A 72,089-nucleotide genomic window follows, 5' to 3' on the forward strand; every position below is an offset into this window, starting at 1 on the left:
GTCATAATGTTATGCCTGATCGGTGTATCTACCTGTCTGACCTCACAAATGGTCTTCTGGATGAATAGGCAAAAATCCCCACAGACACACCCCAAAATCTTGTAGAAAGCTTCTCAGAAGAGTGGAAGCTGTTATAGCTGCAAAGGGGGACCAACTTCACATTAATGCCTATGGTTTTAGAATGGGATGTCTTAAAAGCTCCTGTAGGTATATAATGTGTAGGTGTCCCAATACTTTTGTCCTTAGCGTACACCATACATCAAACATTCCAATATAAAATCTTATGTTTAAATCAAAAGTGTTCTTAGACAAATATAAATAGTGAAGTTGAAATCTGTGCTAATATTCCTAAAAACAAAAGTCTCAAAGGTTGAAAAATATGGATTGTCAAAACTTTGATGCTCCAAAAAAAGTTCACAGGAGAAAGACGATACAATTTGAATGTGTTGGTCCGTAAGTCATGACGTTTTCCTATAGGATAAACAGATACTGTCATTTTCAAATTGTGTCCAAAAAATAAGACAGCAAAAATGGAAATACAATATTTTATTCTGACAGCAACAATAAATGTTCTTCCACATAACAAACAGTTTTGAGCATATGTGTGTTTTCTGTTGAAAAAGCCTCCCAGGGGGCTCCTCATAAAGCTGCATGAATGAAAGCCAAGAGTGTTGACGCATTTCCCTGTGCTTTGAAAAGAAGAAGAGAAAACACACTGAGTCAAAACAGATTTACAGCAGAAGTCAATGGGCAGCTGCTGGATTCCATCATCTATGTGAAACATGCGGAGGTGTTTGTAAATGAAGCTGTAAAATTTGTATAACTGGTTCTTTCAGAGATGGAACTTTTTTCCTGTGGGAAGACGTGTAACCGGGAAAGCCAAATTAACCAGAACTACTTTTTTACTGTGTTGTTCCAGTGCTGGGAAGCTGACCTAAACTTCATAAGAATTGCTCTGGTAAGACTGTCAGTCTGACTCATCCTGACCCTGCGTTCACTTTAGCAGGCATCTGCTGAAGTATGCGGGTTAGGTGTGATGCGGTGAAGCAACAATCTGAACAAGCCTCCACAACGAAATGTAATATCAGGCCATTCAGTGTTTAGTGTGTCCACTCTTTACCTTTATTACAGCTTCCATTCTTTTCAGGAGACTCGCTTTCAGTTTTCACACAGCAGGTAAAAGTGGCCCAAATCTGACCTTTTTCTTCATATGTTACACAGATGTGTGTCTGTGTGTCAGTGTGAACAACAAAAAACACACGGAATCTGACATTTTCAATTCCGATTCGGGACACATTCATATGTGGTACTGAAATGCAGCAATGCGACTGAACAGCCAGATCGAAATTCATGCAACATTTACGTCAATCCAACTCGACGTTAGTCATAATTTCATGCTGCTGAGACCTCATAAACATTTAGGCTGATGTTTCTGTAGAAGGCTCAGCACAACCCTCAGTGTTTGAGGAGATTTTGAAAGACATGGCCGAACGCGGCTGTAGGAGCGCGAGGCTGCAGCGTCAAAGAACAGTTAAAAGTCTTAAAGCAAAGTTTAAAGAATCCAAAGACACGAACCAACAAAGTCCTTTTTACGGCAAGCTCGAACACATTTTGGGTGATAAGCCCAGCTGTCAGTCAGTGAAGCTTCATCCTGTGATGCTGGTAAAGATGAAACTGAAAGCTCCGGGAGTGACTGGCGTTCGTTGGCAGTCGTGATTGTTTGCCTCTGGATGAGCCACATGAAGCAACATGAAGCATTGTTCTTTTGCACAAGCAGGTCAGTTTAGGATCATGATTTGTTCAGACTGATGTGGCATATAGATCACATTTAAAAGATACCGCCTTACTAAGTCGTGGCCATGCATTAGGATCTCGTTCCCACGCCTTACTAAGTCATAGCCACTCATTGGTTTTGTTTATTCGGGTAGTCACCAGCAGGGCTCTGTAGTTTAGCATCTTCTGCTTCTTACAATTCTAGCAATCCTAGTTATAAATGTAGACTCAACACTCCATTAAACCTAGATGTCCAGTTTTGGTGTTCTAAAGCAATTGTCCTGTTTTTTGTCCACTTGCTTTTCTCAGTGAGGGCTTCTTGACAGCTACACATCCTGTTTCAGATCTGAAGCAGCTTGATTTTCTCTTCTCTCTCTCAAAGATGAAAGTGCTATTTGTCTGATGGGGACAGTTTTGGTGTCTACCAGGTCTTCCAGGTGGTTGTTAGGAGTCTCATTTTCTCTGTAGCTTTTCTTAACTCTACTTAAGACTCCTGTTTTTCACTTATTTTTCGTTGACTTCCTTCTTCCTTATGTTGCTAGGTTGTGGAAATAAATGAAAGGTGGATTTGGCATAGTACTGGATACGCTCCTCAGAAAAAAAAAGTAGGTCTAGGTGTGTTCATATCATAAACCCCACCCTCTCATACTTTACCTCAATAGGTGCAAATAGATACCTATTTTTTTTTCATTGCTGTTGGAACAAAACCTCATATCTCCAAAATAGTAATTTGACAGGAGAAGGAAAAAACATGCTTTACTTTTAAAGTAAGTCTATGGAACCAGACTTTTTGTCCAAGTAATTTTGGGCCATTTATTTTGGTTCATTCACCATTAAATTTACACACAAACTAAAAGGCAACTGCAACATTTTGTTCCAACAGCAATATGTTGGAACAAAACACAAAACCTCATATCTCCATTTTTGTCGTTTTTAGTTTTTGACATAATTTGAAAATGCCTGTTGCCCTTTACATTGTGTATAAATTTCATGATGAACTGACCAAAAGAAATGGCCCAAACTTACTTGGAAAGAAGTCTGGCTCCATTGACTTACATTAAAAGTAATGTGATTTTTTTTCCTTCTCCTGTAAAGTTAGCATTTTGTTATACACACACACACACACACACACACACACACACACACACACACACACACACACATATATATATATATAAAAAAGTGTGTGTATGTAATGGTAAATTCAGGAAATCTACAGTAATTGTGTATTAAACAGTTCTCTGTAGAGGATGTTGGAGAGTATTCACTTATTTAAAAAAAAATCAGTTGACCAAAAACTTTTGCACACTGCTGTATTCTCTTCATATTTTTCATATTTAAAATGCCCTGTTCTGTTATTATCCAAAATCTAAAAAAGCAACAAGCTGTACCTTAAAAGTAGTGCAAACTATAAAAAGACTAAACGTATAGAGTGAAAGGAAGCAAATGACTTGCAGACCAAAACAGGCCTCACAAGCCTCTGGTCATTTTGGTTTTGTGGCCTTTTATTTTTTGGTCTGTGAGTCATTTTCTTCCTTTCACTCTCATTCTAAAAGCAGGAAATAGTACAGATAAAGAAGAAAACAACCTCGTGAGACGTTAAAGCTAATTATAATGTCTGTTCGGCGGCTCAGCAGGTGCGTTTAAACTGGGAAAGTACTGAATGGTGTTCTTTCACTGCAGCCTTCCAGCTTTGGAAAGAAGAACAGAAGGACATTTCCTTCTTGGCAGCAGCATTCAAATTCTCCTTATCGCTCCAGCGCCCGTCCCAAAAGAGACAATATCTGTGAGTGGATGTCGAGCAGACTGGGAACACCGAGCTCCAGCTGTGTGGGCGGAGACTTTCTATATATTATCTTCAACCCGTCTAAACCAACTAAAGTACACGCTGTAGTCCTCTCTAGAACATTCAGATCCGACTGAGATCACTGAGACGCTGTTGTTTCCCCTTGAGGCCATGTTACCAATGGGCTACTGAAGTGTTCGCTCCATTCCAGAAGTAAGCAGCAGATTAAAATTAGGGGAGACAAACAAAGAGAAGTTTGGTGGATTAGTCACATGATAATCTTTTCAGCTCGACTCACAAATCAAGACATGTTCCTTTATGACTGACAGGATTTCCAGTAATGTACACTCACCGCATCATTTCACCCATTAATATCTATATCTGAAATTTCACTCAGGCCATATGTTCTCTCAGACTGAATTTGAAGTGAGTCACTATAAGCCACAAGAAGCTGTTAGGGGGTTTTCAGGCACAAAGTGAATCGGAATAAAACCCAAGTCATACACAGGTGATACAAAAAACTTTTAATAAAATATTTTATTTAGTTTATTAAGTATAATTTATCAATAATAATCCCAATAAACTTCCACCTAGAAATATTTCCACCTAAAAATGCAGTTAATCTATGATATTGTTGCCAAGCAATCATGGACTGCTGAAGTACAAAAACCTTTGCTACCCTTCAAATCATTTCAACTTTATTTTTGGCATGTAATAATGAAAATAGCACAATATAGCAGTGATCCTTCACGTTATAAGTAGCTTTACTCACCAAATTAGCACCGCTAATTTCCGCTAGCATCTCACTGAGTGTGTTTACACGCACTTAATAATTAACTGCAGAAAATCTGATTTTGTCAGTACTTTGTTCACATGCATTTGCATGCACTTGGGTAATCAGATGATAGGAAAACTCCGGGTCTACATGAGTCAGGCAGTAATCAGGTTTCTGCTATGCAATTGGCCAATAAACTCCCAGAATAAGGCTACATTCACATTACTAGGTTAAAGTGACACAAATCTGATTTTTTGCCCTAATGTAACTCTGATCTGATGTTTTCAGAGCTGTGTAGACACAAAAATCTGATCTTTTCAAGTCGGACGTCAGCCACTTTCATATGTGGTCCGAGATTGGATATGTATCCAGTTTGTGGCCATGTGGCCCTAATGAAAATGATCAGATCAGAATTCATGTGCTTTTTTTCCACTGTGCATGCAATATCATTCAGCGTTACTCTGGCAGCAGCGGCTAACCTGAAGTTAAAGCCTGTAAATGGTGGAAAAACAACACATCTCACATTTCCGCCTTCGTTTCGCTCTAATAATGAACAGCTGAGAGCTGTTCAGATTAATTATCTTTGTAGCTAAAGTTCGTTCTACTCGTTAGTTTGTTCATGATGCACGTGATTCATTCACATGACGTTACTGAATAGGATGTGCGCATGCGGGCCATTTCATGACACTGGTTCGTTCACATTAATGACAAATTTTAGTCACTTACCTAAATGAGTGTGAACCATCATGTCAGAGAGATCGGATTTGAGCAATGAGGCTTGTACTGTGAACATCGCTTAAGACGTGATGTAAAAGTAACGTAAATCTCAAGCGTCATGCTGCTTTTTTAAAAACTTTGAGTCACTTTGGCGTAAAAAAAATGAATATACATCGTCTAGAAGATGAAAAAATGTTAAATCCTTCATTTCATCAAAAGCATCTCACAGTTGCTGTGTTAAACGCCTCTTGCTGTTTCCGGGACAGTGTTCTGTTTTCACACATTCGCAGACTGAGAAAAGGGAAAGAAATCAGAGTAAGGGTTTACATGCACTGAAAAACCCCACTACTGAGCTCAAATCCAGCTCTCTTTATCGGAATAGATTTCTTTCAGATTTTTAGGCTTTAATCTAAAGTAAGAAATCACAGTATGCTGTTTATGCGACTATTTGAATAATAAGATAACTGCAGGAATCTGATTATGATCGAACTACCAAGGGTGTTGATGTTAGCACCAACCTAACGGTTCCACACATTCATTTTTCCACACTGGGTTTAACGCTACTTCAGGCAGATCTAACCTAAAAAACCAGTCCTTTGAGGCACATAGTTTAGATAATATATTCTTTACTTTACTATTGCCTTATTATAGTGAGCCATTCATTAACGACCACCGTTAATACACGAGAATAGCTGGTCGCCAGCAAAACACACATATCTTCACTGTTGGAACAAAACCTCACTGCTCTGCTTTCTTTACTTATAATGGAAATCAGTGTACAATATATTTTTCCAAGTAATTTTAGACCATTTCTTTTAGTCCATTCAATGCAAAATAGTAAAAAAAATAGCAAAATGGAGATTTTTGTGTGAGAGTGATGTTATGTTGTTTTGGATGCTGGTATGCTGGTCATGAGTGATAGAAGCTGTTATGCTGGTCATCAGCAAAACCAGTTGTGTTTTGGATGCTGGTCATGCAGCATGGTCATGCTGGTTGCACTAGACAAGCATAAACCAGCTTAGACCAGCATAAACCAGCATGGAATTCCTGCTGATCTAAGCTGTTTTTTCAGCATGGGATACTTGTATTTACAGCCTGGTCCAGTCACACTAGTGTTTGCCTGAGACATTTTGTGAGGCAACATTCAATGGAACGTCCCAAACCATCCAGGGTGAAGAAATTTCATATGCAAAATTTTGAGTCACTTTGGTGAACTTCCAGTTTCACAGTTTTTGACGTACAGCGCTACTACTGGCCCTAAATATGGAACTTCCAAAATGGAGGAATGCTAATATAACCTAGTCTAAGCATGAACTTTTAACACTTCTTCCTCTACCCTGCTAGAAAGACCAGCATAGACCAACATAGCAGGTCACCAGAATATATTGTGTGCTGGATGCTGGCATGCTAGTCAACCAGCATGACCATGCTGGGTGACCAGCTAAACCAGAAACAAACCTGCATAAACCAGCATGGAATTCATGATGGCATGTGTTGTTTTTTTCAGCAGGGGGAAAAAAATAAAAACAAAAAAGAGCGACTACATTGGGTGGGCAAGTTAGCCAGCTTGCTAACTTCTGTGCTAGCTCGTTTGCTATCCTTAACTGCACACAAGTCACCCCACTTCCACCAACCACACAGGTTATCTACACTTTTTTGCTACAGTTCAGTGCAGCACTCTTGTGAGTATATCATGCTTAGCGAGTTAGCCAGCTTGCTAATCAACAGGGATATATTGCCAATCTTCTTGTCCAGTCTCAGTTAAACCCTTTTCACATACTGCAAGTTCTGTGTGTGACTGAATAACACTGCTTAAGATCACTTAACATTAATAGTGGAAGGGTTTAGCCTGTTAGCTATCTTTTAGCATGTTTACCCAGCTATATTTTAACCCAACCTTTCTAACAAAAGGTTGTCAGCTCCCAAACTGAGTTCATCTATCAGTACCCTCGGTGGTCCATGTGAGCAGCATAACAGTCCATTCGCAGCACAATGGTTTTTTAGTGACTTGGTGCATTAATACAGAATTCAGCTGTTGTGAGTTGGTTGTGTGTGTATATTGAGTATTAAGGCTTTGAATGCAGATCAGCCAATCAGATTTTATAACTATTCTATTGGTGACTATTCATTTTTAACAAAGTACTTGAAAATCCAAATTTGTCTGAGAATAAAAGTAGGAAAATGACCAATAATTAGATTAAAATTGGGTGCTAGATGTTCATTCAAGGTGTAACTACATAAAATTTCATCTTTTTAGACTCTTTAGACCCACCAGAACACAACATACATACATACATACATACATACATCCATCATCTAAACCGCTTATCCTTCTGGGTCGCGGTGGGGTGCTGGAGCCTATCCCAGCTGTCATTGGGCGGAAGGCAGGATACACCCTGGACAGGTCGCCAGTCCATCGCAGGGCAGACAGACAGACATACACATTCACACACACACCTAGGGGCAATTTAGCATGTCCAATTGGCCTGACTGCATGTTTTTGGACTGTGGGAGGAAACCAGAGTACCTGGAGGAAACCCACACAGACATGGGGAGAACATGCAAACTCCACACAGAAACAACCCCGGACACCCAGCCGGGAATCGAACCCAGGCAACTGTGAGGCAACAGCGCTACCCACTGCGCCACCGCAGAACACAACAGGAATGAGTTAAACTGCAAGGTCTGTGCACATATTAGTTTGAATTACTGTTGAATTTGTTCACAGTAATTAGCGAATAATTAATAATAGTTATTCAATAATACGTCTTTGGATTAATAACTGAACAATAACTTTAAGAGTTCTCACAGTTCAAAGATGAGAGCCCACTCAGAGGAACACACTTTTCCACTTGCTCACATGTGACACTGGAAATGTGCAGTACTGCTTTGCATCCAGTAGAGGGCCTTAACTTTATTACCTTTTTGGTAGGCCTAACATTTCCATTGGACATGATCAAACCTGGAGCTGCTTTTGTCACATTTCATTACTAATTAACCCTCTGCGTCTCTCCCAGGTGACATTTCGCACAAGGATCTATGGTCTGTCTGGACATTCCTGAACATTAGCTGGACTTCAGGCCAAGTAAGAGCAGACAGCATTTAAACAAGTCCCAAAAACAAGCTTTTTCAGACTGTTACGAAAGCAAAAGTGCATTATTTAAGGGCTCATATTCAAAACATACAATTATATGGAAACTAGGCTGCAAAAACAGCCTGTTTTGAATTCATTGTTGTTGTGATGGCACTAAAACAATACAGGACAGCCAACCAAAACGGAGCTCATTTACATATATCCGTCTAAATGGCACAGCCTGTTTAATTCAAGGGGTTAAGAATGATTGGAAAAATCAGAAAAAAAAACTGTTTGGGCACATAAATGTCATAAATGGACCACAAAGGGAAAAATTCAGGAACATTTAAAGGAAAAAAATTAATTAATGATGAACAATGCAGCCGCAGAGCCCACAGTATTGCTGGCTCTCATTAAACTCAACTTTGCTTTCTAGGAAACACAGTCAGTTCCAGTCAGTGAGCCAAGGACAGCAGGTCGAGGAACAGCTTCTACCAGACTATCAAATTTCTTAACAACAAACTGTCCTAACTGCAAAATATCAAGACCTAACAGCACTGCACTCTTTTCGCCACTCGTTGACATCTCAATGACCACTCTCTGTCCACTCAGTTCATATGATCCAGGCACAGTCACTCTTACTCATTCACGTACACTTGCCTGTGTGATCAGTACTGCACTGCACTTTGTCCTACTACCTCATTGTGCTGGTCATTAGATGACCTCAGTACTTACTTGTACGTGAGAATAAGGATGTGTATGAGTTGTGATTCTTTAGTATATTAGTCTAGTAAGTATATTAGTAAGTCTTTTCTTGACTTGAGTCTCAAGTCTTTAGTAGAGAATTTAGGTTTAGTCTCATTATTATTAGTTGCAACATTTTACAAGGATGAACCCCAACTAAAACCTGTCAGGTTCAACATGGCCTCAAAAAATGAGCTTTTTATTAAAGATGTGCTTCAATTTGAAGAAAATGAATGTTATGTTTAAATGTTGTTCTTTAAAACGTAAAGTTTCATTGGGATTAGTTGTGCTAGCTAGCTAGCTTACATGCTATATAATTTAAGCGCTACAAACATTAAAAGCGTTGTGTTTGAAGGAAAGAGGCAAATCAATCGGAACAGTTGATTAGTCTGTTCCTAAAAAAAAATTAATTAAATGGTTTATGCTGGTCTGGTGCTAGTTCTGCATCCAAAACACAACATATATGGGTTTTTCCTAGTGACCAAGCTGGTCTATGCTGGTTTTCCTAGCAGGGTTTATACAGCATGTAAGCTATAAACTAAGCAAAACTACAGAGAGGGGAGAACTAAAGCACTTCATGAAGTGTTTAAAGGAAAGATGTTGGTAGTCTGTAATTTATATAGCACGTAAGATAGCTAGCTAGCGCAATAACTAATCCAGCTGAAGTTTTAGCACGTTTTAAAGGAACATGATCTAACTTAAACTTGAGCTAGAGTCCTAATAGGAAAGTCTTCACTTGGCGGCCATCTTGGCAACATCACTGGGCAGTTATTTCAAGCAATGCAAGACCAGGCTCCTATCTCTTTGAATGGGGAGAGACCAAAATACTCAAAACTGAAGGCCAAATTACTGTTTCAAAACACATTTGAAATCACTGATAAAATCAGACAAAACCTCATGAATAGTTTGAAGCGTTTGGCTCAGTAACACAGAAAAAACATGATTTTTCTGGTTGCCCTGATAGCAAGAGGATAGTGGGCCACTGTTGGCCCGCTGATGGCAAAGCTGGTGGTCCATTGACGTTTTGCTGTGCGTTTTCTGGACGGCCCACTGGTGGTTAAGCAGAGAATTAGACAAAATACCACTGATCATCGCTCATTTTCCACTCACAGTTCAATTTACTGATTTTTCCTTCCTTCTTTTCTTTAGTTATACTTTGTAAATTAGTTTGGTAAATAATTTTAATCAGCAACATTTTTTCTATGAAATAATTTTTTATCAGGCCTAGTCATTTTTTTTTTCTTTCAGTTGTTTGTATTACTTGTCTTAGTTTATTTTCTAAAATAAAAGTCTCTGTGCATGGAAAATCTGTTGGAGAAGAATAAAAACTAGTTAGAGCTTGTATGCAGGACAGTAATCAGCGGGCTGCCGACCTTATCAAGCCAGCGGACCGATATATGCTCGCTGTCTGGGTGTTGTGGCTACTACTGCTAATGCTACTACTGCTACTACTGCTACTTCTCCACAATGAGGGGGACTTTCCCTGCTAGCGCCACAACATTGTTAGTTAGCTAGCTTACACGCAATATAAACTACAGGCTAACCAATATCTTTCCTTAAAACGCTGCATTTGCTGAATGTAGCACTTCAGTTGTGTCCGTTCTGCAGTTGATATAGTAAGCTAGCACAGTAATCAATCTTGCTAACGTTTTCGTCTTTTGGCAAAGTATTATTTTTTTCAGATATACCACTATTTTACCATCATCTATATGACAAATAAACCCTCAGAAGTCTTGTGTATTTTCACCGCTGGTTTTGGACAGTAAATAAAATGGCTCTATTTGTGTTGTAGACATGGCGGCGCCTGGTTTCTATCAGCACCACTGTGAACAGTTTCTCTACAGTGTACTATTTCGCATCAAACCACTCTGGATGACTGTTAGCATTTCAGTGACTGAACTATTTAGCCTTATGATGGGAACATTAAACTGTAGAAGCCTGAATGGTTAAAGTTGAATGGTTGGTAATGTATTCAGTATTATGGGGTCAATCTCACACTCGGATCATATACTGAGTTTAAATTATGAGTCTTCAGAGAATTTAAATGTTCCAATGAGTATCACTGAACATTAGTTCAGGTCAGAAGTCACCTCAGGTAGGTCAGCTGTGACGTCACTGAGAACACTGTAATCGAACGATGCAGTGATTGTACTGATAACGCTATCAGGCTGATGGAGATCATATAACGAATCGGTACACACTATCTAAGTATTACGAAACTATCAGTGTGTAATCTGGATGAATTATAAACCAGATGGAAAAAAATCACATCCTGTTAGCCTAATTCTGATGGCTTCATACGTAAATTTAGTGTAGTTGTACTATTTTACAAAACTGAGAGACCACCCTTCATTTATTTGTTTTTTTTTTCAAGGTTTTCCAGTGTCAGATAAAAAGCTGAAAACATATCTAACAGAAAATGACACAAATATAATGTTCAATTTGTTTGGCATTTAATGTGTCCTCGCTTTACCTTTATTACAGCTTCCATTCTGTTCAGGAGACTCACTTTCAGTTTCTCAAAGAAATCTGCAGCCACACCTCCAAAGTTCAGTCTTAGAAGTTGGTTTAGCATTTTCTACTTCTCATAATCCAAGTACAAATTTAAACTTGTCGGTCCAAAAAAGGTCACTCTACATCTCCAGATGTCCAGTTGTAGTGTCTGAGTGGAAATGTTTTTCTTTATTGTTTCCTTTTCTAAGTGAGGCTTCTTGACAGCTACACATCCTTTCAGACCCATAGCGCTGAGTTGTCTTCTCACAGTGGAATGATAGATTGTTTCAGCTTGACTTTCTCCTCTCTCTCAAAGAAGAAAGCTTTAAGTGCTGTTTATCTGATGGGGACAGTGTTTGTGTCTACTAGGACTTCCGGGTGGTTGTCAGGAGTCTCATTTTCTCTGTAGCTTTTAATCATTTTGTTGTTTCACTTCATTTTTATTTGACTTTCTCCTTACTTATACATGTGGACTATCTTATATACAATGTCTGCTGAAATATCTCCTAAATATATAAGTAAAATCAGTAAAAATCCAAAATCGAAGTAAACTTAAAATGTTTGCTTACTTTACAGAGACACAGGACTATAAACGTGAAATAGAAGAACTTTTGACTAAACAAAGTTTGAGTCAGCCCAACTAAAAAAAGCTGTGCAAAAAAGATGTGGTACAATTATTACTGTAATAAATAAATATGGTCAGGTATATGAATATAATGTATATGAAACTCAGACTATATTAGTGCATAAGCGTTCGCCTGCGGTGACGTCTGCATTCATTACTGCAGCTCCTCTCTGGATCTTTAATAGTGAGAACCTCACTACAACATTTCTTGTCTTTCATTGGCTGTACTCTTGCAGCGCGAGGCTCCTGCAGCGATAGCAGAAGTGTGTGCGTTTCAATGTGTCAGTGTTCACTGTGTAGGAGCGCGAGCGTGCGCGTGTGTGTGTGTGTGCGCGCACTCCGCCCAGCTCCGTGGAAAAGTGTGTCACTGGGTTAAAGTGAGCGAGGCGCGGGGTGGAGGGTGGAGGGTGCAGGGGGAGTGGCGACTTCAGCAAGAACATTCAGTTCCCAACAGCAGCCACCGCACTCGCTAACACACACACACTCACTCACTCGCTGGAGAGAGACAGAGAAGCAGATACACAGTGTTGTTCTGTTGTGCACACTGGGATTCTTACCTCTTCATGCTTTTTTGAGCTTTATCGTGCGAAGTTGGGAACTTCAGGACACATCCAGGCATCATCGGAGCGACATGGTGATCTGTGTCCACTCTGAGTCGAAGGACTTCGCTTGAAACTAACTAATGCTCTTCTGAACGTGGCTGTTGTGCAGCCTCACTGGTCCGAGCTCCTACTGATATCTGTGCTAAAGCTGATCTACTGACAGACAGAAGACATGGCATCAACCAAGCCAGGTGAGCCCCCTGCCTGCTGCTTTAACACCGTACATTATTAGAGACTGAAGGCTGTTCAGAGCTGGTTTCACTGTCGGCTCTGAAGGCGCTCTGTACTGTGTGTCAGTCTTCAGGCTGCTATTCTGCTATTATCGTTTTTCAGCCAAGTCTTTGTGGGTTAGGAGTGTGTGTCTGTTTGTGTGTGTGTGTGTGCGTGCGCGCGCGCGCGCCTGTGTTCCTACTCCTCGCCCTCACATGGCCCGGCCGCCCGAGCCATGTGCCTGTGTGTACTCTCCGCCGCTCCTGATTGGTCGAGCCGCGCCGATGACGCGCTCATTGCATAATTTCATGCAGCGGCGCTGCAGCACCACGTGAGGAGCGAAGTGACCCACATACAGTCACACAGGGGGGACTGCAATACACCCTCAGCCCTTTAAACACCCTCAGCTGGTCTGCCCAGTTTAACATGGGTATATAATGGCCTAACGATCCAGATAAATATAAAAGATAATGATCTCTGATATTTTTAAAGTGTAGTTTGTAGTGCAGATTTGACAGTAGCCTAAATGACACATGTATCATATCTAAATGACAGAGATATTATCAATCACATCAGTAATGTCAGCACCATTTTTTGCCTTTTAAATGAACTAGTTTAACAAGTGTATTTATATGTATATACATACATATATCGCTGCTGTCGGAAGAAAACCTTGCATCCCAATTTTTGTTGTTTTACAGTTTTTGACATAAACTGAAAATGCATGTTGTCCTTTACATTGTCTGTAACGTTTGTGATGACTGGACCAAAAGAAACGTCCCAAAATGACTTGGAAAGACGTCTGGTTCCATTGACTTACATTAGAAATAGTTTTTTTTTTCCTTCTCCTGTAAAGCTACCATTTTGGAGATTACAAGGTTTTCTTCAGACTACATTTGCCTTGAATTCAGGGTATGAGTTTTGTTGTTTATAAATCTGTAGCTTTTGTGGTCATTTAAGGATTTTAGGATCTTCTACATGATCTGATCTGTTCATTACTCTGGACGCCTATACTATATATATTGTTTACAGCTTCATAATGTCTACTAATGATTTGAAAGTTGTGAAGCCACACAGTTGAGTCTGCTGAGCCTGTAGCTCTTCTTGCTGTCTTATAAACATCCTGCTGTAGTGTCTAATCCATATGACTTCAAAATGTGGAGCTCACACATTCAGAAAAATCGACTACTCTGTGTTTTCCTCCTCAGATGAATCAACTGTTTGGTTGGCACTGTGTGAATAAGGGTTCAGGTATTCCTGGAACTGTTAAAGTGCTCCCTCGAGGTGCCATAAATGAACTCACTGAACCGGCTGGTGTTGTCAGACAACTTGTTTGGCCAGTGGGGGCTGCAGTCATATGTGGGGCATGGAGCCCACCCTTTGAAATAAGATTATGTAACAATGTTATCCAACTTGTGAATGGGACTTAATAAAGCAAAGCAAAGCCAGCGATGAAAGCTCCTCTCAGGCCGAATGTAGGACACAGTTGGATGGACGCGGCCTCTAAATTTCAAAAGAAAACTTTTTTGCTTGCTTACTCACTGAATGGAATGGAAGGGGTGGTCTGTTAGAAACAGCCCTGCTTTGGGATCTAATGTGGAGCGGAAGTTTTACTGATGAATCATCTCCACTTTAGTTCTTTTGCTGTGTTTATATTAACCAGTAAGTTGCAGCCTGTTCCAAACATAATGGGGTCAGCCTGATAAGATGAACGTCACTGTTTTAGGAAAACTTTTTTTTTTACTTTTTTTTTTTTTAACACAATCTGTTTATTTTAGGTTGCGTCAACAGCATTTCTGAATTTTGGTTGAGAGCAAAGTCATTCCGAGTGGTTTGGTGTGAAATGGTTGATTGTAGAGACTCTTGCTTTAGAGCAGTGGTGATAGGAACCAGGGGTCGCCATGACGACGACACAAAAATAGACATTTTATTTACTATCCAAAACCACCAGGGAACCTACTGAGTTTTTAAATGGAATTTTGATGATGGAAAATTAGGGATACTGTTTTTTGGGGGGACTATTTCGCCTTACAACATCCTGAATGTACCCCTCCGCCATTAAAAAACATGGTTTATGCCAAAAACGTCCTGAAAACTATTGTAAAACATTGTGTCAGGCGTCAGACAGTGTATGTGTAACCATTTCTTGTAAAAACTTACTGTGAGGGAGCTTTTAGAGGTGGACGTCTGGTTCATATCAACACCACTGTGAACTTCTGCCTCGTTAAGTTTCTCCAGAACAGCGTTTCACACCAAGCCACTCTGAATGACCTTCTTTATGTCTAAATTCAGAAATTCTGCAGAAATTTAGAAATTTGGACGGGATTCCCCTTTAAAGCATACGCTAACAGCTATAAATGTAATATGTAAGGTATCTCATTTGAAAGATAGTTTCCCATCTTCTAATAAGTTTAATATAGCAAATAATAAGAAACTAAGTAAATGAAAGGGGGGGTCTCTGACCTTTGCACAGTCCTTTCTGTTAGCGAGGAAACTGTGCTGATGTTCTGTCGAGTATTTTGTTTACACTTTTTTAAAGTCCTCTGTTCTTTTTTTTCATAGCTGGAGTGATCGCCTACATCTGCTCCTCAGGCTCCGCCCCCAGCCCTGAGTCCAGTCTGAGTGACAGCTCCAGCAGCAACTCGCCGTCAGCGTCTCCGCCCCCGTCCGCCGTCCAGGGCCGCAAGGTGGAGCTGACCGCCGCCGGCCCTCTCACCGTGCCAAAACACGCCCATTCCCGCCTGAATAGGAACACTCCGTCCTCTGCCAAGAGTGGCATCACGAGTACGTTTGTTTTTCCTTCTATTAACTGACCCTGGCCCAGTTTCCTAGAAACATCGTCCAGCTGAGATCATTTCCACCATTAGAGAGAGAGTGTTGAAAATGATGCTCGCACGACCATCTCACTGTGTTCTCTGTGGTCTAGTAATTTTGTACAGACTCACTGCTACTAGAAAGCAAAGTGGTCTTATAAACTGTCTGTGTTTGCAGAGCTGAATGGGATGGTGCTGCTGTGTAAAGTGTGTGGAGACGTGGCCTCAGGCTTTCATTACGGCGTACATGCTTGTGAAGGGTGCAAGGTAAGGACATAGTGTGGCTCTGGATTTTATTTCAAAGGGTCTTGGACGTGGCTCCAGGCTTTTGTTCCTGCCAAAGAGTAGCAAGAATGGAGAAATACCTATCAAACATTAAAGAACTGAGTCACAGGCCTAATGCTACTGAAGTCTGTGGGAACATCTGGTTCAGTCATGTCTTATAATTTAATGCTCTGTAAAAAAAAAACAAAAAAAAAACAAGCATTTTATTTATACACATTTGGTGATCTTCGTCTTTTCCAGGGCTTTTTCCGAAGAAGTATCCAGCAGAATATCCAGTATAAGAAGTGCATGAAGATGGAGAACTGCACCATTGTGCGCATAAACCGGAACCGCTGCCAGCAGTGCCGATTCAAGAAGTGCTTATCGGTGGGGATGTCCCGAGACGGTGAGCTTATTTCAGCTACATATATATATATATTAAATTATTTTTTTTTCTCTTTTTTCACTGCTGTCAGAACAAAACCTCGTATCTCCATTTTTGTCATTTTTCAGTTTTTAACATAATTTGAAAACGAAATTTCATGATAAATAAATGTAGAGAAAATCAAACAAAGAAGCTGCTGGTGTTCACACAGCAATGAACTGACTATCCTAGTGTCCGGACCTCAACATCACTGAATGTGTTTGGATTATGAGAAACAGAAAATGTGAAAATGCAACCAACTTCTAAGACTGAACTTGTCTTATGGCTGCAGATGTCTTTAAAAAAATAAAAGTAGGTTCTCCTGAAGAGAATGGAAGCTATAATAAATGACAAAGTCTGGACACATAAAAAGCAGTATAATATTTATTTGTAGAGGTTTCTATTAAATGTTTTCTATTTCTGTCTCCGAAAAATGAACAACTTGTACTTAATGGCTGTTTGTCTGGAAATTAAATATTATAGATAGATGCATGATTAATACTTAGATTATCAAAGGAGACACTGTTACTGCTAACATAGCATAAAGCTTAAGCTTTCATTGTTGGTGGAATAAAGGGCCTACATCATCATTAGGTCTCCTATTACAGTATCAGTGGTAAAAGTTTTGGAACTTAATGCTGTGTAACGTTCAGTCTATACACTGCATTCATTCCGACTAATTGCACTACATGGCAGGAAGTGTAGGGGGCGCTATGACTACTGCACCACAATGAAAAAATCATTTGCCACAAAGATGAAGCTTTGAATGATGAGGAAAAGGCGATGAGGCCATTAGAGTTGTACTAGTTGACTATTCGAATAGTAGTTAAAAGGTTCATCATTGAATTGATAATAATAGGATAACCTTGTTTTCTGCTCTGCAGCCGTGCGGTTTGGCCGCATCCCGAAACGGGAGAAGCAGCGGATGCTGCTGGAGATGCAGAACGCTATGAACAACATGATGAACGGCGGCCAGCTGCACCACATGCTTCAGGACTGCAGCTCTTCCTCTTCCTCATCTTCCTCCTCGCCACCCTCATCGCCACAGTGCCCCCAGGACTCTGAGTCGGTGATTGCCATGGAGACGTCCATGAGCTCAGCCTCGTCCTGTTCGTCAGACAGCGGGGAGGAGGATGCGCTGGTCTCGGGGCCAGCAGGGGGAGCCCTCTCGCCTCCCGTGGGTGAGAGGCTGAGTGAAAACAGCACAGACGGACAGCGACAGTGGAACAGCGACAGTAACATAACCGACAACCGCGAGTCTCCCTGTGAGAACAGCCAGCAAATCACCACTGGGTACCATGCAGCTCAGCAGTGCAGCAGCACCCCTAGTGGTGCCCACATGGTCAACGCCACTTACTGCCACTACAGCAGGCATAATATGAACGAGCTTGCTGGAAGAGGGGGGAACCGAGGACATCTGGTGAGTGCAGCTTTGTGTTTACTGACAATAAAAAAAACATAAAATGAAATATAATGCAGGTTTATGCATTTATACTTTCAGCAGGTGGATGTTTTCTGAAATCATTGTGTTGGAGAAAAAAAAAGGGGAAAAATGAATACTAATGTAATAATTTGAATAAATAAGTAATGTTATAAATAATATATGAGTAAATATGGTCTAAACCTGGATTACAAAGGGTCAGTCAGATATGATTGCTGTTTTTTTCACTTTATGATTAGCTGTGAGATACATAAAATTGTCATAACCATGACGTAACCATGTCCTGGCAGAAGTCATATGCTGTCATTAAAGAGTATGTCCAGTAATATAACAGTCATATTAAAATTACAGTTAATTGTCACCAGTTTGACTTCTAACTAGAGTATACAGCATGTGACATAACCTGTCATGACATTAAACATTATGACATCTGTCGGTAACAGTAACAGGACACTGTTATATAACTGAAGAAAATTTGTCATGACAACACTGACTGTGTCGGACATCTAATTTGACACCTTTATGGCATGGTTATGTCAACGCTATGTAGGATACAGTAGTGGATAACACCATCATCCTGCACATGGCAAGGAATGGCAATGCTGATTGTAGGAGTATCATCACCTTGGTAACGCGTATGTGGCTGCATGCTGCTGTCGGTTGCTGATTACACCGATTCTTCTACAAGACACAGAATGATGTGTTGACAACTCCACCATTTAAACACAGCATTAGTCAAAGTGAAAACTTCTGCTTATGACCTGATTATACTTAACATTGACTGTCATATTGATGCTGAGTGTCTTCCAGAATTATAGCACTGATTATATCTCTATTCTTCAGGTGTGTCCAATGAACACTTCTCCCTTAGTGGACCCTTCGAAGCCCAGTCATGAAATCTGGGAGGAGTTCTCTCTGAGTTTCACCCCTGCAGTGAGAGAAGTAGTGGAGTTCGCTCGGCAGATTCCAGGCTTCCAGGAACTTTCCCAGCACGACCAGGTCAGCCTGCTGAAGGCAGGAACATTCGAGGTAAGCACCACGCCTTAAACTTCCACCACAGGTCTACAAACATGAGAGCGACACCGGCTCAATATGAGTCAAGTTAAGGACAGGTCAGATACGAGCCAAGCAGAGGTGGACAGAGGAGCCTAAACCCATGATTAAGAAACTTTTTTTAGACCCCATTCTTCTCTTTCTGGATGATTTGGCCCTAAAATAAAACACTAAATCTCTAAAGTGGTTGCAAAGCAGTTCAGGAGCTGAACCAATATGACAACAAGAAAATAAACAACAAAAAAGGAAGTAAAAACTTACTTTCCGCCTAAATATACTTAAGTAGACTTGAAAATATCATAATTACAATATACTTAGGAAAGTACAAATCTATCTAAAATCAGCTAAATCTTTTTGAACTGAGGAAAGGTGACTGTTTGTTTGATCTGAATTTGATGAAAAGCTGTGCAGAAAGAAAACCAAACCAAAAAAAGTAAAAAATGTACAATTAAACCTGTCAATACAGAAGACAAGCATGAATCAATATGTAGCTTTGTGTTTACATTTAAATTGTCCACCAAGACGATATTAACTATGGACGAAAGAAGCACTCATAGCACAACATAGTGACCTTGTTTTCCATGTTTCCACATATTACTGTAAGTCCTGTTTTCCCTAAGCAGCCTGTCTTCTTTCTGTGTGCAGGTGCTGATGGTCCGTTTCGCCTCCCTGTTCAACGTGAAGGAGCGTACGGTGACGTTCCTGAGTGGGCGGAGGTACAGTGTGGAGATGCTGCGCGCGATGGGAGCCGGAGAGCTGCTCACCTCCATGTTCGACTTCAGCGAGAAGCTCATGGCCCTCCAGCTCAGCCCGGAGGAGACCAGCCTCTTCACAGCTGTGGTGCTCGTGTCTGCCGGTAAGACCATCTCACTGAGCTTTGGGTGACATGTTTGGTGTCAGACGTTTGCTTCAGTAGTTTTGCACTGGAGTTCTGATGCTAATGTAGCTAACAAGCAATGGAAATTTACTTGAATATCATGTAAACTGGACAAGTGGACAAAAGCATGGAGGTTTCATAGTAGCTGCTGCTGCTGTTTTTAGCTCTGCAGTGTACATTTCTAAAGCTAACAGTATGTCATACAGTGTCAGAAACCACATTAAAAAGTCTGTTTGAGGTTGCTTAACAACACAGTTTGAGGCAAGAGCTTTAGGCATACAGTTCGCATGGTGCTAATTGGTGCACATAAGCTTCATTAGCCTCACAGCTCCACTGCAAAACTACGGGGAAAATTTTAGGTGCGAGGCCAACATTTTCTCCTGTCGCAACTGTTCAACTGTCGAAATCTTGTGCATTATTTTATGCATTATTTCTTTTCTACAATTCTTTCACTTGTGTGCAAATGCTTTTAAATGAAATCTGACAGTCTGCAAAATAGTATTAAATTTGGACGTTTATGCTGTGCTACATTTTTTGGAAACCAACTCTCAACTCCTTTCTTTCACTGTAAAAAGTGAAGAATTTTGAGGTTTGAATTGATATAAAATATTGCTTTTGTTTTCCTTTGTATTGTTTTTTTTCCCAAAGAAATAATAAAAACCAGGTGAATTTGTCATTTTTAGAGGCAAATCACTTAATGGGACCAGCTTGTAATTTACTCACTCATGTTTAGCAGGTTGAACATTCTCCACATGGGGGCACCCAATAACTGTCAAATTTCATGCTTCATAAGTGTCCTTGTTTTAGGTAGAACTGACTAATTTCTTTTACGTTTATTGTATTGCTCACTGGTTTTCCGTTTGCCGTTTCCAGACCGGACGGGTATCGAGGACGTGAGCTCTGTGGAGGCCCTGCAGGAGAATCTGATCAGGGCCTTGAGGAACCTCATCATGAGGAACCACTCGAACGAGTCGGCCATCTTCACCAAGCTGCTCCTGAAGCTTCCTGAGCTGCGCTCCCTCAACAACATGCACTCCGAGGAGCTCCTAGCCTTCAAGGTCCACCCGTAACCCGGGACCAACCTCCTCTCCCTCCTCCCTCGGACCAAATCCGGGTTTTACATTTCTGTCCTGAATGTATTTATCACAAGCTTTCTAGGGTTCCAAGCACCAAAGGTGCTAAACTTTTTTTTATTTTAAAGGCTTTAGGAACAGTGTTGGAAAATGCTGTATTTTTGTGTGTGTACAAATATATAATATATAATATATAATATATAAAGTTTGTTTGAATCATTGCACTTATTTGGGTTAGCGGTATTGGCGATGTACATGGTAAAGATGTGTCACTGTTAAAAGGACGTTAAGACACTGAACTCAATCAAGACGGTGCAGAACCACTGCTGTTATCTTACCAAGTGTATTGACTCGCGAGCATATTGGCAATGGCCAAAGCTGTTATGCTTGCTTTTATGCACTACTCGTTACGCTAATGAGGAAGAGACAAAACAGTATCAAAGTTTTTTTGAAATGTGCAATAGGTGCTAATGCATGGTTATGTGTAGTAGAGTAGCTCGATGTGGTCGATCTTGTCCGGAATAGCGAGTTCCTGTTTGCTTGTTTGTTTGTTTTCTTCGCATCCTTTAGAATACCACACCTTCAAATGTCGTGTTTTTTGTGTATACTGTGTTTTCTTTTTTTATTACTGTATTCATGAATGTATGACAGCTAGCAGCCACGATTGTACATTTGCATTGCTTTGGCTTTGTATTTTGGATGCGCTGCTTTTTGCACATGGTAACGTGGAACAGGACGGAAGCACAACTTTACAGTAAGACATATCCTAAAAGTCTATGCATAACTCTGACACCACAGCGGTATGACGCAGACTTATGCGCGTTGGTCTGTTGAACGGAGTCACGGTGACTGAAAAAAGCATGGATTCAGTAGTTGGTGCAACGTTGCTATGCTTCCTGACCGGCGTCTGTCTTCTATCACCGGAAGTTTGTCATACCAAGCGTGAACATGCATTATGCAAAGACAAGGAATTATATTTATAACTCTACTGGAAGCAAAGGAAGACTCATACGGATGGCCTTACGACCGTATCTGTCACTGGGGACATGTTATTGAGACTTTTTTATGATTATGTTTAGTCAGAACATTGAGAGAGGGGGTTTTCCAGAGACTCTTTGACTCCGACTCCTCCGCTCTTCATCATTCTATGCATAAGGAAGCAGCTCGACGGTGTGGAACTTTCCACACTTATACCATAGTTACAGATGTAATGTCATATTCCGTATTTGTCCACATCTGGTTTGTTGTGTACATCTATTTCGGATATCTATGTATAGTATATGAATAAATATCTATTAGTCAAATGTTTCAGTGTCTGCTTTTCTCATTTCATTGACTGCAGTTGAAGGGACAGCGCTCTAACTTCAGTTAGTGAAGATGTGTGCACTGAATGCAATATTGAATCATTGAATCTGATGGCATCATTAGGCCTGTCCCAGGTTATGCTCTAAGCCCTGCGGTCCTCTTACAAGTCCACGCTTTGGTGGCATCAGCAACGTTTGACCATAAGGGCAAGAGAACTTGAGAGTGCTGAGTTTAAAAGCGTGCATTTGGGACCACCAAAGTTTGCAAGACCCTAGAGCCTGTATGTGAAATAATATGCTTGGGTTTTTTATGGACTAACCAGAAGTACAATTTTCAAACAGCTACCTTTTAACTTTTTTCCTATGGTAATGAATGGCAGAACATTTAAAAAATTCAAATCTGGCTGCCACAATTGATATCTTTCACACTGACCACCTGAAACACTATATCAACCACCCAGTAACAGTCTAGCAACCACCTGGAACACTATAGCAGTCTCCTAGCAACACCCTAGCAATCACCTAGGGGCAGTCGTGGGCTGGAGGTTAGGGAACCAGTCTTGTGACCGGAAGGTCGCCGGTTCGATCCACTCTGCTGACAGTACGTGACTGAGGTGCCCTTAAGCAGGGCACCTAACCCCCAACTGCTCCCTGGGTGCTGTGTATAGGGCTGCCCACCGCTCCGGGCAAGTGTGCTCACTGCCCCCTAGTGTGTGTGTGTTCACTAGTGTGTATGTGGTGTTTCACTGCATGGATGGGTTAAATGCGGAGGTCTAATTCCGATGTGTTCAGACACAGTTGGCTAAAAAAGGTTCATTTCATTTCATTCATTTTAGATCACCATATCAACAACCTAGCAACCACCTGAGACTTCAAAGTGTTCAGCATTTAAATCCTAACAACAAAACTAACCCAGTAAACTTAAAAAAACCCCATGAACTTAAAAAAAGACACGCTGAAATTTTCTCACAGGGTCAACAGCCACTATTTTAAACTAAGCCCAATTATGTCATCAACATTAATCAACTACTTCATCCTCTCATGTTGGACTGAGGGCAGACTCAATGCTACAGTGACCTCTTGAGGTACAAAGTGGTAATACGAGACGTATGCAACACGATAGACGTCTTTGGCATAGCGCCAAAACTCTTATTTATTCACCTTCTGTTGATCATTTTAGTTAATATTGGAATGTTTTGAAGTTTTTTTTTACATTTTTTTACAAATTGCACCTCTAAAGAAGTGGAATCAGGTGTGATTCTGCTTGTTTGGAGTCAAAACCTGCAGCCACACCAGCCTTTTGTGGGTAAGACTGCTGACCCATGACCTACAGCCTTGTGAGCACATGTAGTTTTGGACTGCAGGACAGTAAGTGTGGCAGTTTGGATAGCAAAGCTTCACTTTGTATGTGTTGCGCTGGTGTGAGCGGATCAGACACAGCAGTGCTGCTGGAGTTTTTAAACACCTCAGTGTCACTGCTGGACTGAAAATTGTCCACCAACCAAAAATATCCAGCCAACAGCGTCCTGTGACCACTGATGAAGGACTAGAGGATGACCAACACAAACTGTGCAGCAACAGATGAGCCATCGTCTCTGACTTTACATCTGCAAGGTGGACCAACAGGGTAGGAGTTTCTAATAGAGTGGACGGTGAGTGGACACAGTGTTTAAAAACATGAAAGAAATCACAGCATGACTGCCACTGTTTGAACTTGAATTGACAGAAGAAAAATCTTTGCCTTACTTTGCTTCAGTATTTATTCACAGTAGCATGTTCAGTAGTACAGGAACAGATTGCACTCCTATAAGTAGCTTTTGCTGTACATTAAAGTGTTGAAGATAAAGTGCATTGGTCAGCCTGAGATTTGAAGTGAAACTCACTCAAAGATAAAAGATTCTTCTAAAGAACATTGTCAAAAAAATGCATCACAAACCATCTACAGCCCTCAATTCTTCCGAGTAAAAGTTTTAAGGCTCTGCTAACATACAATTAAAACCACAATCACCTGAAACTATGACCACGAGATCTGTGGGCAGGACTTTGTCCATTCACAGAGGACTAAACACTGCAAACTGGTGAGCTAGCTTCATTTTACTATTAAAGACCAAGAGCTGTCTGTGCTAGCTGTGTGCAGTTAGCATGTAAACAGTGCAGGTAGACAAAACTTGTGTCTGAACTGAGCAGCCAAGATGTCAACAATGGAGTAAAATGAAGGTGAAGAACAGTTCACCTGAAAATGTGCTTAAAAACAAGATATTTTCACTTTACCGTGAACAGAGGTCTGAGCCTATACTTTACCCAGGCAGTTCTGGACCGTTTCAGGCTTTCCTACATGAGTATCGGTTGACTACCGGGCAGATATTAAGCATGTGGGCCAGAATAGGGCCAGATGCTGGACAGCTTCATACAGTTTTGACTAGTGTTTATATTTGTGGGCCAGTTCTAGCATGAATGTTGTGGACCAACAATGTAGTTAGGCCAGATTTTGGCCAGATTCGGGCCACATCCATTACTTCTACTCACTTTACAGTGTGTGTGTCAGATCTGGCCCGAGGAACCAGTCATATACTGGGCCAGAACAAAGTCAAAGATGTGGCCCATAAGTGGACCAGACCAGTTTTGCTAACTGGGTAACGGTGGGAAAAGTTTACAGTGTCCTTGACAGCTGCTATCTGTTATCACACTCTGTAGTAACCAGTTGGTAAGTTTTGTCCTATGTACATTTATTTTCCCACTGGAGCCACCAGCTTATTCAGATGTGGTAATTGCTTTGCCAGTTTTAGGCTACAGTTTGAGTAGCTGTTGTTAATTAACAGTGTTAAATAGTAGAACTACTTCATCCAACTTCATTCAATGTGCAGGACTGTTAGCCGCTTTAGCATGAATGTAGCAATGATCATATTTCGACAGCTAAAAGGCCTCAGAACTGATCATCTTTGTGCACAGGACAAAACTTTCTTTCTTTCTTTCTTTTTAACCACATTGGACAATATTGTTTTTTTCTATTCTTTTTTTTTACAACCTTCATTTTCACAACTTCAGCGGGCTATGGGAAAAATTAATGGTGTTTTTCAAAAATCGCTGCTATTTGGTGAATGAAAATGTTCTAAAGCTGTTGTTTTGTTCTCCGAAATTTTTTTCTCTACGACTGGATCATCTGAATTATGAGGTCATTAATTTGCCAAAACACGAATGTTACTGAATACAAGCTAAAAATGCTGCACACTGAATTGACATAAGACTGGCAACCTCGCACAAACCAGCAAGCTTTGCTAAATGGCAGTTTTAGCCTACAGTCTGAGTAGCTGTTGTTATAAAAGGTTCTTTCTTTCATGCAGCTTTACTTAGTTTCTGCTTGTTTTAGCACAGATGTAGCATCATTCATATTTCGACTGCTAAATGGCATCTTGATTCAAGGATTCAGTGACCTTCAGGGGGATAATGGGTGTAGGACATAACAAACTGGCTTTAGGATATTTTTTGTTGACCACAGAGCTCGACAGCATCGTTTATTGAGAATGCCATTAATTTTCCCTGCAAAGAAAAATAGCTTAGACCCTGAGCTCTTTATACGAGTTAGATGGCAACTACAGCATGATGCCTATGAGAAAAATGTTAGTTTTTTTTTTTTAGTTAATTTTTAAGTCGTATGTTTTCTGTCCTATGTTTTGTCCTGTGTACATTTTGCTCAGAAGACCACTAAATTATTAGGTCATTAAGTTGCCAAAACAATGTTTCTACATGCAGGCTGGCACTCCTGCACATTAGACTGACATGATAAGACTGGCAACCTCACCAAACCTTTTGGCTTTGGAACATTTTGCCACTCCAAAAAACAGCTTAGACCCAGAGTTATTTATATGGGCATGTTGCCCATAAAATAAACTACCTTCAGATGTCTACAGGTCATATTCAGTGAATGAACTCAATACTTTTTCAGGACAAAGAAGCCATGGCTTTTGACTGTGAATGAGAAAAGTAATTGTTCTTTTGCTTCTGCATATTCAGTGTTGCAGGCCGTTGCATCACAGCACTTTGTAGGTGTCCCAGCAGGCGTAACACATGAAGTCATGGGCTAGCAGCTCTGCTCTTTCCTGTTCTTGTCTCTGATTCACTCCTGCAAGCCATTAAGATGGTGAATCAACAGAGTGATGAGAGAAATATTAACATAGACTTCTTTCAAAACACCCTTTCCAATGATTACCTGGACAAAGCTGTGCTGTAGTAACTGCTTTGCTCCAGAACTTCCTCAATCATGGCCTGAGAAGAAGAAAGAACATACAGAGGAACAGCAGCAGAACTAAAAGCAGTGATCCAGGACACGAGAAGCATTAGCTTTCTTACTGACCTGTATCTGCTCATAGGTGATGCCCTCTGGAAGACTAGAATAACCTGGTTCCCCTGAGAAAAAAGAGAAACATATTTTCTGTGCCACTAGGGGCGGAATACAGCAAAAAAAAGACAATTTTCTGGTACACAATATGTTCACGTATCATGTATTGCAAAAAATAAACTATTTAAAAAAGAAGAGAACAACTGGTCTAAATCTCCTTTTTGTCCAAACTTTTTTGGATCGAAAAAAATTGAAAATTTTGATATTTAGTTTAGAGTCAATCTCATTGTGCACATCACTTTATTCAATAATTTATAGCTCTTTTGGACTCGTGGCACTGCTATTTTTAGTTTATTTAGCTATTTTTATCTAAATATGCACTTGTTTTCAGCCAGTCTTTGTTGTTTTTTATGATGTAAATAACGTGAGGCAGGTTGCAACATAATAATACATTAGTCAGTGTGCTGAATAGCCAGTCAACTCTTACTGTAAATGTAGCACTTTATTTGATTGATGTTACTTAAATAGGTGACTGTTTTATTTACAATTTTAAAATACCAGTTTGTGTACCAGTTTATGTTGTGATTTGGCTAATAGAAAGTACTGAAAATGTCCTAGTGTGTTTCATTTAGCCCACACAACTTTAGGTTTAGGTGCCTCTCTACTATTCAGTGTTCTTGAAGCATTAACGATACCCAAACTATGCTTAGAAAAGCCTAATGTGCAGTTATTTATCATTATATCATCATATTGCCCATCCCTACCTGCCACTGCTAGCACAGGACAGAACAAAAGGTGATTAGCTAGTCCTACCAATTGTCTTAGCTGGGTGTCCGTTGAGAGGCCACCATTCCTTGCTGCCTGAAACCAACTCCACCACCTCTTGGTTTCCTTGGAGGACCTTTTGAAACAGACACAAAAGGGTTCTGTTCATGGCTAATGTTAATGTTAATGATAATGTGGCTAACACTGAATCAAAACTAGTCACGGCTAATTAGCACTTCGACAATGTTAACAGGCCCCATTCTGGCTTTCATATTTGAAAATGTTGTACTTTGTTAGTCAGGTCTACAGATGCATACGTTACCTTATTCAGCTCCATCTTCAGATTAAACGGACTGCTGCCGCACTGGAACAGTGATTTCTTAAAGCGCTCTATTGTGCGCCGCTGAAAAGTGTTCTGAGGTCCTGGTGGAAGCTGAAGACAATGCAATTAAAAAAAAAAAAATTTAGATTGACTTCCAAAACAGACTTTCATTTGCTAATTTAGGTATCAGTTACTGTGAAGTAACTCTCTCAAAGATTACCACAAAGGCTTTTGTGCGAGCTTTTAACAAAAGTGCAGTTTCATGAATTTATACTTTAATATTACTTTTAATTTTACTTGACAAGTAGCTGCTTGCTGTGAAACCTAAAGGACACTTAAACTAATGGTTCCTACCTAAAACTGACCTCTGCACTGGACAAAATATTTAGCGCTGACCTTTTTACTTAATCTATCAATCAGTTATTTTCTGAATAAACAAGAAATAAAAATAAAACAAGAAATAAAAGTCCTAAAAATAAATAAATACATAATAAAAATAAATGTAATAAAAAAACATTTAACATAGAAAATATTAAATGTAACTTTCTGATAATGTACACTGTGTTACACTAATTTTATCTTTTAAAAATGAAATATGAGTAAAGCATTTGTGGTCCTTGAAAATCATTGTTTCTTTTCATGTTTTGCCAGAGACAACCTTATAACTCCAAGCAGTAAGTGAATTCATAGGATTAGAAGGTTCTATCTGCATTTGACCTGTTCCAAAAAAACTCATTTACAAATCTGACAGGATTTTGATATTGTACATTTAGAATACATTTAAGGTGTCTGTAATTTGCATGTATAAAATATAAGTTTTTCGATTTGAAATGCAAAATCTTTAAAGCTCATTATCTCAAAACTGCTCAGAACGCAGGTAGAACCTTATAATTCCAAGGGGATGATATATAAATAAACACACACAAACACCACATGGGATACCATATCACAGACCTAGCAACAGCTTAGCAACTACCTCGGTTTCCACAGCAATGGCTTTGCCAAGACAACTGAAAGTTTGTCCATGAACTTCATTTTTCTAGTGTATTTTTCAAGTGCAGATGAGCTGGTCTGACCTGAGTGATGAATATAATCTTATGGAGAACTCCAAGCAGCCTTAGGTTTGGATCATCAATTTGTCTGACTTTTCTTTGGGACACATAGATTCCTGCTGATGCTGTGGATAAAGCAGAACAATGACTACAAGACATTAGCACGGAGGAGAAACAGCTTGTTTTAAAAGGGTACTCCAGTCAAAATGCTTCATAACAACCACTGCTTCCTTCATAATAACCATTGCTTTATCTGTTGTAAACATGCTTACTTGAATCCTACAGCAGCACCACTGTAGTCTCTAGAATGTTTTCAGGCTTAAGACTAGGAAAACCACCTTCGTATGATGTATCTTGAAGGTGAGAGGAACTACAACTGGAGCCGGGCTGTTTGAAATGTTTAAAATAGAATGTAATGGCACCAGAACAGCTTTAGTAGCCCACAGGTTTGCCATTATCAACAATGTCTACATTAGGAGAATACAGTTTACCCATATCTAATAATGAATATGTAGAGGTACACCCCTGCTAGAAAAAACTGCACAGACCAGCATGGCAGCATGTTGTGTTTTGGATGCTAGTATACTGGTCAGTAGCAATGGAAGTTGATTTGCTGGTCACCAGCAAAACCAGCATTTGTCGTGTTTTGGATGCTGGAATGCTGGTCAACCAGCATGACCATGCTGGGTGACAGACTAAACCAGCACCGCACCAAAAATTCTCCAATATCTTGGTTAAAGAACTCTCAAATGAGTATCAGTACTGGTGCAGAATCCTGTTGTATCAGTTCAGCCCTACCAGCGTTATCCACCCGGAAGTCAGTTCTTTGTTGTTGTGATGTAACACTGATTTGTCCTATAGGGAGCTATGCCAATAAAGTGGGACCATCACACAGTTAGCAAACGGTGAAACGAAGGCCGTTACCTGGTCGAGCTTTAGACTTCACAAAGTCACTGAAACATATAAGAAAAGAGAAGAAAAATAGCTCAGAACTGAACTCTTTTAAGACCAAAGCCTTGAGACAAATCTGTTTTATCACCACACTTGAGCCTGCTACACCTGAGATCTTCAAAACAGTGAAAAAGTACAACCTTACCGGCTTTGTTCCTCTGTAACTGAGCAGCTGTCTGGATGCTTTGCTGAGTCAGAAAAACAGATGAATTCCCTAAGACTAGTTATATAAGTGATAAAGCTTATTGTAAATCAGAGTGTATTGTTTGGTCAGAATGTACTGTATCTGCCTGGTTGACAGACTTACGTAGATTTTGGAGTAGATTCTCCTGAACTGAGGCTGATCTCACGACAGACCTGGTGGTTGTTGAGGCATCACTTGATTCCATGTCTGTTTTAAAGTATCAGCAGAGTTACACTTAAAGGACATTCAATTTAGTATGCAAGTAATTTTGATAAATCTGTGTAAAAGTAATATTAAACACAATACAATTTTTAGGGCCTACATTCTACATTTTTTTTGTATTTTATGTTTCCCTATTATGTCCACTCAGAATGTTAGTGTGGTATCAAAAATACCAAAAAAAAGTCACTAGGCCTCATTCACCAATATCTTCCTAAGTTTTTTCTTAAACGTGTTCTTGAGAAAAGTCCTAAGAAAAGGTCTACATCAGATTAATGACGCTCTTAAACCGCAGAACTGTTTGCACCTGGGATCTTGAGTGTGTGTAGATTCTGTTCTTACCTAATAACTAATACTACTTGTTACTTGTTCTGCAGGAATATTTTTCCACACCATCCAATTTCAGTCTTCGGTTTCTGACTTTTGACACTTGTTCTGTAAATGACCTTTGTTCTGATTGCTTTTATTGTGCCTTGTTCAAAAAGCAGCCTGGGCTCAAATGTGCAGTAACAACTTTTCCCATCACGTCAATGTAAAAGGATGAATTTACACTGCTGTAAGCTGTATAGATGATCATGTGCAGTTGCATCTATGGTTGTGACATCACAACCATGATGAAATCAAAACTGGCTGTTTTTAGAGCTTCTGGAGTGTGTGCACATTCTGAAACTTTAACGATACTAACATACCTCAAACTCTTATTTCAAGAGAGAAAAAGCAAGAAAAATAGTTTGTTCCATGATATGGGCCCTTTAAGTCAATTCAAATTCAAAAAATGGGAAAATATGCATTCTAAAGAATATCTAGAAACTCTTTCCAGGCTATAAGGTCTTTTTCTAACCTTGGACAGGAGCCTCTCCATCTGCTGAGTCTGAGAAATGTAGGTCAGACTGGTGGCCATCTTCATTAATAAGCAGCTGATCTTTAGAGTCTGTTCCCTAAGAGACATGAATGGCATGTTGCCAATATCATCTCATAAAAGCAGCAACTTGTTTAGCTGTGGTTTATAATAGACTGCCACAATATGACTAATTCTTATGCAGAGCTGTTAAAAAAGTATTGGATTTTCTTTTGATCATGGCAAATGTCCTTACAAAAACTTTCTGGACCCTAGTGGCCATTCCACTGGCAGAATGGAATGTGACTTTACATTTTTATTAACATAGTCAAATAAATTATTCCCCATTACTCCATTATCAGAGTGACTACACACTTACAAAATGATGGCTTATCTTTAGTAAGGAAAATGGTTCTATATAGAACCATAACCATTTAAAGAACCCTTTACATGATTAAACTGTTCTTTTCACCATGACATTGTTCTTCAGACTGATGGAGAATGTGCTGTAGATGGTTCTATATAGCACCAAAAAGTGTTCTTCTATTGTTACAGTATCAGGCTTGTTACAATAGAAAAACCCTTTTTGGAGCTATATAAAACCCCTTTTACAGCACATTCTCTATCAGTATAGAAAACCCTTCCACAGTGTAAAGAATCCTTTAATCATGTAAGGGGTTGTTTGGAGAATGTGCTGTAGACTGTTCTATATAGAACATTTTTGAAAAGGTTCTATAAGGTGACAAATATACAGTAATAGAAAAAATCTTGAAATAATCTGTGTTACATAACATCAAGGTTTACAGCATGAAAGAAAACACATTATAAGGTTCAGTTATTTTTGTTTCTTTACCTGAGGCACAACTGAAGACCCGCTCATGATCTTCATCCGGTTGTTTTCTAAGCAGTACTTCTGTGCTCGCCTCCTGTCTCGCTCTGCTCTTCTCTCCAGCGTGACGTGAGAGGTGCTTAAGCTGTCCATGAACCTCATCATTAGGTCACAGATTCTGGAACTGACCTCCACAGTGTCGGGACGCAAATCTGGATTGGGGGTCAAACACCTGGCCAGTGGACAATAACAATGGGAGATCAACCAGTAAATGTGATAAAAGATTTACAGTACAAACAAAGTGAAAACAACACAAAATACAATTTAATGATATTAAAAACAACATATCTGTAAGAACCTCACCATTTTATCATGTCTGTAACTCTGTCTGAGAACGCAGGGTCTTCCACAGGCTCAAATGCGGCTTCTACAATCTTGAAAGTATCAAAGAAGTGGATATATATATATATATATATATATATATATATACACACACACACACACTGATCAGGCACCTCCTTGACCACCTCCTTGTTTCTACGCTCATTGTCCATTTTATCCACTTACTATATAGGTGCACTTTATAGTTCTACAATTACAAACTGTAGTCCATCTGTTTCTCTGCATACTTTGTTAGCCCCCTTTTACCCTGTTCTTCAGTGGTCAGGACCCCCATGGACCATCACAGAGGAAGGAACCACAACAACTCAGCCATGAAGTGTCAGACCACTTACAGTTACAAAGCGTGTCGCCGAGTGCTTAGGCACAAAGTGCATAAAAGTCCCCAACATTCTGCTAATTCAACAATTTCAGAGTTCATGGCATGGGTTTCCATGGCCGAATCACACTTGTCTGATGGACAAGTCTGGGTTTGGGGAATGCCAGGAGAACATTACCTGCCTGACTACATTGTGCCAACTGTAAAATTTGGTGGAGGAGGGATAAAGCTATGGGGTTGTTTTTCAGGAGTTGGCCTAGGCCCCTTAGTTATCTTAATGTTTCAGCAGACCAAGATATTTCTAACCTTGTGAGAACAGTTTGCGGAAGGCCCTTTTCTGTTCCAGCATGACTGTGCCCAGTGCACAAAGCGAGCTCCATAAATTCATGGCTGGGTGAGTTTTGTGTGGAAGAACTAGTTCAAAAGTTATGCTGACATTATCACCTTTTTTGTAGCACACCCACTTTTTAAAGCTTCAGTGTCTCAGATACTACAAGACAAAATCCTAGAAATGTTCCACATCTGTTGGACATCATAACATTAATTTTTAAACATTTAAAGTAAATTTGACATGAAAGACGCAGGTCTTTCAGGAATTCAAATCAGTCAGAACTGAGATCAGCTACAGCAACTGAATGAGACTGAAAGCAGTTGTTATAACTGTTGTTATATATAGTTGTTATAGGATAACTGTTTTTAGTTGGCATTTTTTGCTAGTTTAATTATAAGTTTAAATAGATAATTTCTTAACTATCCATAACTGAGTCCATAACTGATGGTTTGTCACCTTGGTGGCGAGGGAGAGCATGTTGGTGCTGTAGAAAGGAGGCCTGAGGGTGACCATCTGATACAGGATGCAGCCAGCAGCCCACACATCAGCCTTCTCTCCATATGGCTCACTCTTTACAATCTCTGGACTAAACATAGAGCCACATTCACTCTACACAATAAAACCAGTCACATGCTTATAAAATCACTCTTAAAATGTCACTTGAAATGATACTTCACCCTATATTGTACATATTCTTCCCACTCAGAATGCTAGCACATAAAAGAGTGGACGCAAGCACGGCTAACAACAATGACTGAAAATGCTAGCATGGCTAACAATGCTTGTGGAGATTAGTTTGTGGAGATTAGTTTGCATTCTGTCACCATCAGTATTGTTCATTCATATCTATTCCGACAATACAACAATACAAACCAGGAGTACAAAATTGTCCCAACCACAGACATCAGCTTGCTTGTCTCTTGTTTCTGCTTTGCAAGACCAAAGTCAGCTGCAAAACAAGACGTTTTTGGTTATGTTTTGTCTATGTTAATATGTTCCATGATAACTTGTGGCTGTTTCACTGACTGATGGTGACTTTGTCTCTCTCTCCGAGCATGATGTTGTTGGGGGTAAGATCTCTGTGGACGATCCTCTTCTCCTTGTGCAAGTATCTTAATGCCAGACACATCTAAGGAGGTTTCAGAACAAAATCCAGACCTTCAAGTGGACAGTTGGACTGTTATATTATCTTAACTCATATTGTATTTCTCATGTTATAAGGAATATGCAGTACTATTCATATAAAGTCAGAGACCACCCTTCATTTCTTTAATTTTCCAGTCAAAATGGCCATTAAGTAGTTATTTATTTCTCACTGTCATGAAAAAAAAACAGAAAACTTATTTACCAGAAAATCACGGAAATCTATTTTTAGGAATTAGTGTGTACACTTTATGTACACCTAATTACAGCTTCAATTCTTTCCAGGAGGCTTGATTTAAATTTTTCAAAGAAATCTGCAGGGATATTCTTTCACACCTCCAAAGTTCAGTCTTAGAAGTTGGTTTAGCATTTTCTGCTTCTCACAATCAACCCCAAACACATTCTGTGATGTTGAGGTCTGGACTCTGGGGTGGTCAGTCCATTGTTCAGCTTCTTTTTTTGATTTGTCTGTCTCCTTTTCTCAGTGAGGCTTCTTGATAGCTACACATCCTTTCAGACCCATAGCGCTTGTCTTCTCTTCTTCAAGAGTTGTCTTCTCACACTGGAAGGATGGCTGTGGATGTTTTCAGATCTGAAGTAATACGGGAGCTGGATTTTCTCCTCTCTCTCAAAGATGAAAGCTTTAAGTGCTGTTTATCTGATGGGGCAGTTTGGTGGTCTACCGTGTCTTCCAGGTGGTTGTTAGGAGTCCTATTTTCTCTATAGCTTTTATACATTTTTTAAAATTCCTGTTTTAGAAACCCCTTTTTTACTTGTTTACCTTTGACTATGCCCCTTACTTATGCAAGTGGATTATTTTATATCTGACCTCAGAAGCATCTCCTGAAAAATGAATATCATGGCTATATACAGGATGATTCAAAAAGATTCATCTTATTTCAAAATTATTTATTTCACTTGTAAATCATTATAAAGCAGTAAATTGTAAATGCTTTAAGTGAGCATAAAGTTTATTATGTAATTTTACAAGTGCTCAATATGACCTCCTTCAGCTGTGCAGACAACATCAACGCGATAAATTCATAAATTCATCCCATATTCAGTTGAGCATGTCTGGTATCACTGTACTCATGTCTGGTATCACTGTACTCATGTCTGGTATCACTGTATACCAGTGATACCAGACATGCTCAGTGCGATTTCGAAGATCATCCAGTGTTGTGGAACCAACAACGAATGCTCTGAGCTGTTGGAGGTTCACTGCCAACGAAAATCACGTTGCACAGTTATGACTGATTCACTCTTATTGAAGTGGAGAACGCCAAGCACTTTCTGCTCAGGGGTCTCATCTCCTCACAGTCAGAAACTCTATGACCCCCTCTTTCAATTGGTATGTGATTGGATCCTAGGTGCCTCACGGTTGTAAAAATATGTTGCTTTGAAATCGGATGAATCCTTTTGAATCACCCTGTATATAATGGCTATTTCGATTGGAAATCAAATAAATGAAGGCTGCTCTCCGACATGTGCACAGTGCTTTAAGTGTTAGATAGCAGGCATTCAATTACCTGAATGAAGATGTTCCACACTCTCTCTTCAGTGAACGTCTGCTGCTTTTCTTTGAGTGAGCTGAAGTGGTCAGCAAGTGGTGCGCCTTCCACGAGCTCCATGACAATGTACAATCTGTCACCTGATGCACATACAAAATCTGGTTGAAAAATCAAACTACATTGAAAAAAAATAAAGAAAGATTTTTTTAAAAAACTTAAAGGTGATTCTTATTTACTAAATAGGTATTTGACAGTTTTTATTGAATTAAATAAAAATATGGAATTTAATTTAAATATGCAAACTATTCAAAGATAAAAGAGAGATACTTACATTCTAAAAATGTCTTGAAGTATTTGACAATGTTTGGGTGTGCCATCTAAAAAACATGCTATCATTAGTGCTATCAATGTCAAATAACTGTGCTAGTATATTGGCTCCTAACGTCAGTCCTGAGAGATGCTCTGCAAATGTTTGCATTAGCCCTATTATCAAACACCACATTCAGCACATAAGAAGCTTGTTCATTAGTTAATGAGCTGAATCAGCGGTGCTAGACAAAGGACAGCAGAATGCAATACATCCATATGAACACATGAGGGCAGTAAAGCTCCAGAAGGGTTGATCATCACAGTCAATGTAAATACACTGAATCTACCTGCTCTTTGATTATGGTGAGCTCAGACACAATCTTCTCAACGTTGCTGTCTCTGGATTTCTTGTCATTTCCAAAAGCTGGGTTGTGGAGGTTGACCTCCTTCAGTGCCAGACAGTTCTGTGCCCCCTGTTTACGAACCTTTAAACACAAACCCACCATACTAACCAACAGAAACCTCTCAAAACCTTTACAGCACAGTGATCACTGATCCAGAGGATACTAAGTATCATTTTGAAAGTAATCTTCTCCTGTGAGTTCTGGGAAAAGCAGTTTAGGCTGTAGGACTGATAAAAGATTAAAGATGGGCTTTACCTTGAAAACACTTCCGAAGGCTCCACTGCCCAAGTGGTCCAGAATGGAGTAGCCATTGATCACTTTAATAGGTGGCCGGTTCTGGTTCACTGCCTCAATTCTCTCCCTCAGTCCATCCAATTCTTCATTCTACAGACAAGAATAAAGGCTTTAGACTCTGGAAATAAAGGTGAGAAAAGGGCTTTTTGGGTGGACATTATGGACAAACCACTTTTGGTTCACTAAAGAACCATCTTTGTAAATGAGATGTGAGCGTGAGGACCCTTTGAACGGGTCAGAAAACCTCTACACAATGTAAAGGTTCTGTTCTAAGAGATCTTGTTGTGCATTATTTTGTAGTCAGCGACATACACAAAAAAAATTGGGTTTAAGCAGCTTTTCTATGTGTTAAATATGGATGGCGGTTTGCAAAATTGCTGCTATAATACAATCAATTATAAGAATTAATTTAAAATCGTATAAGAAAATGATACAGATCAAATTAAAAGATAAATACCATGAGATGTAGAGTTATAATTAAATGCTAAGTTAAAGAGATACGTTTTTAAATGCTTCTTAAAAGTGAGCACTGAGCTTGACTGTCTAATAAAAGGTGGAAATGAGTTCAGTTTTGAAGCAGAATAACTGAACGATTCTCTCCATGTTTTCTGTGTTTTACAGAAGGTGTTTGCTGAAGGTCAGTATCTGCAGATCTAAGATCACGTGCTGGAACATAAACAGACAGACACTCTGTGATGTAAGCGGTGCTTTAAGGTCATTTAGAACCTTAAAAACTAGTAGCAGAACTTTCAAATCTATCCTGAACGATACTGGTAGCCATTGCAGTTTTTCCAAACTTTGCCAAAAACTTATAAGATTAGTTTGCTGACTAGTTAGCTTTTCTTAACTTAGCTGCTGACAGCTAGCTTGATAAATCAGTCAGATTACACGGGACTGTACAGCGCTGAATATTACCACATTTGTACGTCCTCCTCAGCTTCTAACATTGAATAGCTCCACTGTTAGCTTTAGCATTAGCTCTAGCTCATTTGAAGAAGCAGCTTTCCACGCTCCTTGTTACCACTTAAATGTTGAGTGGCTAAAACATTTCTCTACTTTGATTAATGTAAACATGGTGTCCAGAATTCTTTTTTGTTTAAGTTGGCCAACATTTCATATTTTGTCCATTCTCAAACACGTACGTCTGCACTGAGCATAATCCCCATATGGAAAAAAAAACAAAACATATATTTTTATATATTTGAAAAATATTTCGAATACATTGCGATTCATGCTGGAATACATTCCAAACACTACAATGTATTTCAGAATATATTACCATATTAACCAATATTATAAAGTGCATTTATTTTAAATCTTTGGGGAAATACTACACCTAAAATGTACCGTACAAGAATAAAAGTATGTAAATGTATTTATAAAACACATGCACTAATGCACTTTACTGTTTAATATATATATATATATATATATATATATATATATATATATATATATATAATTAGTTGTATCTGTAACCTTTGTTAAAACTACATACAATTGAAAAAATATAATAGCAAATATATATTTTTTATGGGTCAAGTTTTTTTCTTGACTGAAAACAGTCAAGTTATCAATTGTACTTAATTTGTTTCTAAATTTTTCTCTGTGCTACTGAATTTCAAGTCTGTTAGTACAAGCTCTGATGATGCTACCACTTAGCCTAAGCAGAAAGTCTGGCAGATGTGTCAAAAATAACTAAGGGACACTGGACTTGTCAGAATTTTGCAAATGGTCAACTACAAGGTGGTTAAGTAGTGGTAATATGCATACTGCTACATCCATGCTACAAGTTAATACTCCTGTAGTTAGTCTAATACTGTACTTCTACTGTACATAACTACTAATAAAACAACATCAGCTACTCAAACTGTACTTCATCCCACATTTCACAAAGCTTACTGGTTTGTGTGGGGAATTTCAGTGAGGCTGATTATCTTATTTTCCTCAATTCTATGCACAGAAGAAGCAGCTTGCATGTAGCAATATGCATATTTTAACCCCTTAATAACCTCATAATTCAGAAGATCTAGTGAGAATCGGATGAAAAACGTGAGATAGCAGCATTTTTCAAGAATGCCATGCATTTTTCCCATAGAAAAAAAGGCTTTGACCATGTGTGCCTTATTTTCAAATAATTTTAGACATCTTGCCCAAGGCAAGGACCGTTTAGGAACCTTTATTTTTAAGACTGTGCAGTAATACAGACATTTGTCATGTCTATGAATGCATGCATGACAAAGGCGCAAGTGTGACATTTTACTTCTATTTATGAAGGGTGGAGGATGCAAGCATAGCAAGTTTACCGAAAGCAATGAAGTTTTTTCCTGCAGAGGTTTGTATGCTGCGATGTCTCTCACATAATGTCCGATATCAATAAACGTCTCAAACAGTTCTGATGGGAAGAGCCTTTACAAACAAAGGTTCATGTTCAACAGTGCATCTTCAGTATAAAAAGTGAACAGCATACATCAAACCTAATACAGTGTATCATTTGTACCTTTTGAAGAGATGCCGGTTGCGTTCCATGCTAAAAAGGAAGCGGAGGGTCCTGAAAGCATAACACTTGGAGAAAAAAAAGTTTTATGTTTACATCCACCATGAAAACTAATAGCAAACATGCATCTCAATGCACCTTAGAGAGGCATTCCATTGATTCTTCTACATTTCTGCATAACTAAGAGCTATTTAGAGTGGTTTGGTGTGAAATGCTCTTTTCTAGAGAAACTTCCCAGTCAGAATTGTTCACAGTGGTGTTGATAGGAACCGGACGTCCACCTCTAAATGAAAAAAGAATTGGTTATGAATACACTGCCTGATGACTGAGACACTGTTTAATGATAGTTTTGAGACGATTTTGGCCTAAAATGTTTTTTTTTATTAATTCATGGTGGAGAGATATACGTAGGGCGTCCCCCCAAAAAAAAGATTTACCACTATTTTGCCATCATCAATATTACATATAAAATTCACATGTAGGATCACTGGTGGTTTTGGGTAGTAAATAAAATGGCTATATTTGTGTTGTAGATATTGTGACCCCTGGTTCCCATCACTACAACTGTAAAGACATCTGACTTTGTTTACATCTCCACTAAATTATGCAAAATTGGTGGAATTCCCCTTTGAAATATGTCCTTTAGAGACAGCAAATGAGTTAAAAAGTGTCAACACTGCAGTCTTCTACATAGCACTCATTGTAGGGCAAAAATTAAGGTCATGTCAACATTTTTAAAGCCTCAATATCTCAGAAACTATAAAGACATTAGTGTTACATTTGGCACACTAGCTATTAGATATAATGGTCAGTTTGGAGGCCTATTTAAATTAAGAAGTTGTTTACATGTATGCAACCACCCTGACAAACAATGCGATTTATGCCTGTAAATTATAATACACACTGTGTACCTGTAGTGATGCTGCCTTTGGTCCTGTCGCTGAGCCTTGGGGCAGTATCATTTTACCAATTATGTACACCCCATTCTCCTGAGACAAGGGGAGAGATTACATCTCAGTGCACTGAAACATGTGGGATTTGGACTGAGCAGATCAAGAAATGTGTCCATCTTCTGAGCTGAAGTGATTTACGTACCTGCACCACAAGGTGGGCTGCAGTGTCGTCCAGCACCAGCTCCGTTATTGCTGCGCAGCATGCTGGTGGCAGAGAGCAAGAACGGAGCGTGTCAGGTGTATGAAAATACAGCATCCTGGACAGAAGGCTGTAACACAAGGCTGTACCAAATACAGCAGGTTTAGCATAACTGCTAATTACAACTGGAAACTTAACTAACATTCACGACTAAAGACTCTATTTGGACTGACACTTTACAGACTCAAGACTTAATTGGACTCACACCTCAGAGACTCGAGACTTGACTTGGACTCGCACCTTGGAGGCTCGAGATTTGACTTGGGCTCGCACCTCAGAGACTTGAGACTCAAGACTTGACTTGGACTCGCACCTCAGAGACTCGAGACTCGAGACTTGACTTGGACTCGCACCTCAGAGACTCGAGACTTGACTTGGACTCGCACCTTGGAGGCTCGAGACTTGACTTGGGCTCGGACCTCAGAGACTCAAGACTCAAGACTTGACCTGGACTCGCACCTCAGAGACTCAAGACTCGAGACTTGACTTGGACTCGCACCTCAGAGACTCGAGACTTGACTTGGACTCGCACCTCAGAGGCTCAAGACTTGATTTGGACTCATACCTCAGAGACTCGAGACTCGAGACTTGATTTGGACTCGCACCTTGAAGGCTCGAGACTTGACTCGGGCTCGCACCTCAGAGACTCGTGACTCAAGACTTGACTTGGACTCGCACCTCAGAGACTCGAGACTCGAGACTTGACTTGGACTCGCACCTCAGAGACTCGAGACTCGAGACTTGACTTGGACTCGCACCTCAGAGACTCGAGACTTGACTTGGACTCGCACTTCAGAGGCTCAAGACTTGATTTGGACTCGTACCTCAGAGACTCAAGACTTGACTTGGACTTATACCTGCGAGACTCAAGACTTGATTTGGACTCACACCTCAGAGACTCGAGACTGGACTTGGACTTGCCCTCAGAAACTCAACACTTGACTTGCACTCAGCGACTCGAGTATTGAGTCAGACTCACACATCAGCGGCTTGAGACTCTAGATTGGACTCACACCTCAGCAAATTGAGACTCGAGTCAAACTCGCACCTCAGCAGCTTGAGATTTGAATTAGACTTGCACCTCAGAGACTTAAGAACTGATTTGGATTCACACCTCAGCAAATTGAGACTCGAGTCAAACTTTCACCTCAGAGACTCAAGACTTGATTTAGACTCGTACCTCAGATACTCAAGACCTGATTTGGACTCACATCTCTGCAAATTGAGACTCAAATCAGACTCGCACCTCAGCGACTTGAAATTTGAATTAGACTTGCACCTTAAAGACTCAAGACTTGATTTGGACTCACACCTCAGAGACTCAAGACTTAATTGGACATACCTCAGACTCAAGACTTGATTTGGACCGATGCCTCAGAGACTCAAGACTTGATTTGGACTCGAGACTCGAGGCTCAAATTGGACTCGCACCTCAGAGACTTGTGTAAAGTGACTTTTGAATGTCTCTGATAAACATCAGCACACAAGATAAATGCAGCACTCTCTACAAACAACATTATAAAGTCCTGCGGCTGGCTTATTTAGCCATGAACACATGGGAGGCGAGGCCATGCAGTGCGGTGACACACAAAGCACCACAAGAGCACTGGACTTGCAGTAAGAAAGACTTAAGTGTATAAATAAATTGTGGTTCAGTCGAAGATTTGCACACGGTATTTGAGCTGTAATGGGTTTTGAGGTAGTTAGGCGGTGTTAAGTGACTTTAACAGGAAACATGTGGTTAGATGTGACCTGCCTGCTTCCGAGCTGTATCCGCTAACAATGAGTGATGGTTCAGCTTCTGGTTCAATGCAAGAGGCTTCATCTAAAGCATTGTTTCCCATGTGCTCTTCTACTACACCAACACCACAGTATACACAAAAATAGCTTGAAGAAAAGCTTTTACTGAGATTCTCTTTTGATTGAATCGATGCTTATCCTAATTATTTTCCCCCTTACAAGATGAGCAAGAAAACCACTACAGTACATGGCCACTGATTTGCTCATGTTGTTTCTGACACTGTCATAGAGCAGAAATGTTTTTTTATGCCAAAATGGTGCTGTATGTGCTTGTGCTTACCAGCATAGAGAGACATGGTGTTCTCCTCCGCCTCGACTGAACTCAGCTCCTCAGACACGTGGGGTCTGTGCAAACGGCCAGCAGCATTAGCACTAGAGAGGGTCTCTATGGACGAGCGATCAGACACATACACTCGCTCTCTGGGAAGAAAGGCACACACAGATTTTGGACTTTATAGGTGCTGTACATGTATTTTCACTCAAACTACTAGTTATTTATTTTAGAAGACAATTAGATATAAGGCATAAGATATTCCATTTGCATAAAGAAGGGGAAGGTCAAAGGAAAATGAGTGAGAAACAGTAGTTTCCAAAAAAACATTAAAACAATGGTTGCAGAAATAGTAATTTCACTCTACTGTTAAATTATCATTGCATGCATGCAAGACCTAGTAGACCACCAAAGCTGTCCCTATCAGTCAAAACGGCACTTAAAGCTTTCGTCTTTGAAAGAGAGGAGAAAATCAAGCTCCACTCTTCCTTCAGATCTCAAAAAATCCAAGGTGTTTGTCCATCCTTCCACTGTGAGAAGACACCTCAATGCCATTATCATTTATCGGAAAGAAGTTTTTCAACACCTGTATCACCCATATAAAAAAAAAAAACTTGCCCGGCCACAAACTCAGTAAATGGTTGTGCCACCTTTAGCAGCAACGACTGCAACCTAACACTTTCTATAACTGGAGATCAGACTTTGACATTGCTGTGGGGGTGTTCTGGTCTACGCTTCTTTGCAGAACTGTTCTTCAGTGAAATTGGAGGGCTTTCCAGTGTGAAGTGTCCTTTCAGTATCCTGTCACAACAGGGTTCAGGTCAGGACTTTGAGGCCATTCCAGAACCTTAACTGTGTTTCTTATGAACCATTCAGAGATGGACTTGCTCTTCTGCTTGGGATCACTGTCTTGCTGCAAAACCTGACTGTGCTTGAGCTTCAGATCATGGACCAATTTATAGTTCTGTCAATCATGACGAGTTGCCTAGACCCTAACACAGCAAAGCATTCCAATACCATCACACTACCACCATCATGTTTCACTGTTGGTATGATGTTCTTATTGGAATGCTGTGTTAGCTTTACTCTAAATGTAATAGGAGCCTTGTCTTCCAAAAGGTTCCACTTTTGACTCAGAACAGGACATTATTTCACATGGCTTGTGGGGCCATCAAGTTGTTTTTAGTTTTTTGGCAAATGTGAGACAAGCCATTCATTTAAGTTCTTCTTAGTTAGCTGTCGTTTTTGCCTTGCAACTCTCCCTTGGGAACCTTGTTTGGTCCCTTTCTAATAGTGGAATCAGAAATGCTGACCATATCTGAGAAAAGTTTCTTAGAGGTTATTCATGACTCATTTTTTCAGAGTTGCCCCTGTACTCTTGGCAGAATTTTGGTAGGCCAGCCAATTCTGGCAATAACTGTGAGACAAAAAAACTGTGAGACAAAAAAGTGAGAGTTTTTAGCCTACTTTACATTGCTGAACAGATTCTATTTAAGTGATGTTCAGATTCTACAGGGCTGGCAGTAATCAAGTCTGTGTGTGTCTTGTTTACTTGATTCCAATTATCAACTGAATTTGGTTAACTGGTTAATTGAGTAACTAATGGGGCAACTACTTTTTCAGGCCAGTTGGTGTTGGATATGTTTTTTTTTTCTTCAGTTAATGAAGTGATAATTTAAAAACTTAAACTTTGGGTTTAATCAGGTTGTCTTTGTCTTATGTTCAATTTTGTTTGAAAATCTGAAACATTTAATTGTGACAAATACACAAAAGTAGAAGAAATCAGTGTTAGTATTTATTCACAGCACTGTTTAAACTGTCAACCTACATGTGAACACAGCTGGTCATGTTGTTTCACACGAATGATAAAATTATATATATACTTTCTAGCACTTTATCTGCAGTCAGTTTCAACAATGCTGTTCTTGGCCGGATGTCAGCTCAACACATACTGCAAAAACCACAGCCTGACCACTTTTGAGAAATACACACTCTACTCCATCAGTGTCACTGCTCAGAATAGTTAACCGTCTGCATATATAACTGAACAGCAGTGGTCCTGTGGTCAGAAACTGACCGATGATGAGTGGGGTAGAAAGATGCTGAAAACCTGTGCATCAACAGATGGGCTACAGTCTATAACTGAACATGGTACACTATCTAGCTTCCATACTGTAGTTTGCCTGAAGTGCCAGTTCAAACTGATAGTTTTCTTTATCCCAAAATCAGTCAAGATATGTTTGATGCCTTGTTAGCTTAAAGCCACTGGGTTAGCATTGTGCAAACTGCATGCCAATATTGTCACACGCCTCTGACTGTCCCTATTTTGAAGAGAACAGTATGTCATAAACAGAGATAAGCATGTGTTCTCAGTTCTGATATTCGAACACTGAAATTACTATTCAGTATTCGTTGCATTTCATCATGACAACATGGAAAAATACAACAACAGGCCAACATTTGAATGATGTTCTAATTTAAAAAAGGACTGTAAAATGTAGCAGTTTTGCATGTATTTGTAAATAAATATACACGACTAGCCTCTTCATTAAGTACACCTCCTTATATCTACACTCTGTCATTTTATCAGCTCCATTTACCATATAGGTGCACTTGATAGTTCTGCAATTGCAGAATATAGTCCATCTGTTTCTCTGCACACTTTGTGAGCCCTCTTTTACCCTGTTCTTCAATGGTCAGGACCCCCACAGAGCAGGCATTATTTAGGTGGTGGATCATTCTCAGCACTGCAGTGACACTGATGTGGTGGTGGTGTGTTAGTGTGTGTTGTGAGTGGATCAGACACAGCAGTGTTGCTGGGGTTGGACACTAAATGAGCAATACATATAGAATAAAAGTAGGTGTATCTTGCTGATTTTAGCTAGATCTAGAAATAATAAAACATACCTATCTGTCAAACATTGATTCCTGAGAAGAAAAAAACTTTGTGTAAAAGATAATAAGTCTCCATTAGCATCCAACATTGTATCTGTTAGCTCCAGTGTTAGCTTATTAACTCATCTGAAGAGGCAGCTGTTTCTGAATAACAAAGTCCAGTGGTGTGCCTCATAAAACCATTGCTGTTATCTAAAAATAAAGCCTTTCCTGTTGTTAATCGGATTTCCTGTCGTTAATCCATTCATTAACTCTTTCGGAAAACTCAAACGTCAATATCAGTCATAATGCAGATCTATAGTCATAAACCACATAAGCAAGTCTAATTGATTTTAAAGGGAAATTTCACTGATTTTTCAACATTTTTGCCTAATTTTGTCACTGTAAAGTAATTCAGAGTGGTTTGATGTGGAATGGTTCACTATAGAGAAACTTGCAGACTCAGATTTCTTTACAGTGGTGGTGATTGGAACCAGGGGTCACCATGACTACAACACAAATATGCCATTTTATTTACAATCCAAAACCACTAGTGAACCTGCACATGTCTTCCAGGTTTTTAGATGCAATGTTTATGATGATAAAATCTGAATCTGGAAAAAGAATTTTTTAGGGGGTTTATTTTGCCTTACAACACCCTGCATATATCCCTACGCCATGAATGGATTAAAATTTGTGGATTAACAAGATGTGTTAGGCCAAAACAATGTCTCATCAGGCAGAGTTTACATAACCATTTTGTATAATGACTTTCTGTGACGGAGCTTTTAGAGGCAATAAATCCTTCAGACATTTGGTTCCTATTAGCACCACTGTGAACAATTCTGACTCAGTAAGTTTCTCTAGAATGAAGCCTTTTACATCAAACCACTCTGAATGGCTGCATCTTAATCATTTTATTAAGCATAAATTATTAAAAAATGGTGGAGTTCATTAGCACGATGTTGATAACTAAGGTATAATCTCCATTACTTGCTAGCTTCATTTGTCATCTAAAAAATAACAGCTTAAAACAGCTGTAGCAACGTTAATTTTTAATCAGCAGTCTTATATATATATATAACATAATTGGTCTAAGAGTCCATTACGATAGCTTGATTAGCTCCAATGCAAAATTATGGCAAACTTCACACACCGAATGTGTCTCAGGCAATTTTCATAAATTTGATTTTAACACAGCACCACCTGCTATTCACACATTCTTACTTGAGGAAAGATAATTTGGTAGTGTGTAAAAGAGGAGCTGTGCTGACCCATGCAGGATATGCAGGAGCTGCTGGACTCCACCCCAGGCACGGATGAGTGCGCTGGTGTGTGGATCCTGGCACAGCTGGACCAGCACCCACACCGTGCTCCACAACAGCTTCAGGTCATCCGCATGGAGCATACTCAGCAGCACAGGAACTCCCTCACACTGACACACCTGCTCCCGCACACACGGCACTGGACACAGCAGCCGCAGCAGCTCCGCACTCAGCCTGAAGGGGGCGCACAAACACAGCTACAGTCATATGAAAAAGCTTAAATACCTCCGGTCAATGAACCTTTAATTTCTTTCAGTTACTGAGTTTAACATATAAGATAAAAATAAAACACCAAAATACACAAATAATACAAATGTAAATTGCGCAATAACTTTTGAACAGGACACATTTTAGGTTTTATTATTTTTTCCCCAATATTTTAAATTAAAAAAATTATCCATATTGTGCATTGATGTTGATTGTTTAACTGTTTACTTACATCAACTTACAACACAATCGTATGGATGATATGGGTGCTTATAAAGTGGTGTACAAACGCAGTGATGCATTATGATACACTGATCTGAAGGTGGCGAGCCGATTGCATTATTAATTATGATTGTAATAATTAAATTATTAATTACAACAATTTGTGTCAACATAATTGATTTTTTTCTGAAGAATCTGAATCAAGACTACTTAATGCAATAACCTTCAGTAAGGAAGCTTTTAGTGGCGTTAACCCCCTTATCCCAGTCTTATTACATACTAAGGCTTATTATTCAGTAATACAGGGACTTCAATGCAAACTGGCTGAGCTATTCTTAGTTAACAGAAGTGTGTAATAAAACTTTGGGCCTGGTAGTGGACACTGGTCATTTAAGGGGTTAAACTCTTCAGACGTTTCTATCACCACCACTGTGAACAATTCTCAGTTTCTCTAGAACTAAGCATTTTGAAAAAAAATCAACAGAATATCCCTTTATCTGGTGGAAAAATGCACTTGTTAATTTTACCTTTTTGATAACATGTCATATTCCTGTAATATGATCAGAAGGTTCTCCACAACAGGCAGCTCTCCGATCTTCTCTCTGCACTCGGGGCTGAGAAAAGAGATACAATCAATCAACATCAGTCTGATACAATTTGTGGAATATTTTAAACTGATTGTACTTAAGGCACACCTGTCTGCTACAGTAGTGAGGGCCAGGAGAGCACCTAATAACACATTACTGTCCCGTGCAGAGAGGAGCTTCACAAGAGTCTGTGGACAGAAAGGAAAAACTCATGAAGAAACATTTGTAGTGAGCTTTATTGTGTGCTTGCCATTATATGGTGTAGTGTATTTGCCATTATTATGTGGTATTGTGTGTCTGCCATTATGCGGTGTTGTTTATATTCTCAGTGATAAATCTTTTGGTCGTTCTCAAGTCTGTTCACTATATATTCTACGTCCAAAGGTTTGTAGACACTCCTTCTAATGTGCTATCTAATGGTATTTGAAGGTGTATCAATTGCTGACACAGATTGTCCCAATCTCCATAGGTAAGCATTGCCAATAGAATGGGACGCTACCAGTATAAGGCATATAATTTGCAACTGAGAGATATTAGTGTTAAAGTAATATGTAAAGTAAGATCACACTACATTGTGGCTAAATGGTTTTGTTTGTACAGTAAATGCTCCTCTGGAACATATCTAACCTTGTGAGCATCACATTCAATCACCCAGATCCTCTGGTCTTCAGTTATGGACAGTTTCTGACACATGTCTACATGGAAAAAGGAAGAGAAAGTAAAGTAGGTGGCAAGAAAATGGTTTTGGTGTTTTGCTTATGTATACTGATTTGGTAATGTAGCTATTTTGTGACTCACGCATCATAGTCACCAGCTGCTCTGTTTCCAGTGCTTGGTCCCCATTCTCCAGATATGCACTGGCTACTGACTCCATGTACTGAAAAACATCAACTGCGTCTTTGACATGCACATAAAAATATTTCTAAACACCTTATGCTATAACATTCCACGTAAAATACGTTTGAATATGAAAGCTGTTCTAACTCTGTGACACTATTATGCTTCAAAACGTAACCATTCACTCTCCAGTTCATGTACAGAATCTGCAAAATGGCCTCTTTTGAATTCACTATTTTTGTGATATCATGAAAACCAACCTATTGACCTAGACCATATGGACAAAAGTACTGGGACACCTACACATTACACCCACATGAGCTATTTTGGCTTCATGGCTAAGCTGCTGTTGCTCCTGGGTGCTTCCATTTCACAATGATAGCACTTACAGTTGTCTGGGGCAGATCTAGCAGGAGAGAAATTTCACAAACTGACTTGTGGCAGAGGTGGCATCCTATGACAGTGGCATGTTTACAGTCACTGAGCTCATCAGTCTGACCCATTCTACTGCCAGTGTTTGTCTATCGAGACTGCAAGGCTATGTGCTTAATTTGATCCACCTGTTAGCAATGGTAGTTGAAACACCTGAACTCAATAATTAGGAGGTGTGTCCCAATACTTGTGTCTATATAGTGTAAATCCATTTTAACTGACATTATAAGGTGTTTCAGCCTGGACTACTTTTGAATCAACTGCCAGTCAGTTTAGAGGACATTTGCATATATCAGACTGAAGGCAACAGTATCAACAACAGGCAGTTTGTGATAGAGGTTAGAAATCTGTCATTTAAAATGATTTCTAGCAGGCAGCATATGGGCCCTTTAATACTTCTACTGACTCCATTAGCATATCATAATTTACAGTTTACCTTTACAAGGTGACTTAATCCATTGAGATCGTGGAACACTTTCTAAAAAATAAGATCAATTTTAAGAATAAAAAGGACAAATAGAAAGTTTGAAGACCTTTTAAATACAGACAAAATAATGACAACGTAAGGTAAATGGTGTATAGACAAACTGCACACAAAGGACGACATTAAACCTTTTTGTGAGGTATGATATAGAGAGCAGGGCAAGTTAAACCTGGTAATGATGCTCTCTTATTAACAATCTCAAGCAGATGAGAACTCTGAGGATATTTTCTGATGAAGAATGCTCCAGCCACTCACTGCAAAATAAGAGAAAAAAATGAGTATTTGTGTTTCAGACCTCCATTTGAAGTTGCTGTTGTATCACAATCTTCATAACTTTATAAGAGAGGGCACAACTTTCTTAACTTTCAGGAGCCTTTTCATGCAAAAACCAAAACAAAACATTTTTTTTTAATAGAAGAGTATGATGTAGGGTATAAACGCTTGAAATACTGTTCACTATTCAGTCCATACAGTCCATATGTGTAAACTAAGCTTTCTAAAATTCGTTCTATTTAACATGTTTACATATAGCCACCAATTCAGCATTTTAGCCCCGCCCTTTCACGCTGAAGTTATAAGGAGTGTTTCAGCTCGGGTTGCTTTTTGAATGAAGGGCAGCCAATCGGAACAGAGCTCATTTACATAAATTAAAATCACCTCCTTATTTCTACACTCTGTGTCTAACAGAAAGCTGATTTAAACTCCAGCAGCACTGCTGTGTCTGATCCACTCGTACCAGCACAACACACACTAACAAGCCACCACCAGGTTAGTGTCACTGAGAGTGACTTATTTTGCAGTGAGTGACTTGCCACCCAAATAATACGTGCTCTACGGTGGTGCTGTGGGCTTCCTGACCATCGAAGAACAGGGTGAAAGGAAGCTAACAAAGCATGCAGAGAAACAGATGGACTACAGTAATTGTAGAGCTACAAAGTGCACCTATCTAGTAAGCGAAGCTGATAAAATGGACAATGAGGTGATTTCAATGAAGCGGCTGGTCAGTGTTTAAGGCACAGTAACAAAAACAGCCTGTTTAATTGTAAGAGACTCAAAGAGTTCATGTAAAAAGAAATGATGACTGATAAATAAACAATAAAATACAAGAAAAATTAATGATGTGGCCAGTTAATGCACATTACTATAACAAGATTTTAAGTCTTTTTTGACCTTTTCCATAAAATGTCCACACAATGTAAAAGAAAGCTGGTGTAAAAAACGAAAAGTAAAAATAGAGTTAAACGCTACTGTTCGATATGACAGTGATGAAATACTGCTGGGGAACAGACCTGCAGGTGAGCCTGTTTTTGATGAGGGCAGTGAAGATGTCCAAGAACAGATCATGATGAGGGTGACCCAAGAAGTGCCTCTGATCTCTGTATTTTGCACTGTCGTGAAGAAGCGTAAGTTATGTTATATATTTCTCCAGAACTAATAATACAAACCAATAAAATCACAAAAAAAATCTTCATTAAGTACCTGAAGTTATCCAGTTCTGTGGCCTCAGGAGCTGAGTACCTCACATTTTTCCTGTCCTCGTTGACATGGGGTGAGTTCTGTGGCTTTCGGCCTTTACATTGGCCTGTCGTCACCTTAAGTGGCACATAGAAAGTTAGCTTATGTGCTTCAAAAATGACAGAGAGTCTATTACTGCAAATTTACACAGCATTGATGCAGAATGGCCACTTTTGGTACCTGTTGCTTGGAAAAGGGGACTGAGACGAATGAAAGAAGCCTCTTGAGGTCAAGTAGCTCTCTGAAAATTAGCACACAACATTTCAGTAAACATATAAAGGAAACATGGGTGTATATATGTATATACACATGTATTGCTCATTGAATAATCAATGTATCCCCATTTTAACACTTTTTTAATGTATCCTCAGCAATTTTGAGTCTGCCTGCCCTCAGTCGAAACATACTCATCCTTTTCTAGATTAGCCGCAGTCGGCTCATTAAGCTAGCCATGCTATAACAAATTTTATTTTTTCATAAAATTATAACAATACACAAAATGTGTGAATGACTGTTTTGTCAGGCTACAACCTTTTTTTTACTTTAGCACTTCGTTTAGCTGTGCAGCCTTTAGCCTGCTACCTATCAAGCTAGCAGATGGATTAGTTTGCTACATTAAAAGCAAACTGAATGTTATAGTTGTCAGTGCCCAACATTAATAAATGTCGACCAACAAGTGAAAGTTTGTGATGGACAAGTAGATATGAATTTACTTGTCTGAACGGACAGGCAAATACACAAGTTAAAATTTACTAGCAAATTAGAATGACCATTTCAGCATTTACCTTAAATGTGCAGGTTTCACAGCACAGTAGCTTACTGAGGCGTGTATTCATTAAATCTTCATCAGACTTGACGGCTTCACTGAGGGCAGCATCTAAGCTAATCAGTCAGAATGTCTTTGAAACCTCCACAAGTTCCAGACTAAGCTCCAAATAGGAGTAAAGCCAAGGGCTAAAGATAATAAGTTTGAGGGAACGTAAATTTATTCTGACTTGGAGGGATGAATGTGACTAAGTGAGCTACGACGAAGAAAAGATGATGTTTGCGTTTCCTGCTGTGTGTAAGTAGCTAAGCTAGCTACATTAGCCAAATTAACCATCAAACCACACGACTTGCTCACATATTATAAGTGTGTTTTTTTCCAATAACATAATTTTATATAGATATAAGAAGCAGGACTTGATTTATGTTAGCTAATTAGTGGATTTTATTCAACTAAATGTTAGCATGTTAGCTGCTCACTTAGCACTAGCTGATTTACCTCAGAAAATCATATGAATGAGGAAGAGAGAGAGAGAGAGAGAGAGAGAGAGAGAGAGAGAGAGAGAGAGTCTTTGAAGAAGCCTAATGTCAATCCCTGGTTTTGAAATATTAAGTGTTTTAAAGATTTTATTGCTACAGCTTAGAAACAACTTTGTCTGCTATTTTTTCAAGTTTAAAGAGGCGTAATATTGAAGTGGAATGTGTTTTAAGATTGCACTGCAGACTCCCCTGAGGAGAAACGGTGGGGCCGAGTGGTTGAGGGCTTGTTAACCAGTATTGAAACAGGTGGAGTACCTCCACAAAGACTTACTTCTCCTTAGATTTCAGGAACGATCTATCATGTCTTCTTGCTCGTCTTTCTGGATGAGGCATTTTGAAAACGTCTGTCTCTCATTCCTGTCGGCAGAAACAATTAAAGTAGCTTGTAGATGTGTAACAAAACCTAACCAGAGTAAAACAGTATCAGGCAAACAGTTTACTGAGTAACTAACAAAAAGACATTTGAACTTAACACAATCAGCAAAGGAACTGGAATTTGCTAGGCTAGAAAAAAAAGGTACTGAAATTCTTTTTGGACTAAAATAAAAAGCTAAAGCTCAGAGCTGAGCAATTTGGTGAAAATGTAATATCACAGTACTTCAAGACATTTCTATGATACATGATATGTCACAGTACTTACAATATTACAATATATCGCTGCTGTCAGAAGAAAAACGTATCTCCATTTTTGTCGTTTTTTAGTTTTTGACATAGTTTGAAAATATCTGTTCCCCTTTACATTGTATGTACATTTCATGATGAATGGACCAAAAGAAAAGGCCCAAAATTACTTAAAAAATCTGCTTCCATTGACTTACATTCAAAGTAAAGTATGTTTTTTCCTTCTCCTGTGAAGTTACCATTTTGGAGATAAGAGGATTTCTTCCGACAACAGCGACATATTACATGTGAGCAACAGGAAAGCAGTCTGCATGCTGCCGTCAACAGAACAGAATAAAATTAACCCCCAACAAAACTAATTAGGAACTAATGTTAAACACTAAAATGGACAAAAGTAGATTTCCTTCCTCACAAATACACATGAATGGAAGTCAAAGTGTCAAAGTACTGTTTGAACATCATAGGTCACCATTCACATTACAGTTATACAAATTAAACACTCTCTTTGGAAAGAACAACATTTCTACACGCAAAACTGGACACTGGACTTCATCAGAGAGTTTTAAAAGACTGCCATAACGGCCTTTCTCTCACCTAATTGTTTTTATGGAAAATAATCAGACGGTCTTTTTATCGTCCAAGGTCGCAATTTATTTCTGTCAAAGTTGACAACAACAACACAAGGACTGAATCAAATAGGGAGCCTCTATATTTAAAAGTCGGCTAAAAGAAGCCAATCACAAGGCGCGACGCTGAGACGTTGAGGAATAGCCATGGTAACGCCTAACGCTGCAGTTCGTTTTCACCCCACCCGTATTCGTACAGGCCCCGCCCTCCCGCGCTGTGATTGGCTAGTCGTAGCCTGCGTTATTATTTGTGGGATTATTTAGTGTTATTTTTAGTAATTCCTTAGTATTATATATATTATAATATTACTGAAGGAGTAATGTGTTTATTTAACAGACTAGTAGTTCGTATTCACAACCAGTCCGCTCTCCTCGTGTTGACCGAATACGGGTGGAAATAGAAACCTACGCGTACGCTGGAATTCAGTCAGTAAATGTCTAATGACAAACCGACTCTGATTCAGTTTGCTTGTTTGTTTATTTGTGTGCTTGTTTGTTTGTTTGTTGAATACTCACGGTTTTATACCATTGCTTGTTGCCATGGTTTGCAAACCTCCTAATTCAGCACGGCTACTGTGTGAGTTTCGTTTTGCTGCTCTTCTTCTGGTGGCTAAATATCAAATGGCGTCTCACTCCCTACTCCCTACATAGCGCACTACACAGCTAATAAAACTGCTTCTACACACAAATAGTGCACTGTATGTCTACAAAGAAGCCGTTTGGGATTCAGCCTCAGTTTGAGCTGATTTCTGGAGATTCTGGTCTTTCTGATGTTTGTGAAAAAGCTATATTTGCTGGAACACAGCTGGTCTGTCATCTTGGTTGTCGGAGCATTTGAGCAAAATCATAGTTATGATTAAACACTAAACACAAATGCTTAAACATTTTTAATGCAAAAGAATACATTCACTGCCTGAACACTGAACAGCATAAAGCATTTTAACACTGCTGTTATATTTTTAAGAGCTTTTGAACTCGAGTTATAGCAGTTTAAAATGGTGCCTCATGAATATTTATGAAGTCAGGCTAATGAGCTACTCCGCTCACCAACCAATCAGCGCTCAGTAGCACTAATGTTAGCATCCTGCTGCCCAAAACGCGTTTGCTGTAGAAAAAAGGAAACATGCAAGTCTTCTTTGCTTTTTTAGTGAAATACATCCTTCTACTTTTTAAAATTAAAGGAAAGTTCTGGGCAACTTTAATGTTATTTTAGCCGTTTAGCTCCATTTACCCCCATTCATTGAGGACTCGCTCACCGGCGCCCTCTGGTGTTTTGCAGTCATGTTTTTGATATAACAGGGGAAATAGGAAGAGGCCAGACTCCTCATAAACCTGCTCTGATACCGTTTTGGAATTAATTTACTGTTGTCCGAATAAATCACATTCGTTAAAGGCCTTTAGTGTCTACATTACTTATGCTGTATTCGGGTGATGTTGGAAACTGGGAAATAACCTACCAGTTTAAATGGCTTACAAAGTCATATTTACAACTGGTAAAATTGAGATTCTAGATAATGATTGTAGATAGTGTACAAGATGTGACGTTTAACGCAACCTTTAACATTTTACATAAGTGAAAGCAGCTAAACTTACAGAGCCCCTGAGGGGACGTGGTGTATTTTTTTTTTAGGTGAAAGGGACGAGACAGCTATAAAAACCTTAATAATTTACCTATTTGTACCTTTCAAAGAGATATAGCTAAATATAGGCTGCCTTTGCTATATAGAGTTAACTATAAGTTATATAAAAAGTCCCAGCTGCTGAATGAGGTGGTGAAACTGTCTGTGCTCCTTTCACTTTTCCAAAATGGAAAGTAACCCAGCCAATGGAATCGTTTATCTGTTTTGCAAGGAGCAAAAGTTCCCTTTTTCACTTAAACTTGAAGACATTTTGCCCACTGGCTCATTTTTGTCGTGGGTGTGTATAGTTTTAATGCAAAAACATGCATTGCGTAGAGAACAATGCAAGCCTTATAGCTAGCTAGGTTAGCTAGCTAACTGTATATAGCAAAGGCAGCCTACATTTAGCTATATCTCTTTGAAAGGGACAAATTGGTATATTATTAAGGTTTTTATAGCTGTCTGAACAAGCTTACGTTATTATCTTTAAGTGACTTTATTTGTTCTTGTGCCACCCGTCGTGACTCTAAAAAGTCATAAATGTCTTCTTCCATGACGGAATGATGAAGGATAACAAGCAGAGCCGGTGTACAGAGTAGTGGTCTGTGAAGTCATGATACTATGGAGCCCAATGAACACTGACACAGTTTATGAATATGCAGATGCACACACACACACACACACACACACACTTTTTTTCTCACCATAGTATCTGGTGCTCACCAGATAGTATCTGGTGCTCAGCACATAGTATCTGGTGCTCACCTGATTGTATCAGGTGCTCACCACATAGTATCTGGTGCTCACCTGATAGTATCTGGTGCTCACCTGATAGTATCTGGTGCTCACTTGATAGTACTGGGTGCTCACCTGATAGTATCTGGTGCACACCAGATATTTACCTTAAGAAAAAAATACACTATGTTCCTTTTACCTTAAAAAAAAAAACACACCATGTCCCTTCAGGGGCTCCGTATAAACTTGCTTAAATGTGAAGAAATACCTAACAAATGTGATTCTATTAGATCTATGTGCTTTTGAACACACCAAAGAAAAAGCATAATATGTACTCTCCTGACCTCCGTGATTTCTTGTTCCGTGTAGTGGGCAAATATATGAACAAGTACCCAAATGGAGTGAAGTCATATTTACTAGTTAACCATCTGGTATAGACAACCTTTCTAATGAGCACCCGAATGCAGCATTACTCACACTTGTAGAAACCATCAAAGAGGAACTCCATTGTTTTGTTTTTTTTTGAGATGTAAACAAACTCATTCAGAGTGGTTTGATGGGAAATGCTCAGTTCTAGAAATGTACAGAGTCAGTTCACTGTGGTGGTGATAGGAACCAAACTTCTTAAGATTTTAATGCCTCTAAAAATAAATTACTCACAGAAAGTTATTACTCATAATAGTTATGAACACTGGGGTCAGTGCAGGAGAGGAACCAGAGAATGGCATTTTTCTGTTTGTGGAAAAGCTCTTTACCGAGAAAAGCAGAAAAGGCCTCTTCCTCACAGCAAAAATACGTCACCAACACCCATACAACACCAACTGACAGTGAACACTGAAACCACACTAATTAACCCACAACAAAACACCATAAAACACAACTGACACTTAAACCCATTTCATCTAATAAACCAAGAACAAGCACTGTTTTGCATGCCCCACTCCTTGACCTCCCCATGGCAGACGCCACACAGCCACCCCTTCAAGGGTCAGCCATCTCAGCGACCCACACAGTTCAAGCAAAGTCTCTGAGGCGCGTGGGGGCACGTCATTCGTGGCACAGTCTCTCTGCAACCTGAGCTCAAGCTCCTTGGCTCCAGGTGCTCCCAGGTCTCTCTTTTATGAGGCTTCTCCTGGCTTGGAATGGTCTCCCATTCCTGGGGTTTGTGCAAGGCAAGCCAGTCCCTATGGACTACGTCATCCATACGCTCTTTCACCACACATGGAACCTCTCACAGTGACTAAAGCTTGAGACAGCGTCCTTCTTGTGATGCAGGTTGTACTGAAACACCCATTTCCCCAGCGCAAGCAGTTGTCCCTAGCACTGCGAGTCCAGTCCAGTTTTGGTGTTTGTTTCCTTTCCATTTCTCAGTGAGGGCTTCTTGACACCCACGCGTTATTTTAGACCCATAGCGCTGAGTTGGAAGGATGGATGTGGATGTTTTCAGATCTGAAGAAGCTCGATTTTCTCCTCTCTCTCAAAGATGAAAGCTTTCAGTGCTGTTTATCTGATGGGGACAGTGTTGGTGTCTACCAGGTCTTTCAGATGGTCATAAGGAGTCCCATTTTCTCTGTAGCTTTTGGAAACTCCAGTTTTTTCACTTATTTTTCTTTGAATTTCTCCTTTTGCAAGTGGATTATCTTCTATTTAATCTCCTCAGAAATATCTCAATTAGCCACTTTAGGTACACAATAAAAAGAAATTGGATGGATCAGTTAGTTTGGTACTTGCTTGTGTGAATGTTAGTGTCTGTTTGAAGGGGAACAGAATGTCAGTGAGGTCGCAGCTGTAATAGGTTGGTTTTAAGACAGGAAGGACCGAAGAGTTAAAGTGGCAGCAGGTGCACAAAAAACTGCCATAAATTTGATATTATGCTTAGTGTTGGAGGCTTCTGTGTAATTTTCTGTTTTAATATGTTTCCTGCTTTTTCCTGATGCTGAGAAATGAATAGCTTGTATTTTTTGGCCATTTTTACTGGCAGTCAAAAAAGCAAAAGGTCTTTTAAAACTGTCTTTACAAGCACACATTTCACAAAACAGAACTCAAATTTGTGGGTTGTGCATTGCATGAAAATGTTATTGCTGGTAGCTTGGTGAATAAATAACCCCTGAAGGCATTTACCCTCTGTAAGAAGTGTTGTGCTTGAAAACCACAAGCAGCACCACCTTTAAATATAGAGATGAGCTTTGGCCTCCTTATTAGATCAACAACACACTATTGAAATGCGAATTTCCTGTTAAGAACATAGAAAACAAATAATCAGTACAAGAGCAAAACCTCTTGACAGAGTTGACGCAGCTGGAACGCTAACCTATATGTCATGTTAAGAAGCAGTTTATTGTATTACAGTATTTCACAGTTCATGGACTTCAAAGTAGGATGTACAGTGACATCAATAAGAAATGGATAACCATTGGCAGTGGTGTAACTAGTATTTTATGGACCCCAGTGCAAAAACAATAAATGCCTCCCAATTTCGGTTGATAAAAAAATAAATTTAAATTGAAAGTGTATTTGCTACTGTTATGTCTCAAGAGCTGATGCCACTCCAACCACTACCATCTAATGTTAAATGTTTTTGTTATACTACCTATAAACGTAATTCCAAAGTTGAGACAGTAGGTAAAATGCAAATTAAAATAGAAAGCAGAGAATTATGAAAATACTTTGACCTACATTTGAACAAAAACAGCACAAGACAAGATATTTAATGTTTTATTTTATCAACTTGATTTTGTTAATATATTCTTCCTGAAAATGATGTCTGCAACATATTCCAAAATTTTAAGACTAGAACACTGTTCAAAATGTTCAAAAAATATCTTAAACATGTAATGTAATCTTTGGTTTACAAAGAGCACACAGGAAAGGCCTTTAGTGCTTTAAGAGCAAAGATGGGTCAAGACTCACCACTCTGACAAAAAAAAACGTGTCAGCAAAAAATCAGTTTAGGAATTAAAAATCAAAAATAGTTTAAGAATGTCACCTTTTACACCATAAAATATGATCAAAACTTTCACGGAAATCTCTGTGGAAAAGGAAAAGGCCGAAAACCACAACTGAATGCCCATTATCTTTGACCCCTCAGATAGCACTGCACTGAAAGCTGCTTCTATGACAGATATCGCCACATGAGCTCAGGAATACTGCAAAACCGTTGTCAACAAACATGTTCATTGCTGCACCCACAAATGCAAGTTAAGTCTCTATGCACAACAGACATCATATGTCAGCAACATCCAGAAACGCTGCCGACTTCTCTGGGCTTGAGCTCATCTGAAATGCTCTGATGCACAGTGGAAACATGTATTGTGCCTTTCTATAGCATTGTCGAGTCTAGAGGCCACCTTTTTCATCTTTTCATTAAATTTGGAATGAGCATAGATTCACCAAAACAATGAAGTTTAGAAGGTAAAACATTATGTATGTTTTTGTACCATTTTCAATTTAATACAGGTCAAACAATAAAGAACCTTAAAAAAATACAGAGCGAGCACATTTCAGACTTTTAAAGTCTGAGTAAAGTAAATTCAGAGATATTTTATACTTTTATACTAAACTTTATACATGTTAGAAAAAAATAGCTGAAAATGTGTAAAGATTGTGAACTATGTGGTACTGATTGTAGAGTTAATCGTTAAACTGTTGTGTATTTTTGTACCTAAAGCAGCTTGTTATTTGAACTTTTCTGTTCCATCTTAAATGGTGCAGCAGTTACGTTCTGGAGAATACAAAGCTTAAATCAGCTTGTTATTCACATTTGTCTGTCCCATAACAGTTACATTCTGGCAATCACAAAGCTGAAAAGAGGCTGCTCCTTTCGAGTGATTGAGTGTGGTTTCAGCAACTTCAGTGGACACACCCCCAGCTTTTCACAACAGAGAATACTTTTTTAATCATACAGATTTGGCACGTGGTTAATCACACATTTTCTATGGTGTGACAAACTGAGAGCACATTTATTTCTGCTTTACATGGACTTTAACCGACTTGGCCTTTTGCTTTAAGTGACCTAATACCTAAATTATGTTGGCATTTGGTTGAACATTCTATTTTGTCACTACAGTAACAGTTAAAACACTACCGAAACTTTACCAAATGTTTCAGTAGTGACAATTTTTGCTAATTTTGTGTAATAATTAAAATACAGTATCACAGACATAATCTAGAACTGCAAAAAGTGGAGAGTCAGAGGGTCTTATATTGTATTCTTTGTGTATGTCTGTGTGGGTGTCCTTCAGCAACTGAATGTGTCGCATGCAACGTCTATTGTTGAGTTATTGAGTTATTTTGTATAACCGTTGAGGTTGCACAGAAATTATGTTGCAGGCAACTCACAACATGCAACTAGTTGCATGGCAGTTTCACCATTTCACACAACAAAATGCTATCCCTATATATGTCACATCAAACTGACGGTAGACTCTTTGTGTGGAGAAAGCCTGGAGATGAATTCCAACCAAAGCCTGCGAAGAAACTGCTCAAACGATAACAATCAGCCATCTTGTGAGAGAATACTTCACCAAAAAGACATGAAATAATCTCCACTTGGTTTGACATTTTGTTCCCTAACATGGCAGACTTTTTCCCGATATTATCCCACTATCCCGATACTTTTTTAAGGCCCCTCTGTTCATCATGGCAATTTCTTCATAACTTCATTTCATTTCTTCATGGTCCAGAAATTGCACCAAAATGATTGGGACAGTGATTCTAACAGCGATTATGAAATGAAATGGTCATAAAGCAGAAGTGAATGCCAATAGTGGCTGTTTTTAACTCTTCGAGGAAAGAGGAAGCTCCGCCCACTCTATTCTTGGTATAATAGAAGTTAAATGACTTCAGTGTAACAAAAAGTTTCTATTTGCCAGCGAGACCAAGGCATCTGCAGCAGTGAAAGGTAAGAGATAAATACATTCAAACTACTACTACAAATAATAATAATAATAATAATAACAATAATAATAACAGGACTGGTAGTAAGTACATGTAATTGCTTTACATAATCAGGATACAAAATGGTAATTGTATTCCCTGCTGAAAAAAGACTATTAGAACCATTAGGATTAAAACCAGATGTTTTCGCTTTCTCAAATGAAAAGGCTTAATGGTTACAAATAGAGACCAGTAGTTTCCAGTAGGACACCTGTTAAACCATTAGAATCCTTTACACTGTGATATTAACCCATCAGGAAAACACAAAATGCCATTAGTAACTATTGGACACCACCAGGGTTGTTTTACAGGTACAGAAAAATACAGTATTCACATTATAGAAATATACTAGCTTGCATTAAAACCACTCAGTATTGTATCGTTATTGTTGTGGCTGTGTTTGTCTCTACGAGCTACATCTGCTAAATGAAGCTTTTGTTCTGAGGTTTTTTCTTTCGTGAGAGGCTTGGCTCACCATATCATGCGAGGGAAGGGAAACAGTGCGCGGTGACTGTGCTGAGGGGAAGCAGCATGTAGTGCAGGCGGTAAACTCACATGAAAGGACTTAACTTTATAACTCATAGATCCAAGTTAAGCTAACTTGCTGCTTTTTTATGAGGTAAATTTCACTTTTCTCTGTAACTTTCTCTGCTATTCACTGTAAGTGATGTATGTGTGTATTATACGTTGTAAATTAAATTTTAAAAAAAAACACAAGGCACAGAAAATTGACCAAACTGAGAAAGGTAGTTAGCACTACATGCTATGACAGGCTAAAGCCTTCATGTAGCAAGAACAGTTTCCAAGTGTGCTAATATCCCACAATGTGACAACAACAGTCTATAGCCTATTTCTGACACCAGTGCATCATCACCCTTTACTTATTCCAAAACACATTGTAGGGATACAAAACAATAACAAGACTGTGTACACCTCATAGAGAATGCAGAATTCACAGAACACATCAACAGGTCACTTCACTAATCAACAGCACCCTTCATTATAAAGTGTGTGTCTGCCCACCATGGGCACAACTTCTGCCTAATGAAGATGACAGCTGAGATGTACAAAGATGAGGAAAAAACAACACAGCAAACTTAAAAACCTAAACCTAATTATCCTAGACTGTAGCACACTGCTATGGCAGGCAGTAAGCTTTAGCCTAGACATTCTCTTTGACATTCTGACACAGTCTATTGTAGCTTTTGTAGTTAAAGAGCATTGGAAGTACCTAATTCACTGCTCACTGATGACAACAACGTTATTAAAATTTGTTTTTGGCTTTTGATGGGAAGAAAATGACATACTTTATTCTATCAGGCATGGATCTCACTTTTTCTTGTTCTTTTTTTTATGCAGCTAGAGCTGAGCGGTGATTGGAAGGCTGAGAAAATAAGCTGGACCGCAGCAGAGAGCATAATGATTTGAATTCCCATAATACAATGACAGCACTCTTAGAAAACAAATCAAATGTCATTATCTTAAAAGCTTTTGTGCTGATGTTTGTAATCAAACTGTCAAAAAATCTGAACCTGCATGAGTCAGAAGATTTTATTTATAGCCTATAGCAATTACTTTTGTTAAAATTTTATTCCAACCTTTTAATTTTTGTTTTCACTCTCAAGTACAGGCATAGAACCATCAAGCAGTACAATTACACAGCAACGTTTCCTGTGAAAATTGGTTAACCTTTTTTACATCAGTGTTACGATAATGAGATAATAGTGGGGTTAGCTCAGTATTATGTTATAGATTTTAATAATGATAACTGGGCTTTTTCAGGCAAGCCCAGTTCAGATGTTTTTTGAAGAACTGCACCTTTTCGAGAGGTTTATGCTCATAATGTTCCTGTTCTTACCATAGTTTCAGCTTCACTCAGCTGTACTGAGAGCTGCAAACTGTGCATTGTCCCAAAAGCACCTCAGAGATATTTAATGGGACATAATATGATAATAAGTAAGCACATATTTCTCAATTAGCTAAAAAAGTATCAACCCAACCAGATATTTCGGCCATTATCTCAAAATACAGTGGTCACATAAAAAACAAAGTGAATAGTCACCAGAGACTGACTGAAGATAAGAGTTTCTGGGTGTCTGTCATTGTTTTGATTAGGAGTAGGCTAAAACAGGACTGATCCTGCACTGTTAGAAATGAAGGTTCTGTTAATGTTCCCTCAAAGGTACAACAGTGGTGTTAAGGTCCAATTGTGTACCTTAAATAAGTTTTTCCAGGTAAAAAGTACATATTTATACCTTTTCATAACCTAATGTTTTTAAACAGAACAATAAAATAAAAAGCCTGGAGACGAGACCGGGGGTGTAGAGTCAATACAACTTAGAAAATATAATTTCAATGGATTATGGTACAATTATGTTCCCTGACTAAAGGTACTGAGATGTACCCTTGAGGGTACCACCCCAGTGACAGGAAGAGTACTGCCCCAGTGACAGTTTAGTATCATTATTTCTGAGAGTGTGTTTCAGCAGTCTAGTGAATGTGTGCATGTGCATGGTACACAAATTACTGTTGAGAGGGCACAACATTACAATATTTCATATATTATATTCCAGATTGCGCATTTATAAAATGCCTGATTAACTCCACCAAAATATTTAATGATTTTTTCAAAATGACATGGAAATAACATTAAATAACATAACATTAAATAACATTAAAACCACCTTATTGTCCATTTTATCAGCTTCACTTACCATATAGGAGCACTTTGTGGTTCTACAATTACAGACTGTAGTCCATCTGTTTCTCTGCATACTCTGTTAGCCCCCTTTCACCATGTTCTTTAATGGTCAGGACCCTATGAAAACAATATAAATATTAAGACATATATATATATATATATATAGATGTATATAGCAACAGCCGCATGTTTCAAAAAGTTGGCACTGGGTCGTGTTTACTATGGTGTCGCATCATCTTTTCCTTTAACAACACTTTGTAAGCGTTTGGGAACTGAGGAGACTGACTGCTGTAGTTTTGAAATGTTAAATGTTTTCCCATTCTTGCTTAATATACGATTTCAGCTGCTTGACAGTTCATAGTCTTCTTTGTCATATTTTTTGTTTCACAATGCACCAAATGTTTTCAATGGGTCACAGTTCTGGACTGCAGGCAGGCCAGTTTAATACATGCATTTTGATTGGTTAGACCACAGGACACTTTTCCACTTCATCTCAGTCCATCTTAAATGAACTCAGACCCAGAGAAGGTGGCAGTGTTTCTTGATTCTGGTTATATATGGTTTCTTCTTTGCATGTTAAAGTTTTAACTTGCATTTTTGGATGCAGTGAGGAACTGTGGAACTTCACACTGGTTCATTTGGAAATATATAGGAGCCCATGAAGCGATTTCCACTATAGAATTGTATCTGTTTTAATGCAGTGCCACCTGAGGGCCCGAATATTACGGCCAACCAACGCTGGTTTTTGGCTTTGTTCCTTGCTCACAGAGATGTCTCCAGATGCGGTGAATATATATATGGTATATAATGACATTATGTACCACAGATGATGAAATCCCCAAGTTCTTTCTTTTTTATGTTAAATCATTTGCACATTTTTATTTACATTTTGCACATCGTCCCAAATTTTTTGGAAATGAGGTTGTATTTGTTCAGTGTTTTTATTTAATCACTATCTAACGCTAGCACTAACAATGCTAGACAGTGCATCATCTAATGCATCATGACAAGCTGGTATTCATCAGTTGTCACCAAGCTCAGTGACAATTATCTGTATGTGGCCTATACAGAAACAGAAGGGGACCCAGGACTGAGCTCTGTGGTACACCAGTACGGTCTTCTAGTTAAATGTGTCAGACCAATTTAGAAAAGGCCCAGAAAGACCAATCCAGTGTATAATACTGTATGAGAGTATGCAGGAGTATTTTTCACTAAGATCAGACAACTCAGATAACTGTAGCTACTTTTTGTCTGATTTTACTCTGACAGAACAAATTTGAAGTTACCACTGATTACCCAGATTTTTTTAGGTTGATATTTAACAGCTGCCATTTTAGGTGTATCTGGGAAAATGCATGTTTCTAAAAATGCAAAAAATTCAAGCAAAAACTTTGTTTAACTCATTAAAAAATGTTGCATTACCTCCCAAGGCGTATTATTCAGTAACTAAATGGACGACAATACTAGCTGGCTGAGTTATTTCTAAATTATAGGAGTGAAGGAAGCCCTATCTACGAATTAACATTTGAATACCGCAAATAATAATGTCAAATTCATTGGAAGTTCTTGTAACATATTTTAGTTCAATGTATTTTACCAGGGGTTCACAGTGTTCTTTGGGCACACAGGTATGTGATCCAGTAAGGATCGACAGTGTTGAAAAACAATGGGAAATACTGCACTTCAGGGCAGATAGAATAGCAATATAATAGGACAGGATCTGGCAGGCCAAGGCCAGGTTTTACAGATACAGTTGTATGCAAAAGTTTGCATACCCATGGTCAAATGTCATGCTAAAAGACACAAAAAAATAAAACATTAAAAATTTTAAATGTGCCGTAACATTTGCACAGGCCACATTTCATGTCCCAATATGTTAAATTCAGCAAATAAAAAGTTATATTGTGCATTAAACTGTGTAGAAGTGTGTTCTCTGTAGAGGATGTGTAACATTTTTTTTTAACATAGAAAGTCAACAAAATATGAAATTTGAGCAGAGTCACCCAAAAGGTAAAAGTCTAAATCATGATTCACTTTTCTCTTTTTTCTTTCCTTTTCTAGGCCTCGCCCAGTAATGGAGAGATCCAAACTCTTCTTAACTGGTAAAGTTTGCTTTCAATTATGACTTTACTTGCCTACATTAGGAAGGTGATTCATTGCATACTGTTACAAATATAAAGCAGAGGTTTCAGTATCTTATCCAGCAATAAAATGTCTCTTTCATTTGTAAACATCTTTAAAAGGACTCAGTCTTTTTAATAAATTCCTTTACAGTGTGTATTGTATGTCTGAAAAGTGGGGTTGGTTGGCACAGCTTTGCCTCTCTGCTGTATATCTCAGACCATTCATTATCAAAAAATGTGTCTGGGAATTAGTAAATTCATGTGTGCTAACCAGCCCCACTATGTGGTTGGCTGATGTGTTATGAGGATGGTTGGCACAATGTTATTCTTTTTGAAGAATAAAACACAAATAGAAATAATCTGAGCTTTTAATTTAGACCCAGCCACATATACAAATATTCACAAGATGTTTTTGAATCAATTAAACATTAGAAATGGTTTATTTATTTTATCATTGGTTTGTACTGAAAAACAGTAAGAAAAACAATGTTAAGAAAAACAACACTGGGTCACTTTCTCTTATCAATTTCATCACCTTTTGGTCATAAATGATCTTTTTTAATATTTAGAAGAGTAAACAATATATTACATTGTGAAATAACATATGTTTGATCTTATAAAATAAAAACTCAAATTTCATACATAAATAGTTTGGGTTCGAATTCAGGTTATTTTCATTTTGAGAAGGAATTACTTATCATAAAATGACACAAAGCTTACAGGTAAGAACAACTTGATGCAAATGCAGGTTTCCCCCCGGGAGTTTCTCACCTTTAACTGTAACTTAGAGTTCTTTACAAAAATGGATGAATGCTGGTCAAGAGGGCAATCATTATTATGTAAGAGCTCCCCCTACTGGACCAGAGTACAAAACACCTCATGGGGCCAGTATAGGGCTTTTAGCAGATTATGATGGGCAGAGTTTTGAGAATTGCCTCTATTTATAATAATTGTTGAAGAGGGGTCTAAAAAGAAGCACACACTGACCTTTTAACCTTATTACTGTCTGCTGTGCTCTATGCTTTTTCATAAAAATAAGTCAAATTACCTAGCAAGCAGTTTTTGATCTGATATGTATTGGTACAGTCATTGAATTCAGTGAATCATTCTACACATATGACTTGTTAGCGTGTGTTTTATTCTCCTTCATGCACCTTCATTTTCATGTTAAAATCACAAAAATTTCTCTTGGTGAACCAAGCCTCCCTCTGGGCATGCCAGGTTAAAGAAAATTGCTCCTCCTTTTTGTGAATAACCACTAATAATTTGTTTTCATTTGTTTTCTTTGTCGGTTATGACGTTAAATTATTCTTTTTCCATACACTCAACTAGAAATCAAGTTGTTTTTTTTAATGTTACTTTTAGCTAAAATAACTAAGCCCCAAAGCAAGATGAAAATATATGGAGGACATAGTTACGCTAGCTGAAATGTTATTTTTAATAAGTTCAACAAATGTTCTAGGATTGGTGGAAATGCTGCATCTATTAGTAGCATCAGTAGTGACCCCACAAAGTTAAACATGCTCTGTCATCTTCTTTCTTCTTCTCCACAGTTTCAGTGCTGAGCTGCCTGAGTCATGGCTGGGAGGTTCAGGTGCCACAATCAGTTAAAGCTGTTAAGGGCAGCTGTGTGATGATATCGTGCCGCACCAGCTCACACAGTCACGTGATATGGTACAAGTATAAAGGTTTAGGGTACCCTGTAGTGTATTCTAGAAACACTGCAGATATAATAGCTGAGTTTAGAGGAAGAACATCAGTGCCTGGAAGTCCCAGTCAGGGAGACTGCAGCTTAAAGATCAACAGTGTCCGCCAGGAAGATAATGGGATAAGCCTGTATCCATGGATCTATCCAGAGACATCTAGCAACCAATATAAATACATCCAAATAAATGTCGGTGAGTATACAAACAATGCAAACACTCAAAACTTGCAGCCAATAAAACGACTATTAAAGCTATCAAAATGTAACTTGATAAATCATGTGTCTGGTCAGATTAAGCATAATGCATCATATTTTTGATTGCATCACCATGCACCAGCAGGCTGGCACAAAAGTAACATTACTCAACAATATTATATTTCACCCCCCCCACCACCTCACCGAATATCAAGAGGAAACCCTCAGCTAGCTCAGAGACCCTCCTCAATACCATGTATTACCAAAAAAAATGATACGGAAGGAAAACGTGCTACGATTTCCCATCCATATTAAATGACTTCAATAAGTAATAATACAAGTAATTATGATTTTGGACTCTAAAAGTCTTCTGACCAATTAATATTAATATTTGTGCTTTGATTCCAGTGAACCCTGAGATTAGCATTTCCGTAGAGAGCCCATCAACGGATGGAAATTTATTCTCTGCCACCTGCACAGTCCGACATTCCTGTCCTTCGTTTCCTCAACCAGTGAAATGGGAGGGTTTGTCTGACATTTATAACAAGGTGATCAGCAACACACCCTCAGGAGGACTGTGGACTTCAGTGACACAAGCACAGTTCAGAGCAAACCGTCTAAACCACACGAGGACGCTTAGCTGCATATTCAACGGCAGATCTGCGGCTCATACGCTCAACATCTTATGTAAGTCTACACTTTATGTTGTTAAAAACCTGTGAACCTTAGAACTATGTATTGTTCTTTCAGCCAGTCATGGAACTCCTTTCTTGTTTTATAACAATATGAGTATTATAACTAATATAAAGTTTTATACTAAACGCCAGCAGTCACAAAAGAATTACTGAAAGGTTGTTTTTTTTTTTGTACATACTAGAAAGTTAATGTAAACAAAGCAAACAGACAACTAAGCATGTTTATGAGTATTTTGTAGGTCCGTCTCTAGTCACCAATTGGTTATTAGTGAAATAAAGCTTCATTTAGGGCTAGTTTCATTGGTGTAGATTAAGCCTAAGCCTAGACTAAAGGGAATTTCCAGTGTTGATGTACCATTGGCTCTGCAGTTTTGTTCAAGATTAGGCATATCCTCTATCTGCAAGTCTGCCAGTGACCATTCCTCCAGCAGACTTGTACATTTTTAAATAATATAATCAAATAAAAAAAAACTTAACTTCATGAAGTTCTCTGCGTGTGAAATTGAGCTGTTGTGATCAATGAGGGGTGAAAGACGTGGGGTGAGAAATTGTCTGAAAACAATTCACTTCTCTTCACCTGCCAATGAAAGAAGAAGAAACAAAATTGCGTAGCTCAACTGATGGAGCTCCAAAACATGAGGAATCTGCATTTTGTGGCTACTGTAAACAAGGGTTAACTGATGTCCAGAAAACTGGTCTGTAGTGTCGGCTTGCCCGGCTGATAAAGTGAATTTTACCAGTAGTGAAGCAGACTTTTCTTTCTTTCTTTAACCATTTCACCAAAAAAGACTACACTATCAAAGCTACTAACAAGTGATAACACTAATTTGTCATATACTGTATAGAAAAAAAAGTATTGGGACAAAGTTCTTAATCATTGAATTCAGGTGTTTCATTCGGTCACATTGCTAAAGATGTATTAAATCAAGCATAAGCCATGCAGTCTGCTTTTACAAACATTTGTGAAAGAATGGGTTATTCTAAAGAGCTCACTGAATTCAAGCGTGGTGCTGTAATAGGATGCCACCGTGCCAAGAAATTTGTTCCCTCCTAGATATTCCACGATCAACTGTGAGTGGTATTAATAAAAAGTGGAAGTGTTTAGGAACAACAGCAATTCAGCCTTGAAGTGTCAGACCACGTACAATTACAGAGCAGGGTTGTCGAGTGCTGAGGCACATAGTGCATAGAAGTCATCAACGCCCTGCTGATGCAATAACTGCAGAGTTTCAAATGTCCTCTGACATTGACATCAGCACAAAAACTGTGTGCAATGAGCTCAATGGCATGGGTTTCTATGACCGAGCAGCTGCATTTAAGCCTTTCATCACCAAGCACAATGCCAAGCGTTGGATGGGGTGGTGTAAAGTGGAGCAGTGGAAACGTATTCTGTGGTGTGATGAATCACAGTTCTCAGTCTGATGGACGAGTCTGGGTTTGGCGATTGCCAGGAGAACATTGTGCCAGCTGTAAAGTTTGGTGGAGTAGGGATAATGTTATGGGGTTGTTTTTCAGGGGTTGGCCTAGCCGCCTTAGTTCCAGTGAAGAGAAATCTAAACACTTCAGCAGACCAAGACATTTTGGACAACTGTATGCTTCCAACTTTGTGGGAACGGTTTGGGGAAGACCCTTTTCTGTTCCAGCATGACTGAGCCCCAGTCCACGAAGCAAGGTCCATAAAGGCATGGCTGGGTGAGTTTGGTGTGGAAGAACTTGACGGGCCTGCACAGAGCCCTGACCTCAACCCCATCATTTACCTTTGGGATGAACTAGAATGGAGATTGCCAGCCAGGCCCTCTCGTCCAACATCTGACCTCACAAATGCTGTTCTTGATGAATGGGCAAAAATTCCCACAGACACTCAACAGAGTGGAAGCTGTTAAAGCTGCAAAAGGGGGACCAACTCCATATTAATGCCTATGGATTTAGAATGCGACGTCATAAAAGCTCCTGTATGTGTCCCAATACATTGGTCCATATAGTGTATTTTGAACTATTGCTATTCACTAACTATTCAGGTGGATTTTTCTTATTTCCCAAAATAGTTCTGGAAGTTCTCAATGAGATTTATATCATCTTGGCCAAATCATCACCTGAATTTACTCCACTTCACTTAAATCATTAGATGAGCAGCATAGCATCTCACCTTTAAGAGAACAGAGGAGATAACCCTATTCAAAGACATTAAAAACAGTGTTAAATATCAGTGTGGCATAAGTGCAATGGAAGCAGAAGAGAGCTCATTTCAGTCAGTTCACTATTAATTCACGGGTTAAATTTGTTCAAAAGTTATTCATTGTTTACAAAAAATCCATTTGTTAATGTCTGTGTATTTTGTGTGCTATTGAACTCTGCTAAGTCTGGACTGTTTACAGTGAAATAGCTTGTAGGCCAACAGAAATGCAGCAATAAAATATACAACTTGTATTCACTGTATCTCCACAGACGCCCCCACAGATGTGAAAATAGATGGCGCAGATAGAAGTGTGGTTGAAGGTGCTACGGTCTCACTCACATGTACTAGTAAGAGCAACCCTGCACCAACTCACTACGAGTGGCTTGTCACCCAAAAGATTTCCATCAGGAACCAGACAGAACAGAAAATTTTTAACCTTGGATCTGTCAAACGAGACACGTCAGTCTCCTGCATTGCCCGTAACTCCGCTGGAAGAGGTCAATCAGAGCCAGTACTGCTGATTGTCCATTGTGAGTATTTCCTTATTTATTTTGATAATATTGTATGAGAAGTCCCTAACAAAAATCTCAGACTGAACCTGTGAACACCTTGGCCGCCTTGGTTGGTGTGTATAATTCATTTTCAGCTTCATCGCAATTGGGTGCCCCCTCTGGTATAGTATCGACTACAGATGCACACCTCACCACTAAATCCTGCCAATAAAGCAGCGATAACGTCTCTTTAAAAAAGCATCACATTCAGTGGTGTACTGTGAAGGATTTTAGTGAAGCAGCATTACAAAGTCAGGAGAAAAAAACAGCCAAAGAAAACGGTGTGAGTCACCCTGTAAAGCTTGAAATAATCATTTAAAAGTCAGAGGCATCAGGTCAGGAGTTTTTCAAAACACATCATATGTATTAATGTCACATAAACAGGCTGAAAAAGAAGGTCCAGCTTGATGTTTAGGTCTCAAATGCAAAAACAACATTTTACTGATGAAGATAGGATGACAATAGTAGATCATTTACTCACATCTTCAGAAGACACGTCCTTCACCAAGTTTTGAGTTCTCTTCAAATTCTCTTTCAACAAACTTACAATCATCAGATTCATCCCCTCGGGGAAGAACAACCCACAAAATGTTACAAAATGTTCGTCCTCATGATGTATGCGAAAACAATCAAACAATACATTGGCAGGAAGGGGTACTAATAACTTGCTTAAGTTTTTGTTATTGCAAAAAAGTTGGGACGCTGTGCAAAATGTAAATAAAAATAGAATGCAACGATATGCAAATCATGTAAATCATATTTTCAAAGGAAAATACTACAAACACAACATAGCAAACATTGAAACTGACAAATTTTATAGTTTTTGAAAAATATATGCCCATTTTGAATTTGATGCCAACAAAGTTGGGACAGGGGCATGTTTACCACTGTGTATCATCACCTTTTCTTTTAACAACACTCTATAACTCTATAACACTCTATAGTTTGGGAACTGAGGAGACAGTGCTGTAGTTTTGAAAGTTACATGTTTTCCTGTTCTTGTTTGATACAGGATTTCAGCTGCTCAACAATTCAGGGGCTCATTTATCGTATTTTTCATTTAATAATGTGCCAAATTTCATCAGTGGGTGACAGGTCTGGACTGCAGGCAGCTCAGTTTAGCACCTGGACTCTTTTAATACAGAGCAATGCTGTTATAATACATGCAGAATGTGGTTTTACATTGTCTTGCTGAAACAATCAAGGCCTTCGCTAAAAAAGATGTCATCTGGATGGCAGCATATGTTGCCAAACCTGTATATATCATTCAGCATTAATGGTGCCTTCACAGATGTGCATGTCACCCATGCAATGCGCACTAATGCACCCCTGTACCATCATGAATACTGGCTTTTGAACTGTGCACTGATAACAAGCTGAGTGGTCTTTAGCCCAGAGAAGACAGTGTCCATGATTTCCAAAAAGGATTTCAAATGTTGTCTTTCACAGAGTAGTGAACTCCTCCTCATCTTTACTTCTGAAAGACTCAGCTTCCCTGTGATGCTCTTTCATACCCAATCATGTTACAGATCCTGCTGTCAATCAACCACCAGGTGGCACTACGCAACTTTACCAGCCTTTTGTTGTCCCCATCTCAACTTTTTTGGAATGTGTTGTTGGCATCAAATTCAAAATGGGTATATATT

General features: G+C 39.0%; 3 protein-coding genes across 4 annotated transcripts in view; 2 read left to right on the plus strand and 1 right to left on the minus strand.

Annotated features, from left to right (window-relative positions):
* The first annotated feature begins 12,396 nt into the window (after nucleotides 1-12,396).
* nr1d2a (nuclear receptor subfamily 1, group D, member 2a) lies at nucleotides 12,397-22,051 on the plus strand. 2 transcript variants are annotated; one of them, XM_036557993.1, is made up of 8 exons: nucleotides 12,397-12,779; nucleotides 15,361-15,582; nucleotides 15,790-15,878; nucleotides 16,137-16,281; nucleotides 17,184-17,719; nucleotides 18,584-18,769; nucleotides 19,439-19,649; nucleotides 20,544-20,740. In XM_036557993.1, the coding sequence occupies exons 1-8, from the start codon at nucleotides 12,761-12,763 to the stop codon at nucleotides 20,738-20,740; spliced, it is 1,605 nt and encodes a 534-aa protein (XP_036413886.1). In that variant the 5' UTR covers nucleotides 12,397-12,760. The 2 variants fall into 2 exon arrangements, with proteins under 2 accessions (XP_036413886.1, XP_036413884.1); XM_036557991.1 differs by lacking the exon at nucleotides 12,397-12,779 and adding an exon at nucleotides 13,639-14,460 and having other exon boundaries at nucleotides 20,544-22,051.
* A 4,016-nt stretch (nucleotides 22,052-26,067) lies between these two features.
* Nucleotides 26,068-53,630, minus strand: nek10 (NIMA-related kinase 10). The gene is made up of 36 exons (XM_036558918.1): nucleotides 53,525-53,630; nucleotides 52,033-52,118; nucleotides 50,637-50,697; nucleotides 50,421-50,533; nucleotides 50,231-50,329; nucleotides 49,111-49,195; nucleotides 48,894-48,935; nucleotides 47,987-48,065; nucleotides 47,816-47,883; nucleotides 47,297-47,376; nucleotides 47,129-47,215; nucleotides 46,122-46,346; nucleotides 41,983-42,122; nucleotides 39,846-39,907; nucleotides 39,662-39,739; nucleotides 38,754-38,818; nucleotides 38,560-38,662; nucleotides 36,215-36,343; nucleotides 35,903-36,040; nucleotides 35,578-35,623; nucleotides 35,265-35,386; nucleotides 33,619-33,721; nucleotides 33,466-33,541; nucleotides 33,049-33,178; nucleotides 31,907-31,977; nucleotides 31,568-31,775; nucleotides 30,718-30,814; nucleotides 29,781-29,864; nucleotides 29,619-29,661; nucleotides 29,447-29,475; nucleotides 28,547-28,647; nucleotides 27,471-27,581; nucleotides 27,197-27,284; nucleotides 26,399-26,451; nucleotides 26,255-26,310; nucleotides 26,068-26,167 (listed from the first exon to the last, which is right to left on the minus strand). The coding sequence occupies exons 2-36, from the start codon at nucleotides 52,092-52,094 to the stop codon at nucleotides 26,119-26,121; spliced, it is 3,183 nt and encodes a 1,060-aa protein (XP_036414811.1). The 5' UTR covers nucleotides 52,095-52,118; nucleotides 53,525-53,630; the 3' UTR covers nucleotides 26,068-26,118.
* Nucleotides 53,631-60,244: 6,614 nt separating this feature from the next.
* LOC118799049 (B-cell receptor CD22-like) overlaps nucleotides 60,245-72,089 on the plus strand; it is a 16,446-nt gene continuing 4,601 nt past the window's right edge. The window contains exons 1-5 of the mRNA XM_036558737.1: nucleotides 60,245-60,262; nucleotides 65,060-65,100; nucleotides 66,675-67,019; nucleotides 67,430-67,708; nucleotides 70,162-70,422. Of these exons, the coding sequence (XP_036414630.1) occupies nucleotides 65,073-65,100; nucleotides 66,675-67,019; nucleotides 67,430-67,708; nucleotides 70,162-70,422 (913 nt within the window). The 5' untranslated portion in view covers nucleotides 60,245-60,262; nucleotides 65,060-65,072. The remainder of the gene's footprint in view (nucleotides 60,263-65,059; nucleotides 65,101-66,674; nucleotides 67,020-67,429; nucleotides 67,709-70,161; nucleotides 70,423-72,089) is intronic.

Source organism: Colossoma macropomum, unplaced genomic scaffold, assembly GCF_904425465.1.
Source record: "Colossoma macropomum unplaced genomic scaffold, Colossoma_macropomum, whole genome shotgun sequence".
Classification (NCBI taxonomy): domain Eukaryota; kingdom Metazoa; phylum Chordata; class Actinopteri; order Characiformes; family Serrasalmidae; genus Colossoma; species Colossoma macropomum.

Excerpts from the sequence above, each read along its gene's own strand:
- nek10 (XM_036558918.1), bottom strand. The coding sequence starts at position 52,094 with ATGCCTCATCCAGAAAGACGAGCAAGAAGACATGATAGATCGTTCCTG. Across the intron at positions 29,662-29,780 it reads GAATCTACTCCAAAATCTAC|CAAAGCATCCAGACAGCTGC; the intron begins GTAAGTCTGTCA and ends TTTCTGACTCAG. Across the intron at positions 27,285-27,470 it reads TGAAGATGGAGCTGAATAAG|GTCCTCCAAGGAAACCAAGA; the intron begins GTAACGTATGCA and ends CTGTTTCAAAAG.
- nr1d2a (XM_036557991.1), top strand. The coding sequence starts at position 14,415 with ATGAATCATCTCCACTTTAGTTCTTTTGCTGTGTTTATATTAACCA. Across the intron at positions 15,583-15,789 it reads TGCCAAGAGTGGCATCACGA|AGCTGAATGGGATGGTGCTG; the intron begins GTACGTTTGTTT and ends CTGTGTTTGCAG. Across the intron at positions 19,650-20,543 it reads TGTGGTGCTCGTGTCTGCCG|ACCGGACGGGTATCGAGGAC; the intron begins GTAAGACCATCT and ends TGCCGTTTCCAG.